At 41.7% G+C, this 72,089-nt stretch overlaps 3 non-coding genes across 3 annotated transcripts; all 3 read left to right on the forward strand.

The window, feature by feature from the left end:
* The first annotated feature begins 28,265 nt into the window (after positions 1-28,265).
* On the forward strand, positions 28,266-28,337 carry TRNAC-GCA (transfer RNA cysteine (anticodon GCA)). Its single transcript has one exon. It is a non-coding gene; the product is annotated as a tRNA-Cys (tRNA).
* A 1,973-nt stretch (positions 28,338-30,310) lies between these two features.
* TRNAC-GCA (transfer RNA cysteine (anticodon GCA)) lies at positions 30,311-30,382 on the forward strand. The gene has a single exon. It is a non-coding gene; the product is annotated as a tRNA-Cys (tRNA).
* Positions 30,383-52,031: 21,649 nt separating this feature from the next.
* TRNAC-GCA (transfer RNA cysteine (anticodon GCA)) lies at positions 52,032-52,103 on the forward strand. The gene has a single exon. It is a non-coding gene; the product is annotated as a tRNA-Cys (tRNA).
* The last annotated feature ends 19,986 nt before the right edge of the window (positions 52,104-72,089 follow it).

Raw genomic sequence — 72,089 nt, forward strand, 5'->3', positions numbered from 1 at the left:
CAGCGCCTCGTATAAAGGTGTTCCTGATGGGGTCTTTACTTAGAAAAAAGCATTCTCCTAACAGATTCATGAAATAAAAAGGAAGAGCCGAAACATTCAAGTCCTACTGGCAACTTCTTTTAAGGACGATGAAGCTAAATAAATAAAAAAATAAAAAGAAAGATAAGAAAAATGGAGTTTTAATGGTGTCACCAACCCGCCTACTTACGTTACTACCGTATGAGAACGCTTCGTTAAGTTCAGGCTTATCGCACCTTGGGAAGAAGAGGTCCACAAGTGCAAAAAATATACTTCTGAGATAATCGCAATGTAAGATTTAAAGGTCTGGTAAATACGAATTTTAATATATGTTTATGAATTATATACGGTATATATAAAATTTACTATATTTTTATATATTTTAGACATACTTTTACATTCTTAAATTGCAATGATCTCAGAAGTACCATTTTTGCAATTGTGACTTTCTTCTTCTTTTCAAGGTGCGTTATATTGTCATCTGCAAGGTAGGTGGTAAGGGGAAGGACTCAACAGAGTAGAGACCAGTTATTGAAGGAATGATGGGCTAACTAGATTAAGAGATATTGTCGCCGCACACCTATTCAAAATGTGAGAAAATATCGAGAATGTAAGATTCATTTAATTTATATCGACAAAACCGAAATAACGTCACCATTGTGGTAGACATATGATAATTACGGAAGGAAGATTGTACTGTGCTCTCTTAACTCTTCTCAGCCTTTAACACCAGGGATTATAATCGCACTTACATAAGCCCACGTCCGGACTTCTGCGGAATGATACGGAGTGGTTTTGATCAGCGCATGCTCAATCAATCAATCAATCAATCAATCAATCAATCAATCAATCAATCAATCAATCAATCAATCAATCAATCAATCAATCAATCAATCAATCAATCAATCAATCAATCAATCAATCAATCAATCAATCAATCAATCAATCAATCAATCAATCAATCAATCAATCAATCAATCAATCAATCAATCAATCAATCAATCAATCAATCAATCAATCAATCAATCAATCAATCAATCAATCAATCAATCAATCAATCAATCAATCAATCAATCAATCAATCAATCAGCCAATCAATCAATCAATCAATCAATACTGATCTGCATATAGGGCTGTCCCCCAGGTGGCAGATTCCCTATCTGCTGTTTTCCTAGCCTTTTCTTAAATGATTACAAAGAAATCGGAAATTTATTAAACATCTCCCTTGGTAAGTGATTCCAATCCCGAACTCATCTTCCTATAAATGAATATTTTCCCAAATTTGCGCTCTTGAATTCCAACTTCACCTTCATATTGTGATCTTTCCTACTTTTAAAGACGCCACTCAAACTTATTCGTCTACTAATGTCATTCCACGCCATCTCTCCGCTGACAGCTCGTCTTCTTTCTCCCAGTTCTTCCCAGCCCAAACTTTTCAACATTTCATTTATTTATTTATTTATTGACTTTAGCAGTGGCGAAGTTAGGGCTCGTGGTCCTCTCTTACACTTAACCACATAATTAATCTGCAGATAATACATATATAAAAGAAATGTACTATTCTATCATAAAATCAAAGATAAGCTAAAAATTACAGATTTGGACAACATATAATGAAGAAAAAAAAGCAGAGTTCAACAAACAAAGTAGAATAAAATTTGGAGTGTATAGATAATGAGAGACAAAGTCATAATGAAAAAGTAAGATACAAACTGAAAAAAGCAATGCAAAAAGAGAACACAATAAGTAATAAAGTAAATGGAAATATACGTATTGCCATAAAAGTGATCTATGTACATGAGTAAGAAGCTAAAATTATGTACACTACACTATAATAATAATAATAATAATAATAATAATAATAATAATAATAATAATAATAATAATAATAATAATAATAATAATAATAATAATAATAATAATAATAATAATAATGTCCGCCTCTGTGGTGTAGTGGTTAGCGTGCTTAGCTGCCACCCCCGGAGGCCCGGGTTCGATTCCCGGCTCTGCCACGAAATTTGAAAAGTGGTACGAGGCCTGGAACGGGGTCCACTCAGCCTCGGGAGGTCAACTGAGTAGAGGTGAGTTCGATTCCCACCTCAGCCATCCTGGAAGTGGTTTTCCGTGGTTTCCCACTTCTCCTCCAGGCGAATGCCGGGATGGTACCTAACTTAAGGCCACGGCCGCTTCCTTCCCTCTTCCTTGCCTATCCCTTCCAATCTTCCCATCCCTCCACAAGGCCCCTATTCAGCATAGCAGGTGAGGCCGCCTGGGCGAGGTAGTGGTCATACTCCCCAGTTGTATCCCCCGACCAAGAGTCTGAAGCTCCAGGACACTGCCCTTGAGGCGGTAGAGGTGGGATCCCTCGCTAAGTTCGAGGGAAAAACCGAACCTGGAGGGTAAACAGATGAATAATATAATAATAATAATAATAATAATAATAATAATAATAATAATAATAATAATAATAATAATAATAATAATAATAATAATAAAAATCACAATCACACAACCTATCATACGTCATCATACATACGAAACAATGACTGCAGCTGGGAGTGAATTCCAAAGTCGTGACCCAGCCACAACGAAGGATCTGTTATATATTGATGGGTGGTTGACGGGAATAGCGAGGGAAGTGCCAGATCTAGTGTTACAATTATGGAATGAGGATAATAAATGGAATTTTGAAGAGATGTATTTGGGTAGATTTTCCTTCTGAGTTCGATATATCAACGTAAGTACATGGAATTTCCGTCGCCTCTCGGGTTTCACCCAGGAAAGAAATGTGTAGCTAGGGGTTATGTGAGCATCGTAATTCAAGTTAAAAACAAATCGAAGACCACAGTTCAATGCTCGTTGAATTTTCATAGTTTGCGCCCGGGTTGCATCAATGAGGACAATGTCGCAGTAGTCAAGTATTGGTAGTATCAACGTTTGGAGTAGTTTTATCTTTACGTCTTGTGGCAAAATGTCCTTATGTCGTATTAGAGGGTGTAACGTCGCGTACATCTTTCTACATGTATTTCTTACATGTGCAGACCAGTCAAGAGTTTCAGTTAGGGTCATACCTAGGTTCTTCACTTCCTTACTGAACGTGATTACGGTGGCATTTAATGTCACCGGAGGAATAGCATAATTTTTATACATGATGTTTAATTATTTTTGAGAACCGATAATAATTGTTTGAGTTTTTTAGGGTTGAGGAGGAGAGAGTTTTCACTGGCGTACACACTGAGTTGTTGAAGGTCAGAGTTAATATCTCTTATTGCATTCGATATATCATTTATATTAATGTGACATTAAATCTGGAGGTCGTCGGCAAAGAGGTGATATCTATTGTACTTTATTTTAGAGGAGATATCATTTATATAGAGAACAAACAAAAGGGGGCCAAGAACAGAACCTTGGGGGGTTCCTGCCTTCCGGAGTCGCCACTGAGAAGCTGTATCTTGTACTGTAACACGTTGCATACGATCTGTGAGATATGCGGTGAAAACATTTAAAGCAATATTACCGAAGAACGATTTCAGCTTCATCAGCAATGTCTGGATGTTTATCGTGTCAAAAGCACTGCTGAAGTCAAGGAGTGTGAGTATTGTCACTTGTCTTTCGTCCATTGCTTGTTTGATGTCCTCAGTCACTTTGAGTAAGGCAGTGGCTGTGCTATGACCCTTCTTGAAGCCAGATTGCAGGGGGTCAAGAAGAGAGTGAGCCTGAAGGTATTCCAACATTTGCGCATGTACCAACCGTTCTAACGCTTTGGAGAGAGCAGGGAGAATCGAAATAGGACGGTAATCGGATAGGAGTTTCGAACCTGGGTTTTTAGGAAGTGCAATTACATTGGCGTACTTCCAAATTGTCGGTAATGTGCAGTTTTTGAGACAGTAATTAAAAATATGGGTGAGAATGGGTAGAATAGCTCCAATAATATTATGTATGAAAGTAATAGGAATTTCGTCGACACCGCTTGCTTTGGATTAAATAGAATACAAGTCTTTCTTAACTTCATTAGTACTAACAATACGAAAGGCAAAGCAGGGGCGATTTTGTGGGACAGGTGTTGGGACGTTATTTACGTGTGGTCTGTTAAGCGGATTAGACTGAGCTCTCTCTTCCTTGAAATACTCATTTAAATCGTCGAGTGGAATGTCAGGTACCTGAAGCTGTTCATGTGTTTTTCCTATGCCCATGGCTCGGAGATGCCTACAGGCACTAGCCGTATTTAGGTTACTTACTGATTCGCGAACATATTTAAATTTAAGATTACGGATGATTTGTTTAGTTTTATTCCTAATTATTCTATACTGTTCATAGTCATCTGGGTCCTGAGTACGTTTGAAATGTCGGTAAAGAGCATCACGTTGAGACATCATATTTTTAACTGCTGGGTTTAGCCATGGACTAGGTTTGCGGGATGTTCTGATCTGTCTTTTCGGTGCATGTTTGTTGTATAGATTGTGTATTAACGAATTATATGTATTTATTTTTTTCATCAATGTCTGTCAGATTTAAAATGCTATTCCATGGAAGATTGTAGGCATCGTGTCTTAATTCATAGATGTCGATATCTTTCATATTCTTGCACGTTATATACCTAGGTTTATATTTTGGAACGCGAAGTGAGTACGCAAGAAATATAAGATCGTGGGTGGACACTCCCCGTACTGAAATTTGTCCGTGCGATATCACTTTCTGAGGATTGTTTGTTACTTTGAGATGAGGAAAATAAGTCTTCTAGTTTCTTAGTATCGTATTTCTTCGTAAGTAGATTTGTATTGAAGACGCCTAATATAATGATATGTTGATAGGCTGGTAGCAAGTTAAGTAGGTGCGTTTCAAACTCGGTCAAGTAAGGTACTTTAGGCGGTCGGTAAACCACTCCCATAAGTATTTTCTGTCCACTAGCAACTACTTCAACGAATATAAACTCCGTTCTCGGCAATTCACCGGTCGATGAGGTACAAATGCAGTAGTATAATTGGATGGTTCTGCGGCCTCCTCCTCCTCGCGCGGCGCGGGAAATTTGAATTCTGGCGGAAAATTTGAATTTTTGGCGGGAAATTTGAATTTTGGCGCGAGATTTGAATTTGTAAACAAAGCCACGTGCTTTTTGACAGCTGTCATCGACAACAACGCATCGCTAACCTCACTGCTGCCATCTTGACGGGCCTAAACCTCACTAGTGCCAACTTAACCTAACTAGCATGAGGTAAACAAAGCCACGTGTTTTTTGACAGCCACGTGCTTATTGACAGACAACAACGCATCGCTAACCTCAGTACTGCCATCCTGACGGGCCTAAACCTCAGTAGTGCCAACTTAACCTAACTAGCGCGAGATAAACTAATCCACGTGCTTTTTGACAGCCACGTGTTTTTTGACAGATTTGTAAACAAAGCCACGTGCTTTTTGACAGACAACAACGCATCGCTAACCTCAGTACTGCCATCTTGACGGGCCTAAACCTCAGTAGTGCCAACTTAACCTAACTAGTGCGAGGTAAACAAAGCCACGTGTTTTTTTGACAGCCACGTGCAGCTGTCATCCGTCATCTTTAAACCACAAAGCACTGTGCTGCCCTCTTGCGTCACCTGTCATCCGCAGTGCTACCATCTTGACGGGTCTAAACCTTAGTGCTACCAACTTAACCTAACTAGCGCGAGGTAAACAAAGCCACGTGTTTTTTGACAGCTGTCATCCGCCATCTTTAATCTATAGAGCACAGTGCTGCCCTCTTTAGCTACTTACCTTTGAAATGTGGTGGCGGATAATTTGAAAAATGCTTTTTGACAGCAGCCATCTTTGTGCACCATGCTGCCCTCTTTAGCTAGAAACCTGTGGTGGCAGGCAATTCTACATGACAGCAGCCATCTTTTATCCAGAGAGCACTGTGCTGCCATCTTTAGCTAGATACCTTTGAAATGTGGTGGCGGCAAATTGAAAAATTTCACGTGCTCTTGTTTGGAAACAAACTCACGTGCTTTTTTGACAGCTACCATCCGCCATCTTTAATCAACAGAGCATAGTGCTGCCCTCTTTACTTTGAAATGTGGTGGCGGCAAATTCCACGTGTTCTTGTTTGGAAACAAAGCCATGTGCTTTTTTGACAGCTGTCATCCGCCATCTTCAATCAAAAGAGCACCGTGCTGCTATCATGCGGGCAATTTCGTCAGCTGTCATCCGCCATCTTTAATCCACAGAACACCGTGCTGCCCTCTTTATGGCTACTACCTTAAGCACGTAGTAGCGGGCAAATTGAAAAGTTCTGTTAGCTATCATCCGCCATCTTTAATCAAGAGAGCACCGTGCTGCCATCTTTAGCTAGATACCCTTGAAATGTGGTGGCGGCAAATTGAAAAATTTCACGTGCTCTTGTTTGGAAACAAACTCACGTGCTTTTTTGACAGCTACCATCCGCCATCTTTAATCAACAGAGCATAGTGCTGCCCTCTTTAGTTTGAAATGTGGTGGCGGCAAATTCCACGTGCTCTTGTTTGGAAACAAAGCCATGTGCTTTTTTGACAGCTGTCATCCGCCATCTTTAATCCAGAGAGCACCGTGCTGCCCTCTTTATCGTAGTAGATGTAAATTCGTCACCTGTCATCCGCAGTGCTGCCATCTTTAGCTAGATACCTTTGAAATGTGGTGGTGGATAATTTAAAAAGAGAAATTCTACAGCAGCCCTCTCTCGACGCTAATTGCATAAGATGGCGGCTATACATGACTCCTTAAGGGTGCTTACGCAAGATGGCTGCTATACACAGGTTCTTATGAGACTCCCTTGGGATGCTTGCGCAGGATGGCAGTTATACGTGGCTCCTTATGAGATGCCCTAGGGATGCTTGCTCAAGATAGCGACTGCTCTTATGGGACGGCTTAAGTGTTCTTGCACAAGATGGCTTGAGACGCCCTAAGCATGCTTGCGCAAGAAGGCGGACACAAGATGGCGGCTATTCACAACTCCTTATGAGACGCTTTAAGGGTGCTTGCCCAAGATGGTTGCTACTCTTATGAAGAAAGCTAGCTTAGAGGCTAACGTGTCGTGCTAGTTCGATTCATTAAATTTAGGGCTTAAATGCAAAATGTTAAATATATCGAAAACGGTGCACCGTAGAGCAAAACGGACAAAATTTTTCTGCCTAATACCTAGGTTCGCAGTATGAGGAACAAGAAAACCATACTCTAATGATGGGATCAACGGTTCGGTTCCTACTTAGGCCCTTTGACATTTGCTGTGTTTTAGCTTGTATTGAAGCGAGTCTTCGTAACATGATCAGGTCTAACTATGGTAGAGAGTATAACGTACCGTGCTGGTTCGATTCATTAAATTTGGAGGCTTAAATGCAAAATGTTAAATATTTCGAAAACGGTGCATCGCAGAGCAAAACGGACAAAATGTTTCTGCCTAATACGTAGGTTCGTAGTATCAGGAACAAGAAAAAACATAGTCTAATGATGAGATCAACGGTTCGATTCTTACTTAAGCCCTTTGGCATTGGCAGCTATCTATTTCTACAAGATGGTGGCTGCTCTTATGAGACACAAGATGGCTTGAGACGTCCTAGGGATGCTTACGCAAGATGGCGGACACAAAATGGTGACTATACATAGCTCCTTATGAGACAGCCTAGGGGTGCTCGCACAAGATGGCAGCTACTCTTATGAAGAAAGCTAGCTTAGAGGCTACTGCGCAAGATAACAGCTGCTGTTATGCATGTGGTGGAGGGCAATTTGAAATTCTATGTGCTTAATCAACAGAGCACCCTGCTACCCTCTTTAGCTGAAATGTGGTGGTGGATAATTTGAAAAATTCTTTTGACAGCTATCATCTTTAAACAATGGCGACTATACATAGGCTGTTAAGGCCTTATCATTCTCCTCCTCCTCCTCCTCCTCCTCCTCCTTCTCTACCTCCTCCTCCGCCTCTTATGTCAAGGCATAGCTTTATATCGAACAAGTTTAAACCTGCATCGCGAAGACAAGCGTGTGCAGCGATAACATTATTATGCATGTTTAGACTTGCAAAACATAAGAAGAGTAGAATCAAACGCTGTACTCGATACGACATGTGATCAGAACATTGACTGATGCGTTCAGAAAACAAAATAAGTGATCAAGACTAGAATCGAACACTGTACTCAATACATCATGTGTTTAGAATATGTCAGGGGATACCCTTGTTGTAAGAAGATAAGACTGAAACATAACAAGACTAGAATAGAACACTGTAATCGATGTTGCTAACTTCAACATGTGATCAGAACATTGATTGATGTGTTCAGAACACAAAATAAGTGATCATGACTAGAATCGAACACTATACTCGATACAACATGTAATCAGAACATTGATCGATGTGTTCAGAACACAAAATAAGTGATCAAGACTAGAATCGAACACTGTACTCAATACAACATGTGTTTAGAACATGTTAGGGGGTACCCTTGTTCTAAGAAGATCAGAATGAAACATAACAAGACTAGAATCGAACACTGTAATCGATGTTGTTAACCTCAACATATGATCAGAACATTGTTTGATGTGTTCAGAGCAAAAGTACAATTTTGATGATTTGCTTAGTGTAAAATCAAAAACTATGGAAACACACTGTGCACATATCGCATAGCTAACTCGCTCAGTAAGCAATATTGCAAAACTACAACTTCAATGATTTGCCTAGTGTAAAAATCAAAAAACACACTGTACCCATACTGCGCAGCTAACTCGCTCGGTAAACGATATAGCCAAAGTATAACTTCAAATTATTTACCTTCCATCATTCGTCTTGTGTGAAAATCAGTCGAACAAGTTATCGCATAAACATGTAACATGAAATATCAGTCAATCTGTTGGCACGGGTTACAAGCATGTAGCTTATGCGGGAAGTAAAATTAAACAGAACGCTAGTGCTATAAGAAATACTCTGCTTACATTTAAGTCCCTAGCTGTTGAACAAGTTATTACATAAATATGTAACATGAAATATCGGTTCGGAAACATATTGTTTCAAGGATGAAAGGACTCTTCCTCCTCCTTACCGCACATTCCTTGTAGGGCTAAGGGGCTAAAGGGCTAATGGGCAAAAGGGCTAAAGGGCTAATGGGCTAAAGGGCTAAAGGGCTGAAGGAGCAACAACCTCATCGATCGCTATCAGCAAGAACGCTTGTACTTTGTTAAGTGTAGAAAATTAATCTTTATTTGTAAATGGTTTCATGTTCAGAACAAGGAATGGAACCTAGGGGTTACGTCTTACCTAATAAAATCCCCGAGGTGCGATGAGTTACGTTTTTCGAACTAGTGTTTGGAACACTGAACTTTTCAAGATGATAGCAGAGAGTTTAGCAATGTTCTGTTGTTGGATTATAAATTCCGTAAATGTTGTAACATGCATAAGGTGGCAGCTTTGAGGTTTACTGCCGTAAAGATGACAAGAGTGAGGTTAACAATGTTCCGTTGTTGGATTTTAAATTCCGCGCTATAACATGCATAAGGTGGCAGCCTTGAGGTTTACCGCCGTAAAGATGGCAGCAGTGAGGTTAGCGACGCTCTATTGTCCTTCAAAGTGAGGTTAGGGTTCGTCAAGAAGACAGCTGTCACAAAAAGCACGTGGCTATGTTTACCAAACAAGAGCACGTGGTCGTGACGTCACGGTCACGTAGTATGCTGCCTCAGCATGCAAAGTTCAATGTTGTCACCTACGTAGTAAACATTCTGCTGTGTTCACAAATTTTTTACACATAACTATTCTTTATGCTTTAAGTTCATGCACATAGGCTATGCTAAGATAGCAGCACAAACACATGCGAACTTTGTACATTCTAATGGAATATGTTTAGTACTGCGTGCATCATAGATACATGATGTGTACACGCATTTAAACATGGCTATACTTAATGCTGCTGCTTTGTTTACAAGATTTTTATACATTGCTATTCTTTATGCTTTAAGTTCGTGCACACACAAGCGATAGTCGTACGCTCTGGCAGGAGAAGTTTAGTACGATATTCGATACATTATCGGTGGGTGATGTGTACACGCTTTAGAACATAGCTCTTCTTTGTGCTTTAAGTTCGTGCACATGGGTTAGGGATACACAAAAGCGATTGCTACATGCTCTAGCGGAGGAAGTCTAGTACGATAGTCGATGCATGGAAAATCGATAGGTTTTGCTAAGGTAGCAGCACACTTACACGATTTTAGCACAATCTAGTGGAAAAAGTTTAGTATGATAGTCGTTTCATGCAAAATCATTAGGTAATGTGTACACGCTTTGAAACAAGGCTATTCTTTGTACTTTAAGTTCATGCGTACAGGTTATGCTAAGATAGCAGCACAACCTAGCGGAAGAAGTTTAGTACGATATTTGATGCATGCAAAATCAATAAGTAATGTGTACACGCTTTAAAACATGGTTATTCTTCGTACTTTAAGTTCATGCGTATAGGTTAGGCTAAGATAGCAGCACAGTCTAGCGTAAGAAGTTTAGTACGAGAGTCGATGAATGCAAAATCGATAGGTGATGTGTACACGCTTTGAAACATAGCTATTCTTTGTACTTTAAGTTCATGCGTCTTAGTTATGCTAAGATAGCAGCATAATCTACCTGAAGAAGTTTTGTACGAGAGTCGATACATGCAAAATCGATAGTTGATGCGTACATGCTTTGAAACATGACTATTCATTGTACTTTAAGTTCATGGGTATAGGTTAAGCTAAGATAGCAGCACAATCTAGCGGAAGAAGTTCAGTACGAGAATTGATGCATGCAAAATCGATAGGTAATGTGTACACGCTTTGAAACATGGCTATTCTTTGTACCTTAAGGACATGCTAAGATAGCAGCACAATCTAGCGGAAGAAGTTTAGTACGATATTTGTTGCATGCAAAATCGATAGGTAACGTGTACACTCTTTGAGACATAGCTATTCTTTGTACTTTAAGGTCACGCGTATAGGTTATGCTAAGATATCAGCACAATCTAGCGGAAGAAGTTTAAGTACGAGAGTCGATGCGTGCAAAATCGATAGGTAATGTGTACACGCTTTGAAACATGGCTATTCATTGCACTTTAATTTTATGTGTATAGGTTATGCTAAGATAGCAGCACGATCTAGCGGATGAAGTTTAGTTCGATGGTCGATGCATGTAAAATAGATAGGTGATGTGTACACACTTTGAAACATGGCAATTCATACTGCTGCTCTGTCCCCAAGACTTTTGAGCATAGCTAATCCTAATGCTGCTCTTAACGACGTCGAGCTAAGGATTGATTACGTGAGCGTGACGTCACGACCACGTGCTCTTGTTTGGTAAACATAGCCACGTGCTTTTTTTGACAGCTGTCTTCTTGACGAACCCTAACCTCACTTTGAAGGACAATAGAGCGTCGCTAACCTCACTGCTGCCATCTTTACGGCGGTAAACCTCAAGGCTGCCACCTTATGCATGTTATAGCGCGGAATTTAAAATCCAACAACGGAACATTGTTAACCTCACTCTTGTCATCTTTACGGCAGTAAACCTCAAGGCTGCCACCTTATGCATGTTGTAGCGCGGAATTTATAATCCAACAACAGAACATTGCTAAACTCTCTGCTATCATCTTGAAAAGTTCAGTGTTCCAAACACTAGTTCGAAAAACGTAACTCATCGCACCTCGGGGATTTTATTAGGTAAGACGTAACCCCTAGGTTCCATTCCTTGTTCTGAACATGAAACCATTTACAAATAAAGATTAATTTTCTACACTTAACAAAGTACAAGCGTTCTTGCTGATAGCGATCGATGAGGTTGTTGCTCCTTCAGCCCTTTAGCCCTTTAGCCCATTAGCCCTTTAGCCCTTTTGCCCATTAGCCCTTTAGCCCCTTAGCCCTACAAGGAATGTGCGGTAAGGAGGAGGAAGAGTCCTTTCATCCTTGAAACAATATGTTTCCGAACCGATATTTCATGTTACATATTTATGTAATAACTTGTTCAACAGCTAGGGACTTAAATGTAAGCAGAGTATTTCTTATAGCACTAGCGTTCTGTTTAATTTTACTTCCCGCATAAGCTACATGCTTGTAACCCATGCCAACAGATTGACTGATATTTCATGTTACATGTTTATGCGATAACTTGTTCGACTGATTTTCACACAAGACGAATGATGGAAGGTAAATAATTTGAAGTTATAATTTGGCTATATCGTTTACCGAGCGAGTTAGCTGCGCAGTATGGGTACAGTGTGTTTTTTGATTTTTACACTAGGCAAATCATTGAAGTTGTAGTTTTGCAATATTGCTTACTGAGCGAGTTAGCTATGCGATATGTGCACAGTGTGTTTCCATAGTTTTTGATTTTACACTAAGCAAATCATCAAAATTGTACTTTTGCTCTGAACACATCAAACAATGTTCTGATCATATGTTGAGGTTAACAACATCGATTACAGTGTTCGATTCTAGTCTTGTTATGTTTCATTCTGATCTTCATAGAACAAGGGTACCCCCTAACATGTTCTAAACACATGTTGCATTGAGTACAGTGTTCGATTGTAGTCTTGATCACTTATTTTGTGTTCTGAACACATCGATCAATGTTCTGATTACATGTTGTATCGAGTACAGTGTTCGATTCTAGTCATGATCACTTATTTTGTGTTCTGAACACATCAATCAAAGTTCTGATCACAAGTTGAAGTTAGCAACATCGATTACAGTGTTCTATTCTAGTCTTGTTATGTTTCAATCTTATCTTCTTAGAACAAGTGTATCCCCTGACATATTCTAAACACATGATGTATTGAGTACAGTGTTCGATTCTAGTCTTGATCACTTATTTTGTTTTCTGAACGCATCAGTCAATGTTCTGATCACATGTCGTATCGAGTACAGCGCTTGATTCTACTCTTCTTATGTTTCGAAAGTCTAAACATGCATAATAATGTTATCGCTGCACACGCTTGCCTTCGCGATGCAGGTTTAAACTTGTTCGATATAAAGCTATGCCTTGACATAAGAGGCGGAGGAGGAGGTAGAGAAGGAGGAGGAGGAGGAGGAGAATGATAAGGCCTTAACAGCCTATGTATAGTCGCCATTGTTTAAAGATGATAGCTGTCAAAAGAATTTTTCAAATTATCCACCACCACATTTCAGCTAAAGAGGGTAGCATGGTGCTCTGTTGATTAAGCACATAGAATTTCAAATTGCCCTCCACCACATGCATAACAGCAGCTGTTATCTTGCGCAGTAGCCTCTAAGCTAGCTTTCTTCATAAGAGTAGCTGCCATCTTGTGCGAGCACCCCTATGCTGTCTCATAAGGAGCTATGTATAGTCACCATTTTGTGTCCGCCATCTTGCGTAAGCATCCCTAGGACGTCTCAAGCCATCTTGTGTCTCATAAGAGCAGCCACCATTTTGTAGAAATAGATAGCTGCCAATGCCAAAGGGCTTAAGTAAGAATCGAACCGTTGATCTCATCATTAGACTATGTTTTTTCTTGTTCCTGATACTACGAACCTACGTATTAGGCAGAAAAATTTTGTCCGTTTTGCTCTACGATGCACCGTTTTCGAGATATTTAACATTTTGCATTTAAGCCTCCAAATTTAATGAATCGAACCAGCACGGTACGTTATACTCTCTACCATAGTTAGACCTGATCATGTTACGAAGATTCGCTTCAATACAAGCTAAAACAGAGCAAATGTCAAAGGGCCTAAGTAGGAACCGAACCGTTGATCCCATCATTAGACTATGGTTTTCTTGTTCCTCATACTGCGAACCTAGGTATTAGGCAGAAAAATTTTGTCCGTTTTGCTCTACGGTGCACCGTTTTCGATATATTTAACATTTTGCATTTAAGCCCTAAATTTAATGAATCGAACTAGCACGACACGTTAGCCTCTAAGCTAGCTTTCTTCATAAGAGTAGCAACCATCTTGCGCAAGCACCCTTAAAGCGTCTCATAAGGAGTTGTGAATAGCCGCCATCTTGTGTCCGCCATCTTGCGCAAGCATCCTTAGGGCGTCTCAAGCCATCTTGTGCAAGGACACTTAAGCCGTCCCATAAGAGCAGTCGCTATCTTGAGCAAGCATCCCTAGGGCATCTCATAAGGAGCCATGTATAACTGCCATCTTGCGCAAGCATCCCAAGGGCGTCTCATAAGAACCTGTGTATAGCAGCCATCTTGCGTAAGCACCCTTAAGGAGTCATGTATAGCCGCCATCTTATGCAATTAGCGTCGAGAGAGGGCTGCTGTAGAATTTCTCTTTTTAAATTATCCACCACCACATTTCAAAGGTATCTAGCTAAAGATGGCAGCACTGCGGATGACAGGTGAAGAATTTACATCTACTACGATAAAGAGGGCAGCACGGTGCTCTCTGGATTAAATATGGCGGATGACAGCTGTCAAAAAAGCACATGGCTTTGTTTCCAAACAAGAGCACGTGGAATTTGCCGCCACCACATTTCAAACTAAAGAGGGCAGCACTATGCTCTGTTGATTAAAGATGGCGGATGGTAGCTGTCAAAAAAGCACGTGAGTTTGTTTCCAAACAAGAGCACGTGAAATTTTTCAATTTGCCGCCACCACATTCAAGGGTATCTAGCTAAAGATGGCAGCACGGTGCTCTCTTGATTAAAGATGGCGGATGATAGCTAACAGAACTTTTCAATTTGCCCGCTACTACGTGCTTAAGGTAGTAGCCATAAAGAGGGCAGCACGGTGTTCTGTGGATTAAAGATGGCGGATGACAGCTGACGAAATTGCCCGCATGATAGCAGCACGGTGCTCTGTTGATTAAAGATGGCGGATGACAGCTGTCAAAAAAGCACATGGCTTTGTTTCCAAACAAGAGCACGTGGAATTTGCCGCCACCACATTTCAAAGTAAAGAGGGCAGCACTATGCTCTGTTGATTAAAGATGGCGGATGGTAGCTGTCAAAAAAGCACGTGAGTTTGTTTCCAAACAAGAGCACGTGAAATTTTTCAATTTGCCGCCACCACATTTCAAAGGTATCTAGCTAAAGATGGCAGCACAGTGCTCTCTGGATTAAAGATGGCTGCTGTCATGTAGAATTGCCTGCCACCACAGGTTTCTAGCTAAAGAGGGCAGCATGGTGCACAAAGATGGCTGCTGTCAAAAAGCATTTTTCAAATTATCCGCCACCACATTTCAAAGGTAAGTAGCTAAAGAGGGCAGCACTGTGCTCTATAGATTAAAGATGGCGGATGACAGCTGTCAAAAAACACGTGGCTTTGTTTACCTCGCGCTAGTTAGGTTAAGTTGGTAGCACTAAGGTTTAGACCCGTCAAGATGGTAGCACTGCGGATGACAGGTGACGCAAGAGGGCAGCACAGTGCTTTGTGGTTTAAAGATGACGGATGACAGCTGCACGTGGCTGTCAAAAAAACACGTGGCTTTGTTTACCTCGCACTAGTTAGGTTAAGTTGGCACTACTGAGGTTTAGGCCCGTCAAGATGGCAGTACTGAGGTTAGCGATGCGTTGTTGTCTGTCAAAAAGCACGTGGCTTTGTTTACAAATCTGTCAAAAAGCACGTGGCTGTCAAAAAGCACGTGGATTTGTTTATCTCGCGCTAGTTAGGTTAAGTTGGCACTACTGAGGTTTAGGCCCGTCAAGATGGCAGTACTGAGGTTAGCGATGCGTTGTTGTCTGTCAAAAAGCACGTGGCTGTCAAAAAACACGTGGCTTTTTTTACCTCATGCTAGTTAGGTTAAGTTGGCACTAGTGAGGTTTAGGCCCATCAAGATGGCAGCAGTGAGGTTAGCGATGCGTTGTTGTCGATGACAGCTGTCAAAAAGCACGTGGCTTTGTTTACAAATTCAAATCTCGCGCCAAAATTCAAATTTCCCGCCAAAAATTCAAATTTCCCGCCAGAATTCAAATTTCCCGTGCCGCGCGAGGAGGAGGAGGCCGCAGAACCATCCAATTATACTACTAAATGCCACGGCTCTTCAGGTCATTTCTACATATTTGTACGATCATGGCGGTAGAGGTTATAGCCATCAAGACGAACCATGTTGTTTGGAATTGATGGTGATAACCAGCTTTCACTAATACCTATCAAATGGATGCTATTTTTGTTAAATATAGCCTGAATTTCGTCAATGTGTGCGGGCAAGCTTAGGCTGTTCAAGTGACAGCACTGGAGAGTATGAGGATATAGTGAAAGTTCTTGTTTCAAAAGGTTACCGGCATCTATGTTCTGTGAAGGAGTGAGGGGTGTGCTATTCTTAGAGAGGTCATTGTCATGAGGAAATACCGAAGATACCGAATCTACCTGACTAATGGGCATACTTTAACTGAGACAAAAATGTCTTACCTGGATTTCCTGAAGAAATGGACTGCTGACTGGTTAAGGCACCACACACACACACACACACACACACACACACACACACACACACACACACACACACACACACACACACACACACACACACACACACACACACACACACAATAACACACGTATATCTAATAATAATAATAATAATAATAATTGTACCGGGCGGTACACCTCTACTCTGTTTATTTAAAAGTTGCGCCAGTTGAAACTCCTCTTCTGGAGGAAGGTTGAACTTTATCTATTCTATTAATTCTCTACTTTCTCAGAAGATGTCACCACGTGGAAAATTTTGAGTTTTTGAACTGTGTCACTTTTGATGTGTTTTTGTTTCGCTTGAAGTAAGAAGTGTGAACTTTCTCTTCTAGAGGACACTACTGAAGATCAACAATAGTGCGACCTAGTGCGGAGTTAAAGAACTATTTTGTTGGAGAAATTTTTATTTCAAGAGTTTGTTCTCTGTTAAATTTCCTTCTGTCATTTGTTTAAGTTGGCTGTATACCCCTCTTTTTCCCCTTAGTTTGGATCTAGCCAATCCCGAATTTCTTTAATTAATTTTCCACCAATAATGTGTTTCTTTTTCCTCGATGTAGGGGTTTCTTTTCCCGAACCAATAAAAACTTTGAGGGAGGGTGTTTTATTTCCCCTAACGCCTAGAATCTTCCGCGAGAGGATATAAACTGCTGATTTTGGGGTCTCCGGGCCACTTCTGTTCCATCTTTCAGTGTATTAAGTACATAGCAGGAGGCGGGAAGCGCCTCTTTCTTCTTCAGCCGTTCAACACCAGGTAATGGCCTATTAATAACTTCTTTTCTTGCTAGGTCGGCAGTTTAACACTCGCGGCGGGTTCGAAGCATTTCCATCATGTAGCCTTTTCCTAAAATGTAATTACTCCTTTCATCTTTTTCTTGTAAAGCTACATATTGGGATAGAGAGTGCTAACCCTCTCGAGCTCCCACTCACATTTGTTTTGAGGTGAACTTATTTTCTCAAACTATTCTTCGTTTATGTAATGTAAAGTGTTCTTCTCTAAGTCACCTCTGTAGTATGGGATTAGCCCTTGCGTTAGCGGCCCAGAGCCAGATTAGGTTTTAAAAAAAAACAAAGTGTATTAGGAGTGCAAGATCGCCTCCTCTCAAATTGTTATTTTAGAGGTCATGTAATCAACCTTCTTTTCATGTAATAGACCTCTGTAGGTTGGGTATTTTACCCCTGTGAATACGTCCTTAAAGGACAGCTTGAAGGTAGAGTTTGGTTTGGCCTTTGAGAGGCTTAAATTTTAAGAGCGGATCGCTCTTTTGAAAATGGAGTGTCATATGCCTCGTGGAGGCTTTTCTGTGTAATTCGGAGCCAGGGGCTCCTAGGGATGAATGGGGTTTTCTGCCCCTCTGTTAAAACTTGTGTTTGTGGTAAAACTGAGCTGATCGCAGAAGTCAGGGCGTGAAGCCCAAAACCTGTAAATATTGTATCTCCCCTTGTTTTGCTACATTGTACCTGCCATGTCTGTTATTGCTTTGTTTTTGAAAAGAAAATATAACCTAGTTAAATTTTAAATTACTTTTACATTAACTTTGATTCCGTAGTTTGAAACCCATTCACGCCCGCACCTTCTTACGCCTCTACCTACCGCTAAAACACGGTAACAAGTGGTAGCAGAGCGTGGTTGAATGGGTCTCAATTTAGCCCCTTTTGACGGCTAAACATTGCTTTGATTCGAACTCTAACAATTTTCTCAGTTGCTGGAATTTTTTGAGTTTTTCAAAATTGTTCTGTCATCATGCCCGGCCCTCGCGATGTTCTCCTCCTTAACTACTTGCGCAAAGAGGAGTTGATATATGAGTTAACTATCAGAAACGTTCAATCTGGAGGCACGGTTGCAATAGACACTAACAAGCTTAGAGAGTCCCTTGATTTGCCCATTTCCATCCCCAATTTGGGAGAGAAAGAAATTGATGACTCTCTTTCCACGATTGTCGAGAATATTACTGGGCTTGCATCGGTAGTCAGCTTTTTTGATGAAAACGATCCATCTCCTAATCAAATTAAGCGTGTGCAAGGCAGGCTGTATCACTTTGCAAATAGAGTTAATGATCTGTTGTCTCTAAAGGTGAATGACGTTCAGAGGAAGCAAGCTAATACGCTCCTTGAAACTATTTCTGAATTGTCTAATAAGGTCACTCAATTGCTAACCGGCGAAGCTCCTCCCAAAACTGATCAACCCGCCACGGTGAATGTAGGTAACGAGGAAGAGCCTCCTCAGGGAGAAGTCAATAGGATAACCGTTGCTGCTCAAACTATCTCTGCCCCATCGAACAACGAATCTGAACGCCGTGCGTCATTGAGTAACATCCGCTCTGAATTAACTTCTTTGCCATTGAAACCTTTAACGACTATGTCACCTGGGTTCAGCAGCTTGCCTCATCCATTGGCAATGTTGCTTAGAGGTATCTCTAAGTTTTCCGTTAATACCACCAGTGATGTAATTTCTTTTTTAAGATTTCTAGTGGAATTTCAGGATCATGCCCTTGTGTTTTCTCTTTCCCCATGTCAAATTTTGCAAATTATCTATCCTTATGCTATTGGTGTTCTATCTGACAAAATAGTTAGGGCCATCGCTGAGCAATCTTCTATTGAGGATTTCCATGCCCATTTGCTAGCTAACTTCATCCCGGCTAGGGCCAGGTCCTCCCTTATTCAGAAATACTATTATCGGGTACAGCGCTTGGATGAAAACCTGGCAGACTTCATCCAAGATATTAAGTTTTATACTAGGGTGTTTGCTCTTCACTTCCCTGAGGATCAAATTGTACAAGCTATTGTGGAAGGTATTTCACCATCCTATAGGTCATATTTGTGTTTCGCGGCGTGCCCGCAAACGTTCTCGGAACTTGAAGCATTGGCAGTCTCAGCGGAAGGAGTTAGATACGCCGATTCTTTGCGTGTCGCGAAAGAACCCCCGCCTTCCTTTAGTAACACTCGGCCTCCACCTCGCCGACCAGTCAATCCCCGTAAATGTTATGCTTGCGGGTCGCCTGACCATCTGCGGAATAAGTGTCCTCTGATCAAGTCAAGTGGGACAAGGAATGGAGCAGGGTCATCACAAGGCTGTTTTAAGTGTGGGGCCTTCTCACATATCGCCAAGAATTGCCCAAACTCAAATAGCACCCCCTCCTGCTCAACTTCTGGTGCAAATTCCAGCTATGCCAATAATAAAAAGTGACTAGTGGCGTCGGCTGAGCCGACTAATCCATCTTCCCGAGACTCAGCCCCTAGTAAACAGGTTGTAAATGCAGAGAACGACCTGCCTTCAAATTCATCTTTTGAATGCCCTAAAGAGTGTCTTAGGATTGCGGCGGATACCCCCGCACCTGTTCCTTTTCTTAAGATTGAGTTAAATAACGAGCCTATAACAGCTCTCTTAGATTCAGGCAGTGTTTGTTCCATTATTTCGGCTGATTGGTATTCTAAATTGAAATCTGTTTGTAAACTCCCTGACTATGACTCATCTCCTGTTAAATATGTTTCGGCTAATTCATCTCCATTAGAAATTCTAGGTTCCTTACATGTCAAAATTCGGGTTTTTAAATTTACATGGAAGATCAAATTGTTTGTGGCCAAGCGTTTGTCTTGCCCCATCATATTGGGAGCGGACTTCATTTCTCACACTGGTCTTGTGCTCGATCTCCAGAGTAGGTCGTGCACATTCAAATTTGCGTCCAATTGTAGAATTCCCTTGTTAAAGTGTAATTCTGTATCATGTTCATCTATTTCGCCTACCCAGGATGAGATGTTGTTAGACCTTAGACATCTACCTGAGGAGCAGGCTGATAGTATTCGGAAACTGTGTCAGTCGTTTCCCGAGGTGTTCTCTGATACTCTTGGTGTTACTGACCTTATTGAATACAAAATTGAGGTCACGGATTCAATTCCTGTCCGTTTTCCACCGTATAGGCTATCTCCACCTAAAATGAAGGCTCTGAAAGAAATCATCGATCAGATGTTGAAGGATGGTATTATTAGGCCCTCTAAGTCAGCGTATTCTTCGCCTATTTTTCTAGTCCCGAAACCCCAAGGAGGCTTCAGGCCTGTCATTGATTACAGGGCTCTCAATCGGAAGGTGGTGTTGCAATCTGTGCCCCTTCCCGACCTTCATTCTTGCTTTCCATGGTTTCGAAAGGCCAAGTTCTTCACTATCTTGGACTTGAATCAGGCCTATAATCAAATTCCCCTTGCCGAGGAGTCTAAACATCTTACAGCGTTTGCCACGGACTGGAATTTATACGAATACAACCGCGTGCCTTTCGGGCTCCCCACGGGGGCAGCTGTGCTCACTAGGCTACTAGATAGGGTCTTCTCCGACATCAAATTTGAGTACTTATATCACTACTTGGATGATGTCGTCGTATTTTCCGAGACTTTTGAAGAACATCTAGATCATCTGCGAGAAGTTCTCTATCGCCTTCGTAAGGCTGGGTTAACTGTCAAGTTGTCCAAGGTTGCCTTTGCTAAGCCCTCTATGTCATTCCTAGGGCATATTGTGTCTCCCGATGGGGTAGCTGTCGATCATTCTAGAACACAGGCCATCCGTGATTTTAAACCTCCTAAGGACATCAAAGGTATCGCTAGATTCATTGGTATGGTGAATTTCTTCAGGAAGTTTATTCCTAACTTCGCTAATAGAGCGGCGCCCTTAAACCTTCTTCGTAGGAAAGGCATCAAATTCGAGTGGGGACCTTCTCAACAAGCCGCTTTCGAAGATCTTAAATTAGCTCTCTGTAATGCCCCTGTACTTGCTATGCCTGATTTCTCGAAGAAATTCATCGTCCAAACGGACGCGTCGTCGTCAGCTGTAGCTGCAGTCCTTCTTCAAGAGACTGAACTAGGGAGGCGTCCCATCGCCTATGCATCTAGGACTCTATCGGCTCAAGAAGCCAAGTATTCCATCTATGAGCTCGAAGGGTTGGCAGTCTTATTCGCCTTAGAAAAGTTCCGTCTCTATCTGGAACATGTCAAATTCGACCTGGAGACAGATAATCAAGCCTTAAGCTGGGTCTTAGGTAGGCCGCGTCGTACTGGTCGCATAGCCCGTTGGGCCATCCGTATTTCTGTCTTCCAATTTGATGTACGACATATCAGAGGTACCGAAAATGTTGTTGCTGATGGACTCAGCCGTATGTTTCACAACGACGTCGAAACCCACGAACCGGTCGACAGTTCATCACCTTCCGAGTCCATACTATCCGAGGTTAATGCCATCCTAACAGATGCTCCCATGCTTTTTAGGGATATTGAGAAATACCAACGTGAAGATCCGACGCTGGCTCCTATAATGGAAACCCTTTCTTCTGGGGAACATGCTGTCCCTTATGTTCTGAGGAATGGTGTTCTATGTTGCCCTTCGAGGCATGATAAGTTGATGAAAGTTGTTGTTCCAGCGGTTCTTGTACCTATGATCTTCAAATACTATCATGAGACCCCATTGGGGGGGCATCTGGGTATCTTTAAAACTCGTGAAAAGATTCGTGAAATGTTCATCTGGAAAGGTATGGACGGTGAAATCCGTGAACTTGTAAAAGCTTGTAAATCTTGTTTGCTCAGTAAACCCACCATGTCCACTAAAGTAGGCCTTTTGTCTTCTCATCAAGCGTCGCGCCCCATGGAACGCCTGTATATTGATTATGTGGGACCCTTCCCCCAGTCAAAGGGCAATGCCAACAAGTTCATCCTTGTGTGTGTAGATGGTTTTACAAGATTTTCCTGGTTATTTCCGACTAAGCTGGCTACCGCTCAGTCAACCATTACTTGCTTAAATTCTATTTTTGCTTCTTTTGGTCCGTGTCAATATATTGTATCTGATAATGCTAAGGCTTTTACATCTAATTTATTTCGTAAATTCTGTTTTGACTTGTCCATCTCTCATGTAACTACATCTGCTTATTATCCTCAACCATCTCTGGCTGAACGGGTTAACCGTAATCTCAGGTCCGCACTCATTGCCTATCATCATGAAGATCCTTCCAGGTGGGACACGTCCCTGCATTGGATAGCTTTTGCTTTGAATTCGGCGGTTCATGAATCTCACAAGTTTACTCCAGCTTCCTTGATGTTCAAGTTTGTTCCCAACTCGCCGCTCTCTAACCTCTGGTCTTTGAATGACATTCTACCCGAGACAATAGATCCGGATAACATTAAAGATCTTTGGAAGAAGGCTAAAGCCAATCTTAAAGTGTCTCATGAAAAGGTTAGGGAAAGGTATGATCGTGGACGGAGACCCACCACTTTGAAGGTAGGTGACCAGGTTATGGTCAAAAATTTTGTTCCCGCGGGCAAGCTTGCCCCCAGATTTCATGGGCCTTGTATCATTCTCGATTTTCTTACGCCGGTTACCTTATTGCTAAGTAATCCAGCCACCGAGAGGATATTTAGAGTTCACCTGTCCCAGGTGAAACCGGTGTAATTTCTGTGCTAACTTGCTTCATATTATTTTGAAAGGATATGAAGGTTATATTTTTTTTTTTTTTTTTTGAGTTTCACTTTTAAGGCATTCTGCCCCTTCTGTAATATTTTGGTTTTAGATGTAAGCCTTGTATAAAACCTGCCCCGACCCGTTAAACTGCCATCCTGTTCTTGCCACGGCCATTACCACGCTCCCGTCTCCTGCTTCACCTTACACTGTGGCTTCATAATAGTAAAGGCCATGGATATCTACACGCCGCTGGCCCCTCAACCTCTCCACAAGCCTGTACCCTCAAAGAAGATGATAGTCCAACACAATTCTGCCGCCTAGCTTTAATGTTTCAGCGCCCCCGCAGCCGCGCAGCGCCGTGCAGCGACTGGGGAGGGGGATGGGCCCCCTCCTCTCCAGCGAGGACCACATGTGCACGGCGAGCCGGAGCTCTCCCCCCGGCCAAGGCTGATGTGCGGCGCACGACCTGCTACATGCCCGCAGCCTGTATCTGTTCACCGCGGGCGCGGCGTACTTCAACACCTCTGCTCCCCTCATAGTGCGGGCGAGCGGTATCTCAGGGTACTTAAGGGGTCCGAGCGGCCTCCTTTTGGACGCAAGCTGCAACGGCCGGTCCGGCCATCCAACTTCATCAACATCAACTACATGGACAGTTACTATAAGAGATAACTACATTTGGGAATTTAACAACAATATTTGGTGGACATTGCAAAACTTTTCTTCACTTTTAAGCATTAAAGGTTTATCTTCAGAAATTCAACTACTACAAACAGAAAGACTTTACTGCACCTGCAACAACAAAATTTTGAAATTGAAACCAACCAAATTACTAAAATCTTATAAATGCTTCCGCAATTAATCTTAATATCAACATCATTACTTGGACTTTGTTTCAAACTGATTTCATGTGTCACCCCTGGAGGAACTTTTGGGGGGGGAGGTCTGTACCGGGCGGTACACCTCTACTCTGTTTATTTAAAAGTTGCGCCAGTTGAAACTCCTCTTCTGGAGGAAGGTTGAACTTTATCTATTCTATTAATTCTCTACTTTCTCAGAAGATGTCACCACGTGGAAAATTTTGAGTTTTTGAACTGTGTCACTTTTGATGTGTTTTTGTTTCGCTTGAAGTAAGAAGTGTGAACTTTCTCTTCTAGAGGACACTACTGAAGATCAACAATAGTGCGACCTAGTGCGGAGTTAAAGAACTATTTTGTTGGAGAAATTTTTATTTCAAGAGTTTGTTCTCTGTTAAATTTCCTTCTGTCATTTGTTTAAGTTGGCTGTATACCCCTCTTTTTCCCCTTAGTTTGGATCTAGCCAATCCCGAATTTCTTTAATTAATTTTCCACCAATAATGTGTTTCTTTTTCCTCGATGTAGGGGTTTCTTTTCCCGAACCAATAAAAACTTTGAGGGAGGGTGTTTTATTTCCCCTAACGCCTAGAATCTTCCGCGAGAGGATATAAACTGCTGATTTTGGGGTCTCCGGGCCACTTCTGTTCCATCTTTCAGTGTATTAAGTACATAGCAGGAGGCGGGAAGCGCCTCTTTCTTCTTCAGCCGTTCAACACCAGGTAATGGCCTATTAATAACTTCTTTTCTTGCTAGGTCGGCAGTTTAACACTCGCGGCGGGTTCGAAGCATTTCCATCATGTAGCCTTTTCCTAAAATGTAATTACTCCTTTCATCTTTTTCTTGTAAAGCTACATATTGGGATAGAGAGTGCTAACCCTCTCGAGCTCCCACTCACATTTGTTTTGAGGTGAACTTATTTTCTCAAACTATTCTTCGTTTATGTAATGTAAAGTGTTCTTCTCTAAGTCACCTCTGTAGTATGGGATTAGCCCTTGCGTTAGCGGCCCAGAGCCAGATTAGGTTTTAAAAAAAAACAAAGTGTATTAGGAGTGCAAGATCGCCTCCTCTCAAATTGTTATTTTAGAGGTCATGTAATCAACCTTCTTTTCATGTAATAGACCTCTGTAGGTTGGGTATTTTACCCCTGTGAATACGTCCTTAAAGGACAGCTTGAAGGTAGAGTTTGGTTTGGCCTTTGAGAGGCTTAAATTTTAAGAGCGGATCGCTCTTTTGAAAATGGAGTGTCATATGCCTCGTGGAGGCTTTTCTGTGTAATTCGGAGCCAGGGGCTCCTAGGGATGAATGGGGTTTTCTGCCCCTCTGTTAAAACTTGTGTTTGTGGTAAAACTGAGCTGATCGCAGAAGTCAGGGCGTGAAGCCCAAAACCTGTAAATATTGTATCTCCCCTTGTTTTGCTACATTGTACCTGCCATGTCTGTTATTGCTTTGTTTTTGAAAAGAAAATATAACCTAGTTAAATTTTAAATTACTTTTACATTAACTTTGATTCCGTAGTTTGAAACCCATTCACGCCCGCACCTTCTTACGCCTCTACCTACCGCTAAAACACGGTAACAATAATAATAATAATAATAATAATAATAATAATAATAATAATAATAATAATAATAATAACATTTACTGGGCACATCACAATTGTCATATCACTCCGATAATCCACCTAACCGCCTCATATGCAAGTTCAGTTCATTAGGTGAGCTAATGTGGAGCGTTTTCCCGTCTTCCAAATGAACGATAATGCGGCCGTCCTGCGTCGAAACTCGCCGCATACCCCAGAAGTCCCGAGCTTTACGCAGTACTTCTTTCCTTGTGGATGTCAGAGATTCGGTAATTAATAATTTGGTACCTTTAAGAGCTCGCTTGGCGCGCCAGATGCGGTCTCTTTCATGGTACCTAAGGAATTTGATGATGATCGGCCTATTACCTGCGGACACCACCTCAGCTGCTGACCTCTTCATACGGCCGAGTCTATGACATCGATCTATGCTGTCTATAGACAATTCGATGTTCAGTCTGTTTTTTAACGTACCCAGCGCCACAGCGTACGTGTCCTCGTTGGGGTTCCCACAGACACCATGAAGGAGTAGGCAGTTCCTTCTACTATATTGCTCTGCCTCGTCAATCAGGATGTCCTGCTGGTCGAGACATTCCTGTAGATGGCTTACCTCCTTCTTCATTTCACTTAATTCCTCTGAAATTATTTCCCGAAAGTCCTGGAACTCTGAACGAGACCGGTTAGTGTGTCGCCTGGGTTGGCAGTACTGGTCGCGCCAGCAACCATGGCTTCCTCCAAGCGTGCTTGGAATTCTGCCATTCGCTTCTCGAACTTCGAAAGACGTTCATTTACGGCCTTCAGCGTCATAGTACTTCACGGCTACTGAAGTTCACACTTAAATAAAGCACTAGCCCACCCACGAATATTAAAATAATTATTATCTGGCTGATATGGCAGGTGAATTGCGGAGCACGTTTACTCGCGTTGTACAGCGCGTGCCATCTTTTGTCGGAAATCACCCAGAACAAAACGAGCTGCTTTTCTTGGGATTTTTTCCAGTTCTTGAATCAAGTAATTCTGGTGAGGGTCCCATACACTGGAACCATACTCTAGTTGGGGTCTAACCAGAGACTTATATTCCTTCTCATTTACATCCTTACTACAACCCCTAAACACCCTCAAAACCATGTGCAGAGATCTGTATCGGGGTGTCGCTAGGCTACCAACGACCCTTGGCCTGAACGTTTTCAGCAGTACGATGCCATTCGTTTCTTACTGTAGTCATTATTAGAGCCCGTAATTTTAGGCAGTAATATGTTAGTTTACGTCGCACTGACACAGATAGGTTTTATGGCGACGATAGGATACGAAAGGCATAGGAGTTGGAAGGAAGCGGCGGTGGCCTTAATTAAGGTACAGCCCCAGCATTTGCTGGTGTGAAAACGAAAAACGACGGGAAACCATCTTCAGGGCTGTCGACAGTAAGATTCGAACCCACTATCTCCCGCATGCAAGCTCACTGCCGCGCGCCCCCAACCGCACGGTCAACTGGGTTAAAATCCAAAGTTACGGAAGCGAGTAACGTGTACACCAATCTAGCCTGTACAACGGTTCTGCTATGGGATTTACTTAAACATTAAGGGTACAACCTATCAGAAATCCTAGAATTTATGTTACTTTCGCTACATTATGGAAGAACGGGCTCAACGACACTTCTCTTCCTTCTTTCTTTATTTCTTTCTTAATCTGTTAACCCTCCAGGGTCGTTTTTCCCTCGGACTCAGCGAGGGATCCCACTTCTACCACTTCAAGGGCAGTGTCCTGGACCTTCAGGCCCAAGTGGCCTCATCTGCTATGATGATCAGGGGCCTTGCGGGGGGATGGGAAGATTGGAAGGGATAGACAAGGAAGAGGGAAGTGGTCGTGGCTTTAAGTTAGGTACCATCCCGGCATTTGCCTCGAGGAGAAGTGGGAAACAACGGAAAACCGCTTCCAGGATGGCTGAGGTGGAAATCGAACCTACCTCTACTCAGTTGATCTCCCGAGACTGAGTGGACCCCGTTCCAGCCCTCGTACCACTTTTCAAATTTCGTGGCTAGAGCCAGGAATCGAACCCGGGCCTCCAGGGGTGACAGCTAATCACACTAAAAACTACACCACAGAGGCGGACGACGACACTTCTCACTATCGAAATTAGGTTGCATTCTAACCTGTTACTGTCTAAAGGTCCCGGGTTTACTTTTGTCCACTTGAAAATAATATTGTATTGAATAGGCCGTCTAACGTGTCTATCATTTCACCTAATTACTTCAGACTGGTCCGCCTCTGTGGTGTAGTGGTTAGCGTGATTAGCTGCCACCCCCGGAGGCCCGGGTTCGATTCCCGGCTCTGCCACGAAATTTGAAAAGTGGTACGAGGGCTGGAACGGGGTCCACTCAGCCTCGGGAGGTCAACTGAGTAGAGGTGGGTTCGATTCTCACCTCAGCCATCCTGGAAGTGGTTTTCCGTGGTTTCCCACTTCTCCTCCAGGCGAATGCCGGGGTGGTACCTAACTTAAGGCCACGGCCGCTTCCTTCCCTCTTCCTTGCCTATCCCTTCCAATCTTCCCATCCCTCCACAAGGCCCCTGTACAGCATAGCAGGTGAGGCCGCCTGGGCGAGGTACTGGTCATACTCCCCAGTTGTATCCCTCGACCAAGAGTCTGAAGCTCCAGGACACTGCCCTTGAGGCGGTAGAGGTGGGATCCCTCGCTAAGTCCGAGGGAAAAACCGAACCTGGAGGGTAAACAGATGATGATGATGATGATGATACTTCAGACTGTAGAGCACAGACCTTCAGAACTCAGTTTGGTCTATTTGAAAGTGCCCAATACGCCAGTCTCGTGCAAGTGTGTTTACTGCCACATGAATGTTGTCCCGTGGGACAAAATCAAGGTTTCAGAACGTCTGGAATTTACGTGTGAGTAGCCTTTGCTACGTTATTTCGTTTTCTTATGCGCTTCCATTGTCTGCATGTTGAGAACTACATTTGTATCAGAGAAAGTAAGCTTACGTGGGGGTATAGCTCAGTGGTAGAGCATTCAACTGCAGATCGAGAGGTCCCTGGTTCGAACCCGGGTGCCCCCTTCAAACTTGTATACTTTTCTATAGTTATCTTATTAATTTTTACTTCCTACTTCTCGGTTTGGTTATATACTCTCTTCGGTGACGGACATAATCAAGGTCGACTCAGGCTGGGAGAGATGTTAATCGCGGTGCAGTTGCGACAATTTGGACGAGTCCAGCAGTGAGGAAAATAACAGCACTGACCATTAAAAAGAGAACTGACGTGCACAATGATCTGGAGGTGGCACCTACTTGCATATATAACAGCTTGAATGTGGGAGCGAGAAGAGAGTGAGCCTTGAGTGAAGGTAAGCAAACTTTATCATATCATTCTTTCTTTCTTTCTTGCTTTCTTATCCGTTTAACGTCCAAGGTTGGTCCTTCCCTCGGACTCAGCGAGTTATCCCACCTATACCCTTCAAGGGCAGTGTCCTGGAGCGTGAAACGTTTCGGGTCGGGGGATACAACTGGCGAGGATGGTCAGTACTTCACCCAGGCGCCCTCAACTGCTATGCTGAACACGAACCTTGTGGGTAATTGCAAGATTGGAAGGAATAGACAAGGAAGAGGGAAGTAAGCGTCCGTGTCCTTAATTTAGGTACCATTCGCGCAATTGCCTGGAGGAGAAGTGGGAAACCACGCAAAACCACTTCGAGGATGGATAAACCGGGAATAGAATCCCTCTACTCAGTTGACCTGCCGAGGCTGGGTGGACCCCGTTCTAATTCTCTAGTACCACTTCTCAAAGTTCGTGGCAGAGCCGTGAATTGAACCCGGGCCTCCGGGGGTGATATCTCGTCATCATCACACTAAACATTACATCACACAGGCGGAAATAGAGTTGCATTTCTTTCTTTCTTAATCTGTTTACCCTCCAGGGTTGGATTTTCCCACGGACTCAGCAAGGGATCCTACCTCTACCGACTCAAGTGCAGTGTCCTGGAGCGTGAGAGTTTGGGTCGGGGGGATACAACTGAGGAGGAAGACCAGTACCTCACCCAGTTGGGCTCACCTGCTATGATGAACAGGGACTTTGTGGTGGATGGGATGTTAGGAAGGGAAAGACAAGGAAGAGGGAAGGAAGGGGCTGTGGCCTTAAGTTAGGTACTATCCCGGAATTTGTTTGGATGAGAACTGGGAAAAAACGTAAAACCATTTTGAGGATGGCTGAGACAAGAATTTACCAGACATGAATTTACCTACTTAATTTTAGGCCACATCATTCCTCGTGTTCATCTGAAATGTATATAGGTAAAATACTCAGTGCTTAATTTTTTGAAAATAAATTCTGGGATAAAGTACAGGTCCGCCTCTGTCGTGTAATGGATAGTTTGATTAGCTGCCAGCCCTGGAAGTCCGGGTTCGATTTCCGGCTCTGCCACGAAATTTGAAAAGTGGTATGAGGGCTGGAAAGGGGTCCACTCAGCCTCGGGATGTCAACTGTGTAGAGGTGGTTCGGTTCCCACCTTAGCCGTCCTGGAAGTGGTTTTCCGTGGTTTCCCCACTTCTCCTCCATGCAAATGCCGGGATGGTACCTAACTTAAGGACATGGCCGCTTCTTTCCCTCTTCCTTGTCTATCCCTTTCAATCTTCCCATCCTACCGCAAGGCCCCTGTTCAGCATAGCAGGTGAGGCCACCTGGGCTAGGTACTGGTCATCCTCCCCATTTGTATCTCCCGACCCAGAGTCTGAAGCTACAGGACACTGCCCTTGAGGCGGTAGAGTTGGGATCCCTCACTGAGTCCGAGGGAAAAGCCAACTCTGGATTGTAAGCAGATTAAGAAAAAAGAAAGGATAAAGTACAGAATTTAGCACTTCGCCCCAGCGCTACGCACAGACAGCGTCGTAGTCTTTTAGGAGTATGAAATTCGTTGCAGAACATCGGGATTTACTTGGGAATAGCCATTTGTAAGTTATTTCCTTTTTTCCTACATTTAACGCTTCCATTCCCCGCGTGTCGAGAACCTCTTGTATAAGATACAACGAACACATGTGGGGGTGTAGCTCAGTGGTAGAGCATTCGACTGCAGATCGAGAGGTCCCTGGTTCGACCCCGGGTGCCCCCTTTAGCTTTATATACTCGCTTTTTTATATGTACCGTATTAATTTTGTTTCCTTCTTCTCCGACTGTTTATATACTATTGTAGGCAACGGACATAATCAAGGCAGACTCAGGGCGGGAGAGATATTCATCGCGGCACAGTTGCGACAATTTGGACGGGACAAGCAATGAGGGAGACAACCGTACCGATAATTAAGGAATACTGGGACTGGTTTTAGGCATATTTAATCGAATATTTCGATTTATCCATTTCGATATATAATGCTGTACCCTTGACTATTGCTAATGAATTAGTGGTATTATTTTCCATGTTCCGCCATTTTTAAAGACGCAGCGAGCCATTAAAATGCCTATCGCACAGCCATTAAAACGCCCCATTCTGTTCAATCCACACAGAGTATTATCCTGTGCACGCATAATTATCAAACATGGATTTGAAATACCCTCTGTACAACTAACCCTGCACTGTGCTTCTACCTAGCGTTGGATATAGACATTATTACTACGTGAAATAAAATCACCTCTGTGGTGTAGTGGTTTGCGTGATTAGCTGCCACCCCCGGAGGCCCGGGTTCGTTTCCCGACTCTGCCACGATGTTTGAACAGTGGTACGAGGGCTGAAACGGGGTCCACTCAGCCTCGGGAGGTCAAGTAGGTAGAGGTGTGTTCGATTCCTACCTCAGCCATCCTCGAAGTGGTTTTCCGTGGTTTCTCACTTCACCTCCAGTCAAATGCCGGGATGGTACGTAACTTAAACAGGCCACAACCACTTCCTTACCTCTTCCTTGTCTGTCCCTTCCGATGTTACCAACCCTTCACAAGCATCTATTCAGCATAGCAGGCGAGGCCACATGGGCGAGGTACTGGTCATCCTCCCCAGTTGTACGCGCCGGCCCAAAGTCTCGCGCTCTAGGACACTGCCCTTGAGGCGGTATAGGTGGAATCCCTCGCTGAGTCCGAGGGAAAATCCGAGCCTGAATGTAAACAGATTAAGAAGGAAAAGAAGAAGAAATATACAAATCCTTCAAATGTTTAAAAATAAATAACTATCGTTGACGGGCGATATGAGGAAATTTTGCATTTAGATTTAATTTTATTTAATTTTACGAGTCATTCTAATTGCTTATAAAATATGTGCAGATGAACTAATTCCATTTCTGTGATATTTGTGATGACTACAGATAACGGTACCGCAAGGCTACTTCTGTATTCGAGGGAGTTGTATAAATTGTTTTGTAATTTATTGTGGGTGTGAAATTTCTTGCAATTTTATTGCTTTCTGTGTGTGTATTACTTAGTGATTACAAAATGGTTCTTCTTCTTCTTTATATGTTTACCCTTCAGGGTCGGTTTTTCCGTCGGACTCAGCGAGGGATCCCACCTCTACCACCTCATGGGCAGTGTCCTGGAGCTTTAGATTCTGGGTCGGGGGATAAAACTCTGGAGGATGACCAGTACCTCGCCCAGGCGGCCTCACCTATGATGAACAGGGTCCTTGCGGGGGGATGGGAAGATTGGAAGGGATAGGCAAGGAAGAGGGAAGGAAGCGGCCGTGGTCTTAAGTTAGGTACCATCCCGGCATTTGCCTGGAGGAAGAGTGGGAAACCACGCAAAATCACTCCAGAATGACTGAGGAGTTAATCGAACTCATCTCTACTCAGTTGACCTCCCGAGGCTGAGTGGACCACGTTCCAGCCGTCGTACCACTTTTCAAATTTCGTGACAGGGCCAGGAATCGAACCCGAGTCTCCGGGGGAGGCAGCTAATCACACTAACGACTACACGACAGAGGCGGACGATTACAAAATGCATTTAGTCTTTTCCCACTGGCATCAGCCGAAATGCAAAAGTACAGAGAAAAGAGGAAAAATGGCAATATTAAAAATATGCATCATTTTAGAAAAATGCCATTTTCTTAGTTTCACATTTTCACATGTATAAAATGTACTACGTGCTACAGATCTGATGCTTTTCGCTATATATTCACATGCATGTTTATTAGTAGTATATCCATAAACATGTGTATTACTTTCAGGATTGCAGTTTTGTTTTGCCTGTAAAATATTTTCAAACCTTACAATATCAAGAATTTTACGAAAAAAATTCACTGGGGGAAGTAATTATATCTTCATAGTAAATAATGCAGTCCCAAAAGCTATGCACCGTTTCATTTATATACGTATAAGGTACTAGCTAATTATAGAAGAATTGTGCTATCAGGATCGGTTTGACTCGCTTGACATTTAGGATATTTTAATAACTTCCATATACTCTAAATGTAGGAGAATAATTAGTATGTATGAAACTAGTAAAGCTACATTGGTGACATTTGGTACAGATTTTCGTACTACCACATAGTGTGAGTCAACAAAAGATGCAGATGGTATTTTAATATTTACTGTAATTAGAAATGTCAGTGTCCGCCTCTGTGGTGTAGTGGTTAGCATGAGGAGCTGCCACCTCCGGAGGTTCGATTCCCGGCTCTGCCACGGAATTTGAAAAATGGCACGAGGACTGGAACGGGGTCCAATCAGCCTCGGGAGGTCAATTGAGTATAGGGGGTTCGATTCCCACCTTAGCCATCCTGGAAGTGGTTTCCCATTTCTCCTCCAGCAAATTCCGGTTGGTACCTAATTTAAGGCCACTGCCGTTTTCTTCCCTCTTCCTTGTCCATCCCTTCCAATCTCCCAATCCCCCTGCAAGGCCCCTGTTCAGCATAGCAGTTGAGGTCCCTGGGCGAGGTACTGGTACTCCTCCCCAGTTTTTTCACCCGACCCAAAATCTCACGCTTCAGGACACTGCCCTTGAGACGGTAGAGGTGGGATCCCTCACTGATTCTGAGGGGAAAACTAACCATGGATGGTAAACGGATTAAGAAAAAAGAGAAAGAAGGAATTTCAGTCCTAGTGTCCCTTAAAATGGTCCAAACTTGCAAAATGATCTGGAGGCGGAAACTACTCGTATATATAACAGCTTGAATGTGGGAGCGAGGAGTGAGTGAGACTTTAGGGAAGGTAAGCAGATTTTACCATATTATTCTGATATTAGTCTACAAGTTTACACCTGTCATTTTGTCTTGTGCATCTACATGAAGTAATCTGAATGTAGGTTTTTAAGAAACTAGCCTGCAAAATGATATATTTTTCCTCCAGTAAAGGTTTAATAGGTGATCTTACCTAAGATACGTGTGCTGGGTTAAAATCTATGTATGCATTTGATTACATTTCACTAAATATGGACACCCCTTAAAGATCTGATAAAATGTGTAAACCAACAGCAATAAAACTCACGTGCTGATTTCAAATCTGCTTTCCGTTTATTCATATCACTTAAGAAGTTTTAACAACAGCCGCACCATTTCCTTTAATATCATTGATTACATTTCAATAAATGTTGACACCCGTTAAAGATTTACAAAAAGGGGTTTAAAAGGTGACCATAAATGAAGAGCCAGAAAAATAATTTCTGAGGTCTGAGATGTTACAGGTGACTGTAAATAATTTCTGAGGTCTGAGATGCTACAGGTGACTGTATATATAGGTCTGAGATGCTACAGGTGACTGCAAATATTTTATGAGGTCTGTGATGTTATAGGTGACTGTAAATAATTTCTGAGGTCTGAGATGTTATAAGTGATTGTAAATAATTTTGACACCCTGAATTCACTGTCGGAGTCCGGTTTTCTTACAGTATGCAAAACTAATGTCATAAAAGTTAGATTTTACGTAATAAAATGCACTGTAAAATAGAAGAAAAACCTAGCACAACATAAAATAGACTACCTACATACCTTTACAAGACACGACTTGAAAAGAAAAACCTCTTTTTCTTTGCCTGGAAGGAAGGATGTGTTGACTGAAATTTATAGCCGTGTTGCGTAGTTTCCTTCTTCAACAGCAATAGCCAGCCAGCATCGTTATGTTCCACAATTCCTGGTATCTTCCTTCCATTTCCTTTATTTTTTGGTAGAGACTTTCACTCTGCTCATCACTTATAGCTTCCAAATTGTCAGGAAATAGTCCAGGTGATTGTTCCAGAAATGGAGTGAGGTTCGAACCCACGATCTTACGAATACTGGATACTGACATGGTGTTTTATGTTACATACTATCCACTTCATATCCGTATCGACTATAAGATCCAATTAATTGAAGGAACAAGAATCCACCTGATCGATACTTTCACTTTTATTTAGCCTTAGGCTATTTCAATAGACATTAGATTAAAAGTTCAGGACATGTTTCGAATGCGTTGCATTCATCATCAGCTGCTTGCATTTGGCAAAAGTAAAAATTAGCTAAAAGCAGTCTCACAATTTTCTTAAAACCTTAAAAACAAGTGTTAGTAGTGCGTGTGTGAATGGATGGGGGGGGGGGGGAAGAGGGGGGGGATGCATTGAAGGCGTTTGTTAGTTAAACTAAGACTTATTATTAAAAATCTTAATGTTAAAAACACTGATGGACTAAAATACAGTTCACTATGAGTCTTGTGAATTTTCCATGAGTTCGTTGATTACTGAAGAACTTGTATGCACTGTGTGAAGTATTTCTGTTAAGCTATTAGTAAAAAGTTTCCTTGAGAAGGCATCCGGTGTTTTCACATCTCAACAGGAGATAAGAGACGTGAAAACACCGGATGCCTTCTCAAGGAAACTTTTTACTAATAGCTTAACAGAAATACTTCACACAGTGCATACAAGTTCTTCAGTAATCAACGAACTCATGGAAAATTCACAAGACTCATAGTGAACTGTATTTTAGTCCATCAGTGTTTTTAACATTAAGATTTTTAATAATAAGTCTTAGTTTAACTAACAAACGCCTTCAATGCATCCCCCCCCTCTTCCCCCCCCCATCCATTCACACACGCACTACTAACACTTGTTTTTAAGGTTTTAAGAAAATTGTGAGACTGCTTTTAGCTAATTTTTACTTTTGCCAAATGCAAGCAGCTGATGATGAATGCAACGCATTCGAAACATGTCCTGAACTTTTAATCTAATGTCTATTGAAATAGCCTAAGGCTAAATAAAAGTGAAAGTATCGATCAGGTGGATTCTTGTTCCTTCAATTAATTGGATGGTGTTTTATGCTCATGTTACAGCAGTGAGCTTGAAACAGTTTCAACTTTCTTTTCATAGTTGTCTTTTAGCTCAAGTCTTGTACGTTTCCCAAAATGTATCGATTACTTCTCTGAAAGCACACCACGCCTGACGTTCAGCATCATTCACAGTGCCCAAAAATTCAGTGTCCTTTTTAAAGAGCCCAATCTGCGGTAAATGGAATACCCCCTCTTTTATCTTAGCTTCCTTTTTCTTTTAACAATTTTGATACACATTGCACTTGACACAAGCATACTTTATGGCGGCGATGGGATAGGAAAAGGCTAGGAGTGAGAAAGAAGCGGCGTGGCCTTAATTAAGGTAACGCCCCAGCATTTGCCCGGTATGAGAATGGGATACCATGGAAAACCAGCTTCAGGGCTGCTAACAGTGGGGTTCGAACCCGCTGTCTCCCGAATTCAAGCGCACTGTTGTGCGACCCTAACCACACGGCCACTTGCTCGATATATCTTCGCTTCTGACAAGAGTGGAAATCTTTGGGTTAAATACTCAAAGCACATACCATTTTTGTCCAGTGCTTTTAGAAATTGCTTAATGATCCCACGTTTGATATGGAAAGGTGGAAGTAGTATTTTCGTACCTTTCATTGAACAATGGTTATCTCTATTTCCACTATCCAAATAACTCAAAAAGCAAGTAAATGTTGTCTAACCTGCTTGCTGGCCTAGCAAGATAGCTGTTACATTTACGTGTCCACACAATAGCCACTGATTTTTCTCGTAGAATCAAGCGAAATTTTTTGTTTCTTTGAGAAAATCAGAATATCAGAGGGAATCGAAGGTAATTCGCTTCTATTGCGTAGTAATACTGCTTGCAAGCTTCATTTCGACGCATCGATACATTTTTTTTGCTATTGGCTTTACGTCACACCGACACAGTTAGCTCTTATGGTGACGATGGGGCAGGAAAGGGCTAGGACTGGGAAGGAATCGGGCGTGGCCTTAATTAAGGTACAGCCCCAGCATTTGCCTGGTGTAGAAATGGGATACCACGGAAAGCCATCTTCAGAGCTGCCAACAGTGGGTCTCGAACCCACTATCTCCCGAATACTGGATACTGGCCGCACTTAAGCGACTGCAGCTATCGAGTTCAGTCATCGATAAATAAATGCCAGTCATTACTATAATAAGTTTCACCACCAAACTGAAGAATTAAGCCTGATATATCACAACAATAAACTGCCTGTTTTACAGGTTTTGAAAGACCCACGGAATTCTTCCTCTCGGTTCCTGTTCGATAAAATCGGAAGTCCGCCTCTTTTTTCTGGTGATTGCGTCATCTATCGGGAGATAAAGACAGAAGAGGACGAAGTATTGCTTCAACAGGATTTAGATACGATTGAAAAATGGGCGCGTGAAAATCGAATGAAAATCCACAGCGGAAAAAGCAAAAAAAAAAACGTGTTTCAGTAAAATGAAAATGCCAGGAAAGAGAGACGAAATTGGAGGAGGAAGTGTTGTTGAAGTTGATAGTTGTAAGTACTTAGGTGTTACTATTAGAAAAGATTTAAATTGGTCAGAGCAAGTGGAACATGTAGTCAAGAAATCCTGGAGATCGTTACATTTTATTATGCGGAATCTCAAGAAAGCTAATTCTGGTGCCAAAAGCAAAGCTTATCAATGTTTAGTCAGACCTATTCTGGAATATGAATCTGCGTGCTGGGATCCGTACAGGGTGGGTTTAATAAATTCCCTAGAAAAAGTTCGAAAACGAGCGATGCGTTTCCTAACCGGGAACAGGAGGAATACCATCAATTGGGAAAGTATTGAATATAGATGAACTAGAGCTCGCCTGTGAGGTCTTTATAAGAGCTATACGGGAAGGGCTGCCTCGAGAAATGATCATAGACATACAATTAGGGCCAGAAACCAGCATACGGACTTGGACAAGTTTTCCTTCGTTAACGGGGCCATAAGGGATTGGAATAAATTACCTGCAGCATCTTTGATAGATTCTCTTCCAGTATCAAGTCATTTAAGAAGACCATTAGTGCTAGTGTGAAGTGAAATGTGAAAGTTGTAAATTACGGACGCAGAATTTGTGATTTTCTGCTTGGTCTCGATTGTGAAACGAGGAATTTTTTCTTGTGGTATTCTCTTTCCTGGGAATTGCTAGTTGTAATCATGTTGTTGTAGTTGTTGTTGTTTGGCAATTACGAATGTTTTTATCTTTCTTATGATTGTTATGTTCAACCTATATTATTGTAAGTTGTAGTGTTAAACACTGGGAAATACATAAGGTTTGTGTGAATTTCTATATGATGGTGATGGATTTAGAATTCTAAAGTTAAACTAGTAGTATTTCTTGTAATATTTTAATTCCATGGATTTTCTTGTTGTACTGTTGCTTTTCTTGTAGGGTAATTATGTTTTTAACAATATTAACATTGTAATATTAAGCTAGTAAGCTCAGCATATAGTATTGTAAGCCGTAGTGTTAAGCACTGGAAATACTTAAGTTGTGTATGGAATTTTATACGATAATGCTGGATCTGGAATGTTAAACTAGTTGCATTTCTTGTAACATTTGCTTTCCATGGAATTGCTTGTTGTACTATTCTTGTTGTCATTGTTGTTGTTGGGTAATAATTTAACCTTAATTTATTATAACTTGTAACTTTAAGCTAGTAGCAAGCTAGTTGTAAGCCGCAGTGTTAAGTATTGGAAATAATTAAGTTGTGTGTGAAACTATACATGATGTTGGATTTAGAATGTTAAACCAGTAGTATTTCATGTAATACTTTTTCCCATGGAATTGCTTTTTGTACTCGAGTTGTTGTAATTGTTGGGTAGTATGCTTTTAACTTGACTTTATTATCACTTGCATTGTTAAGCTAGTAGTAACCTCAATATATAGTGTTGTAATTCGTAGTGTTAAGTACTGGAAATACTTAAGTTGGTTGCGAATTTGTATATAATGACGCTGGGTTTAGGAAGTTAAACTAGTAGTATTTCTTGCATGTTGTACTCTTGCTGATTTTGTAGGTTAATTACAGTTTAACTTCACTTTTTCATCACTTATAATGTTAAGCTAGTGTAAGGTCAACCTATTGTATTGTGAGCCATAGTGTTACACGCTGGAAATACTTAAGTTATGTGTGAATTTGTATATGATGATGCTGGATTTAGAATGTTAAACTAGTAGTAATTCTTGTATTATTTTCTTTCCATACATTTGCTTGTTGTACTCTTGTTGTTTGTTTGTTTGTTTGTTTGTTTGTTTGTTTGTTGTTGGTAATTATGTTAACTTTACTTTCTTATTACATTAGTGTAAGTGTTCATTGCCACCGGGATATTTCCTATTTGCAATGTATTTGTTAATAAGAATAAGAACTGAAGACCACTCCTGATGCCAGCATGATCTTATCTTTCAATCTCGATCCCGCAATATCACGCTTTCCATTTAAGACCTAAGTCCCGCACGAAATCGCTCAGCTCAGCCCGAGTAAAAAACTGTGGTTTGTCTTCTGAAGTGAGTGGGGAGAAATCCTCATCTACTTCAAAACGTTCTGTAGACTCAGACGAATTCGAATGCTCCACATCCTCTATTTGCTTTGGTGGCACTGGAACGGGAATATCTGGACTATATGGCAAAGGAATAATAGCTGATTCTGATGTTTTGTGTTTGATTTATTAAATTAGTTGTACCCCAATAAATTGCACAGACAGAAGTACCACTCTCCATAATGTCTCCTTTTTTGGTTCACGCCAAATCATGGGAATTCCAAACGGCATGGATATCCGTTTTGCAATAAAACACTGTCTTAGTCCTTCAAAAAGATTTTACACATACTATGCAGCGCCTACCCTTCGTCTTGATCTCCAAGCTTAACTTTGAAATATGCAAAGTACACTTTCTTAATAAAGCGTGCAATATGTTTCTGACTCCGTAACAAGTATGAACCACATGTATAACAGAAATTGTTCGGGTTGTTCACACACTGCCTTCATGCATGCTGCAGTGACTGAAGACATATTATATTAACATATCACCATACACAACATTAAAGAACATTTAATAACCAGCGAATATTACACCGTGACAACAACGAGAAAAACCAACTGAAGACCACTACGCTAAGATCAATTTATGTAAGGGTTCTGTTTATCATAACTTACCTTTTCTTTGCTCAGATATTTTTATGAGCTAGTATGTTTTGGCACTCTTCTCTTCAGTGCTATCAATGCTGACAGATATATTACTTTCCTTCATCGTATTGGTGTTGCTTTGTCAAATCATCAAATCCTCCGAGAATTTTGAACACACTGAGGGCGAAACGAGTGTTTTGCTTCGCGAAAATATTCTCTGCGGAGGTTCGCTTTTTTCTATTTATTATTATGACATACAATACAAAGTTTCCCAAGCTTTCAATAAATCCAATGTAATATAACACTGAGTTTGTACTTTATTTTCACCTAGGGGTGTCATACCAGCCGTACTATTATTTTTCAGACAGTAAGTCATAATATTATGTATTATGTATTTTTTTATCTTTGTATGTGATAAAATTATTTTCATATTTCCATATATTTGCCTAATATAAGAAATTTTGTATACTTGATTTTTTGGATATCTTATAAAGGTAAAATGATGAAACATTTGTTTCTTCACTGAATTCTGATTTTCCTTTCATTCCTAATACGTTTACCCTCCAGAGTTGGAGTTTCCCTCAGTCTCAGCGAGGGATCCCACCTCTAGGCCACAAAGGCAGTATCCTGGGGCGTGACACTTTGGGTCTGGGGGGTATGCAACTGGGAGGACGATCAGTACCTCGCCCAGGCGGCCTCACCTGCTACGCTGTAAAAGAGGCTTGTGGGAGTTGGGGGGATGGGAAGATTGGAAGGGATGACAAGGAAGAACTAAGGAAGTGGTCGTGACCTTAAGTTAGGTACCATCCACGCAATTGCCTGGAGGAGAAGAGGGAAACCACGGAAAACCTCTTCTAGGATGGATAAACCGGGAATAGAATCACTCTACTCAGTTGACCTGCTGAGGCTGGGTGGACCCCGTTCTAATTCTCTAGTACCACTTTTCAAATTTCGTGGCAGAGCCGTAAATTGAACCCGGGCCTCCGGGGGTGGCATCTGATCACACTAACCATTACACCACAGAGGCGGAGATAGACTTGCATTTCTTTCTTTCTTTCTTAATCCATCTACCCTCCAGAGTTGGTTTTTCCCACAGACTCAGCGAGGGATCCTACCTCTACCGACTCAAGGGCAGTGTCGTGGAGCGTGAGACGTTGGGTCGGGGGATACAATTGAGGAGGAAGACCAGTACCACACCCAGGTAGGCTCACCTGCTATGATGAACAGGGACTTTGTGGAGGATGGGATGTTAGGAAGGGAAAGACAAGGGAGAGGGAAGGAAGTGGCTGTGGCCTTAAGTTAGGTACTATCCCGGCATTTGTTTGCTTGAGAACTGGGAAACCACGGAAAACCATTTCGAGGATGCGTGAGGTGAAAATCATACCCCTCCCTTCTCATGTGACCTTCCGGGGCTCAGTGGACCCCGTTCGAGCCCTCGTACCACTCTTCAAATTTCGTGGCAGAGCCTTGAATCGAACCCGGTCCTCCGGGGGTGGCATAAAATCATGCTAACCTTTACACCACAGAAGCGGTCCAGACATGAATTTACCTGTTTAATTTTAGGCCACAACACTCCTCGTGTTCATCTGAAATGTATATAGGTACAATACTCAGTGCTTCATTTTTTGAAAATAAATTCTGGGATAAAGTACTGGTCCGCCTCTGTGGTGTAATGGTTAGTTTGATTAGCTGCCAGCCCTGGAAGTCCGGGTTAGATTTCCGGCTCTGCCATGAAATTTGCAAAGTGGTATGAGGGCTGGAACGGGGTCCACTCAACCTCGGGAGGTCAACTGAGTAGAGGTAGGTTCGATTCCCACCTCAGACATCCTGGAAGTGGTTTTCCGTGGTCTCCCACTTCTCCTCCAAGCAAATCCCGGGATGGTACCTAACTTAAGGCCATGGCCGCTTCCTTCCCTCTTCCTTGTCTACCCTTTTCAATCTTCCCATCCTACCGCAAGGCCCCTGTTCAGCATAGCAGGTGAGGCCGCCTGGGTGAGGTACTGGTCATCCTCCCCATTTGTATCTCCCGACCCAGAGTCTGAAGCTACAGGACACTGCCCTTGAGGCGGTAGAGTTGGGATCCCTCGCTGAGTCCGAGGGAAAATCCGAGCCTGAATGTAAACAGATTAAGAAGGAAAACAAGAAGAAATATACAAATCCTTCAAATGTTTAAAAATAAATAAATATCGTTGACGGGCGATATGAGGAAATTTTGCATTTAGATTTTATTTTATTTAATTTTACGAGTCATTCTAATTGCTTATAAAATATGTGCAGATGAACTAATTCTATTTCTGTGATATTTGTGATGACTAAAGATAACGGTACCGCAAGGCTACTTCTGTATTCGAGGGAGTTGTATATAATGTTTTGTAATTTATTGCGGGTGTGAAATTTCTTGCAATTTTATTGCTTTCTGTGTGTGTATTACTTAGTGATTACAAAATGGTTCTTCTTCTTCTTTATATGTTTACCCTTCATGGTCGGTTTTTCCGTCGGACTCAGCGAGGGATCCCACCTCTACCACCTCATGGGCAGTGTCCTGGAGCTTTAGACTCTGGGTCGGTGGATGAAACTCTGGAGGATGACCAGTACCTCGCCCAGGCGGCCTCACCTATGATGAACAGGGGCCTTGCGGGGGGATGGGAAGATTGGAAGGGATAGGCAAGGGAGAGGGAAGGAAGCGGCCGTGGTCTTAAGTTAGGTAACATCCCGGCATTTGCCTGGAGGAAGAGTGGGAAACCAAGCAAAATCACTCCAGAATGACTGAGGAGTTAATCGAACCCATCTCTACTCAGTTGACCTCCCGAGGCTGAGTGGACCACGTTCCAGCCGTCGTACCACTTTTCAAACTTCGTGACAGGGTCGGGAATCGAACCCGAGCCTCCGGGGGAGGCAGCTAATCACACTAACCACTACACGACAGAGGCGGACGATTACAAAATGCATTTAGTCTTTTCCCACTGGCATCAGCCGAAATGCAAAAGTACAGAGAAATGAGGAAAAATGGCAATATTAAAAATATGCATCATTTTAGAAAAATGCCATTTTCTTAGTTTCACATTTTCACATGTATAAAATGTACTACGTGCTACAGATCTGATGCTTTTCGCTATATATTCACATGCATGTTTATTAGTAGTATATCCATAAACATGTGTATTACTTTCAGGATTGCAGTTTTGTTTTGCCTGTAAAATATTTTCAAACCTTACAATATCAAGAATTTTACGAAAAACATTCACTGGGGGAAGTAATTATATCTTCATAGTAAATAATGCAGTCCCAAAAGCTATGCACCGTTTCATTTATATACGTATAAGGTACTAGCTAATTATAGAAGAATTGTGCTATCAGGATCGGTTTGACTCGCTTGACATTTAGGATATTTTAATAACTTCCATATACTCTAAATGTAGGAGAATAATTAGTATGTATGAAACTAGTAAAGCTACATTGGTGACATTTGGTACAGATTTTCGTACTACCACATAGTGTGAGTCAACAAAAGATGCAGATGGTATTTTAATATTTACTGTAATTAGAAATGTCAGTGTCCGCCTCTGTGGTGTAGTGGTTAGCATGAGGAGCTGCCACCTCCGGAGGTTCGATTCCCGGCTCTGCCACGGAATTTGAAAAATGGCACGAGGACTGGAACGGGGTCCAATCAGCCTCGGGAGGTCAATTGAGTATAGGGGGTTCGATTCCCACCTTAGCCATCCTGGAAGTGGTTTCCCATTTCTCCTCCAGCAAATTCCGGTTGGTACCTAATTTAAGGCCACTGCCGTTTTCTTCCCTCTTCCTTGTCCATCCCTTCCAATCTCCCAATCCCCCTGCAAGGCCCCTGTTCAGCATAGCAGTTGAGGTCGCCTGGGCGAGGTACTGGTACTCCTCCCCAGTTTTATCACCCGACCCGAAATCTCACGCTTCAGGACACTGCCCTTGAGACGGTAGAGGTGGGATCCCTCACTGATTCTGAGGGGAAAACTAACCATGGATGGTAAACGGATTAAGAAAAAAGAGAAAGAAGGAATTTCAGTCCTAGTGTCCCTTAAAATGGTCCAAACTTGCAAAATGATCTGGAGGCGGAAACTACTCGTATATATAACAGCTTGAATGTGGGAGCGAGGAGTGAGTGAGACTTTAGGGAAGGTAAGCAGATTTTACCATATTATTCTGATATTAGTCTACAAGTTTACACCTGTCATTTTGTCTTGTGCATCTACATGAAGTAATCTGAATGTAGGTTTTTAAGAAACTTTCCTCCAGTAAAGGTTTAATAGGTGATCTTACCTAAGATACGTGTGCTGGGTTAAAATCTATGTATGCTTTTGATTACATTTCACTAAATATGGACACCCCTTAAAGATCTGATAAAATGTGTAAACCAACAGCAATAAAACTCACGTGCTGATTTCAAATCTGCTTTCCGTTTATTCATATCACTTAAGAAGTTTTAACAACAGCCGCACCATTTCCTTTAATATCATTGATTACATTTCAATAAATGTTGACACCCGTTAAAGATTTACAAAAAGGGGTTTAAAAGGTGACCATAAATGAAGAGCCAGAAAAATAATTTCTGAGGTCTGAGATGTTACAGGTGACTGTAAATAATTTCTGAGGTCTGAGATGCTACAGGTGACTGTATATATAGGTCCGAGATGCTACAGGTGACTGCAAATATTTTATGAGGTCTGTGATGTTATAGGTGACTGTAAATAATTTCTGAGGTCTGAGATGTTATAAGTGATTGTAAATAATTTTGACACCCTGAATTCACTGTCGGAGTCCGGTTTTCTTACAGTATGCAAAACTAATGTCATAAAAGTTAGATTTTACGTAATAAAATGCACTGTAAAATAGAAGAAAAACCTAGCACAACATAAAATAGACTACCTACATACCTTTACAAGACACGACGTGAAAAGAAAAACCTCTTTTTCTTTGCCTGGAAGGAAGGATGTGTTGACTGAAATTTATAGCCGTGTTGCGTAGTTTCCTTCTTCAACAGCAATAGCCAGCCAGCATCGTTCCACAATTCATGGTATCTTCCTTCCATTTCCTTTATTTTTTGGTAGAGACTTTCACTCTGCTCATCACTTATAGCTTCCAAATTGTCAGGAAATAGTCCAGGTGATTGTTCCAGAAATGGAGTGAGGTTCGAACCCACGATCTTCCGAATACTGGATACTGACATGGTGTTTTATGCTCATGTTACAGCAGTGAGCTTGAAACAGTTTCAACTTTCTTTTCACAATTGTCTTTTAGCTCAAGTCTTGTACGTTTCCCAAAATGTATCGATTACTTCTCTGAAAGCACACCACGCCTGACGTTCAGCATCATTCACAGTGCCCAAAAATTCAGTGTCCTTTTTAAAGAGCCCAATGTGCGGTCAATGGAATACCCCCTCTTTTATCTTAGCTTCCTTTTTTTTAACAATTTTGATACACATTGCACTTGACACAAGCATACTTTATGGCGGCGATGGGATAGGAAAAGGCTAGGAGTGAGAAAGAAGCGGCGTGGCCTTAATTAAGGTAACGCCCCAGCATTTGCCCGGTATGAGAATGGGATACCATGGAAAACCAGCTTCAGGGCTGCTAACAGTGGGGTTCGAACCCGCTGTCTCCCGAATTCAAGCGCACTGTTGTGCGACCTTAACCACACGGCCACTTGCTCGATATATCTTCGCTTCTGACAAGAGTGGAAATCTTTGGGTTAAATACTCAAAGCACATACCATTTTTGTCCAGTGCTTTTAGAAATTGCTTAATGATCCCACGTTTGATATGGAAAGGTGGAAGTAGTATTTTCGTACCTTTCATTGAGCAATGCTTATCTCTATTTCCACTATCCAAATAACTCAAAAAGCAAGTAAATGTTGTCTAACCTGCTTGTTGGCCTAGCAAGATAGCTGTTACATTGAGGTGTCCACACAATAGCCACTGATTTTTCTCGTAGAATCATCATCATCATCATCTGTTTACCCTCCAGGTTCGGCTTTTCCCTCGGACTGAGCGAGGGATCCCACCTCTACCGCCTCAGGGGCAGTGTCCTGGAGATTCAGACTCGTGGTCGGGAGATACAACTGGGGAGTATGACCAGTACCTCGCCCAGGCGGCCTCACCTGCTATAGTGAACAGGGGCCTAGTAGGGGGATGGGAAGATTGGAAGGGATAGGCAAGGATGAGGGAAGGAAGCGGCCGTGGCCTTAAGATAGGTACCATCCCGGCATTTGCCTGGAGGTGAAGTGGGAAACCACGGAAAACCACTTCGAGGATGGCTGAGGTGGGAATCGAACCCGCCTCTACTCAGTTGACCTCCTGAGGCTGAGTGGACCCCGTTCCAGTCCTCGTACCACTTTTCAAATTTCGTGGCAGAGCCGGGAATCGAACCCGGACCTCCAGGGGTGGCAGCTAATCAAGCGAACCACTACACCACAGAGGCGGCCTCGTAGAATCAAGCGAAAGTTTTTGTTTCTTTGAGAAAATCAGAATATCAGAGGGAATCGAAGGTAATTCGCTTCTATTGCGTAGTAATACTGCTTGCAAGCTTCATTTCGACACATCGATACATTTTTTTTGCTATTGGCTTTACGTCACACCGACACAGTTAGCTCTTATGGTGACGATGGGACAGGAAAGGGCTAGGACTGGGAAGGAAGCGGGCGTGGCCTTAATTAAGGTACAGCCCCAGCATTTGCCTGGTGTGGAAATGGGATACCACGGAAAGCCATCTTCAGAGCTGCCAACAGTGGGTCTCGAACCCACTATCTCCCGAATACTGGATACTGGCCGCACTTATGCGACTGCAGCTATCGAGTTCAGTCATCGATAAATAAATGCCAGTCATTACTATAATAAGTTTCACCACCAAACTGAAGAATTAAGCCTGATATATCACAACAATAAACTGCCTGTTTTACAGGTTTTGAAACACCCACGGAATTCTTCCTCTCGGTTCCTGTTCGATAAAATCGGAAGTCCGCCTCTTTTTCTGGTGATTGCGTCATCTATCGGGAGATAAAGACAGAAGAGGACGAACTATTGCTTCAACAGGATTTAGATACGATTGAAAAATGGGCGCGTGAAAATCGAATGAAAATCCACAGCGGAAAAAGCAAAAAAAATGTGTTTCAGTAAAATGAAAATGCCAGTAAAGAGAGACGAAATTGGAGGAGGAAGTGTTGTTGAAGTTGATAGTTGTAAGTACTTAGGTGTTACTATTAGAAAAGATTTAAATTGGTCAGAGCAAGTGGAACATGTAGTCAAGAAATCGTTACATTTTATTATGCGGAATCTCAAGAAAGCTAATTCTGGTGTCAAAAGCAAAGCTTATCAATATTTAGTCAGACCTATTCTGGAATATGAATCTGCGTGCTGGGATCCGTACAGGGTGGGTTTAATAAATTCCCTAGAAAAAGTTCGAAAACGAGCGATGCGTTTCCTAACCGGGAACAGGAGGAATACCATCAATTGGGAAAGTATTGAATATAGATGAACTAGAGCTCGCCTGTGAGGTCTTTATAAGAGCTATACGGGAAGGGCTGCCTCGAGAAATGATCATAGACATACAATTAGGGCCAGAAACCAGCATACGGACTTGGACAAGTTTTCCTTCGTTAACGGGGCCATAAGGGATTGGAATAAATTACCTGCAGCATCTTTGATAGATTCTCTTCCAGTATCAAGTCATTTAAGAAGACCATTAGTGCTAGTGTGAAGTGAAATGTGAAAGTTGTAAATTACGGACGCAGAATTTGTGATTTTCTGCTTGGTCTCGATTGTGAAACGAGGAATTTTTCTTGTGGTATTCTCTTTCCTGGGAATTGCTAGTTGTAATCATGTTGTTGTAGTTGTTGTTGTTTGGCAATTACGAATGTTTTTAACTTTCTTATGATTGTTATGTTCAACCTATATTATTGTAAGTTGTAGTGTTAAACACTGGGAAATACATAAGGTTTGTGTGAATTTCTATATGATGGTGATGGATTTAGAATTCTAAAGTTAAACTAGTAGTATTTCTTGTAATATTTTAATTCCATGGATTTTCTTGTTGTACTGTTGCTTTTCTTGTAGGGTAATTATGTTTTTAACAATATTAACATTGTAATATTAAGCTAGTAAGCTCAGCATATAGTATTGTAAGCCGTAGTGTTAAGCACTGGAAATACTTAAGTTGTGTATGGAATTTTATACGATAATGCTGGATCTGGAATGTTAAACTAGTTGCATTTCTTGTAACATTTGCTTTCCATGGAATTGCTTGTTGTACTATTCTTGTTGTCATTGTTGTTGTTGGGTAATAATTTAACCTTAATTTATTATAACTTGTAACTTTAAGCTAGTAGCAAGCTAGTTGTAAGCCGCAGTGTTAAGTATTGGAAATAATTAAGTTGTGTGTGAAACTATACATGATGTTGGATTTAGAATGTTAAACCAGTAGTATTTCATGTAATACTTTTTCCCATGGAATTGCTTTTTGTACTCGAGTTGTTGTAATTGTTGGGTAGTATGCTTTTAACTTGACTTTATTATCACTTGCATTGTTAAGCTAGTAGTAACCTCAATATATAGTGTTGTAATTCGTAGTGTTAAGTACTGGAAATACTTAAGTTGGTTGCGAATTTGTATATAATGACGCTGGGTTTAGGAAGTTAAACTAGTAGTATTTCTTGCATGTTGTACTCTTGCTGATTTTGTAGGTTAATTACAGTTTAACTTCACTTTTTCATCACTTATAATGTTAAGCTAGTGTAAGGTCAACCTATTGTATTGTGAGCCATAGTGTTACACGCTGGAAATACTTAAGTTATGTGTGAATTTGTATATGATGATGCTGGATTTAGAATGTTAAACTAGTAGTAATTCTTGTATTATTTTCTTTCCATACATTTGCTTGTTGTACTCTTGTTGTTTGTTTGTTTGTTTGTTTGTTTGTTTGTTTGTTGTTGGTAATTATGTTAACTTTACTTTCTTATTACATTAGTGTAAGTGTTCATTGCCACCGGGATATTTCCTATTTGCAATGTATTTGTTAATAAGAATAAGAACTGAAGACCACTCCTGATGCCAGCATGATCTTATCTTTCAATCTCGATCCCGCAATATCACGCTTTCCATTTAAGACCTAAGTCCCGCACGAAATCGCTCAGCTCAGCCCGAGTAAAAAACTGTGGTTTGTCTTCTGAAGTGAGTGGGGAGAAATCCTCATCTACTTCAAAACGTTCTGTAGACTCAGACGAATTCGAATGCTCCACATCCTCTATTTGCTTTGGTGGCACTGGAACGGGAATATCTGGACTATATGGCAAAGGAATAATAGCTGATTCTGATGTTTTGTGTTTGATTTATTAAATTAGTTGTACCCCAATAAATTGCACAGACAGAAGTACCACTCTCCATAATGTCTCCTTTTTTGGTTCACGCCAAATCATGGGAATTCCAAACGGTATGAATTTCCGTTTTGCAATAAAACACTGTCTTAGTCCTTCAAAAAGATTTTACACATACTATGCAGCGCCTACCCTTCGTCTTGATCTCCAAGCTTAACTTTGAAATATGCAAAGTACACTTTCTTAATAAAGCGTGCAATATGTTTCTGACTCCGTAACAAGTATGAACCACATGTATAACAGAAATTGTTCGGGTTGTTCACACACTGCCTTCATGCATGCTGCAGTGACTGAAGACATATTATATTAACACATCACCATACACAACATTAAAGAACATTTAATAACCAGCGAATATTACACCGTGACAACAACGAGAAAAACCAACTGAAGACCACTACGCTAAGATAAATTTATGTAAGGGTTCTGTTTATCATAACTTACCTTTTCTTTCCTCAGATATTTTTATGAGCTAGTATGTTTTGGCACTCTTCTCTTCAGTGCTATCAATGCTGACAGATATATTACTTTCCTTCATCGTATTGGTGTTGCGTTGTCAAATCATCAAATCCTCCGAGAATTTTGAACACACTGAGGGCGAAACGAGTGTTTTGCTTCGCGAAAATATTCTCTGCGGAGGTTCGCTTTTTTCTATTTATTATTATGACATACAATACAAAGTTTCCCAAGCTTTCAATAAATCCAATGTAATATAACACTGAGTTTGTACTTTATTTTCACCTAGGGGTGTCATACCAGCCGTACAATTTTTTTTCAGACAGTAAGTCATAATATTATGTATTATGTATTTTTTTATCTTTGTATGTGATAAAATTATTTTCATATTTCCATATATTTGCCTAATATAAGAAATTTTGTATACTTGATTTTTTGGATATCTTATAAAGGTAAAATGATGAAACATTTGTTTCTTCACTGAATTCTGATTTTCCTTTCATTCCTAATACGTTTACCCTCCAGAGTTGGAGTTTCCCTCAGTCTCAGCGAGGGATCCCACCTCTAGGCCACAAAGGCAGTATCCTGGGGCGTGACACTTTGGGTCTGGGGGGTATGCAACTGGGAGGACGATCAGTACCTCGCCCAGGCGGCCTCACCTGCTACGCTGTAAAAGAGGCTTGTGGGAGTTGGGGGGATGGGAAGATTGGAAGGGATAGACAAGGAAGAACTAAGGAAGTGGTCGTGACCTTAAGTTAGGTACCATCCACGCAATTGCCTGGAGGAGAAGAGGGAAACCACGGAAAACCTCTTCTAGAATGGATAAACCGGGAATAGAATCACTCTACTCAGTTGGCCTGCTGAGGCTGGGTGGACCCCGTTCTAATTCTCTAGTACCACTTTTCAAATTTCGTGGCAGAGCCGTGAATTGAACCCGGGCCTCCAGGGGTGGCATCTGATCACACTAACCATTACACCACAGAGGCGGAGATAGACTTGCATTTCTTTCTTTCTTTCTTAATCCATCTACCCTCCAGGGTTGGTTTTTCCCACAGACTCAGCGAGGGATCCTACCTCTACCGACTCAAGGGCAGTGTCGTGGAGCGTGAGACGTTGGGTCGGGGGATACAACTGAGGAGGAAGACCTGTACCACACCCAGGTGGGCTCACCTGCTATGATGAACAGGGACTTTGTGGAGGATGGGATGTTAGGAAGGTTTTTTTTTTTGCTACGGGCTTTACGTCGCACCGACACAGATAGGTCTTATGGCGACGATGGGATAGGAAAGGCCTAGGAGTTGGAAGGAAGCGGCCGTGGCCGTAATTAAGGTACAGCCCCAGCATTTGCCTGGTGTGAAAATGGGAAACCACGGAAAACCATCTTCAGGGCTGCCGATAGTGGGATTCGAACCTACTATCTCCCGGATGCAAGCTCACAGCCGCGCGCCTCTACACGCACGGCCAACTCGCCCGGTATGTTAGGAAGGGAAAGACAAGGGAGAGGGAAGGAAGTGGCTGTGGCCTTAAGTTAGGTACTATCCCGGCATTTGTTTGCTTGAGAACTGGGAAACCACGGAAAACCATTTCGAGGATGGGTGAGGTGAAAATCATACCCCTCCCTTCTCATTTGACCTCCCGGGGTTCAGTGGACCCCGTTCCAGCCCTCGTACCACTCTTCAAATTTCGTGGCAGAGCCGTGAATCGAACCCGTACCTCCGGGGGTGGCATAAAATCATGCTAACCACTACACCACAGAAGCGGTCCAGACATGAATTTACCTGTTAATTTCAGGCCACAACACTCCTCGTGTTCATCTGAAATGTATATAGGTACAATACTCAGTGCTTCATTTTTTGAAAATAAATTCTGGGATAAAGTACCGGTCCGCCTCTGTGGTGTAATGGTTAGCTTGATTAGCTGCCATCCCTGGAAGTCCGGGTTAGATTTCCGGCTCTGCCATGAAATTTGAAAAGTGGTATGAGGGCTGGAGCGGGGTCCACTCACCCTCGGGAGGTCAACTGAGTAGAGGTAGGTTCCATTCCCACCTCAGACATCCTGGAAGTGGTTTTCCGTGGTTTCCCACTTCTCCTCCAAGCAAATCCCGGGATGGTACCTAACTTAAGGCCATGGCCGCTTCCTTCCCTCTTCCTTGTCTACCCTTTTCAATCTTCCCATCCTACCGCAAGGCCCCTGTTCAGCATAGCAGGTGAGGCCGCCTGGGTGAGGTACTGGTCATCCTCCCCATTTGTATCTCCCGACCCAAAGTCTGAAGCTACAGGACACTGCCCTTGAGGCGGTAGAGTTGGGATCCCTCGCTGAGTCCGAGGGAAAAGCCAACCCTGGAGGGTAAGCAGATTAAGAAAGAAAGAAAGAAAGAAAGAAAGAAAGACAGGATGAAGTGCAGAATTTAGCAATTCGCCCCAGCGCTACGCATAGACAGCGTCGTAGTCTTTTAGGAGTGTGAAATCCGTTTCAGAACATCGGGATTTACTTGGTTATAGCCATTTGTAAGTTATTTCATTTTTCCTATATTTAACGCTTCCCTTGCTCGCGTGTCGAGAACCTCTTGTATAAGATACAACCAACACGTGTGGGGGTGTAGCTCAGTGGTAGAGCATTCGACTGCAGATCGAGAGGTCCCTGGTTCGAACCCGGGTGCCCCCTTTAGCTTTACATACTAGCTTTTTTATATGTATCGTATTCATTTTGTTTCCTTCTTCTCCGAGTGTTTATATACTCTTGTAGGCGACGGACATAATCAAGGCAGACTTAGGGCGGGAGGGATATTCATCGCAGCACAGTTGCGACAATTTGGACGGGACAAGCAATGAGGGAGACAACCGTACCGGTAATTACGGAATACTGGGACAGGTTTTTAGGCATATTTAATCGAATATTTCGATTTATCCATTTCGATATATAATGCTGTACCCTTGACTATTGCTAATGAATTAGTGGTATTATTTTCCATGTTCAGCCATTTTTAAAAACGCAGCGAACCATTAAAATGCCCCTTTCTGTTCAATCCACACAGAGTATTATCCTGTGCACGCATAATTATCAAACATGGATTTGAAATACCCTGCATTGTGCTTCTACCTAGCTGATCACACTAACCACTACACGACAGAGGTGAACGATTACAAAATGCATTCAGTCTTTTCCCACTGGCATCAGCCGAAGTGCAGAAACACAGAGAAAAGAAGAAAAATGCCAATATTAAAAATATGCATCATTTTAGAAAAATGCCATTTTCTTAGTTTCACATTTTAACAAGTATAAGCAGCCGTGGCCTTAATAATGGTACAGCCCCAGGATTCGCCTGATGTGAAAATGGGAAACCACGGAAAACCATCTCCAGTGCTGCCGACAGTGGGTTTCGAACCCTCTATCTCCCGATTACTGGATACTGGCCGCACTTAAGCGACTGCAGCTATGGAGCTCGATGGTTAGGGTTTTAGAAATCAGCACATCTTTTTTTGAACAACTTTTTTTCACAAAAACCGGGAAGTCATTGCAGGATAGTGAGAAGAGTCTGAGTGATGGCTGATTTTCATGGGATTATCAGCTCCTCTTAATATTCATTACATAAGAAAGAGGAATAGTTTTCGGTTCGTTGAAGAATATGTGTATTGGATAATGAAAGGAAAAAAGGAAGAGCTTAGTACAACAGGGAAATAAAATATCGAACAGTAAACATCTGTTCTCGCAATTGAGTGACTGGAAGAAATCGTGGCGCTTTTCGGGCGTAGAAGGGTTGAAAGAATAATTTGAAGATGTCATAACAGAAGTTCTTCCAATGAAAGCACGGTATTGTAAGTTCCTGGAAGATACATTTTTCTCAGAAGTGATAGATTGTCAGTTATGCATATCCTCAGGATTTTTACTCGTATCTTAATGGGAGCAGAATTATACTCTGATAATTGAGGGCCGGGCTGAGTGGCTCAGACGGCTGAGGCGCTGGCCTTCTGACCCCAACTTGGCAGGTTCGATCCTGGCTCAGTCCGGTGATATTTGAGGTGCTCAAATATGTGAGCCTCGTGTCGGTAGATTTACTGGAACGTAAGCGATCACTTGCGGGACAAAATTCCGGCAACTCGGCGTTTCTGAAAACCGTAAAAGTAGTTAGTGGGGCGTAAAGCAAGTATTATTATTATTATTATTATTATTATTATTATTATTATTATTATTGTTGGTAATTGAGGGGCTCTTGATCCAAACCTACTTAATGCATTTTTGGCCAATTTGGGTTATTACTGATGTCTGGAGTCCGCCTCTGTGGTGTACTGGTTAGCGTGATTAGCTGCCACCCCCGGAGGTCTGGGTTCGATTCCCGTCTCTGCCATGAAATTTGAAAAGTGGTACGAGGGCTGGAACGGGGTCCACTCAGCCTCGGGAGGTCAACTGAGTAGAGGTGGGTTCGATTTCTACCTCAGCCATCCTGGAAGTGGTTTTCCGTGGTTTCCCACTTCTCCTCCAGGCAAATGCCGGGATGGTACCTGACTTAAGGCCACGGCCGCTTCCTTTCCTCCTCCTTGCCTGTCCCATCCAATCTTCCCATCCCTCCACAAGGCCCCTGTTCAGCATAGCAGGTGAGGCCGCCTGGGCGAGGTACTGGTCATTCTCCCCAGTTGTATCCGGACCCAAAGTCTGAATCTCCAGGACACTGCCCTTGAGGCGGTAGAGGTGGGATCCCTCGCTGAGTCCGAGGGAAAAACCGACCCTGGACGGTAAACAGATTACGAACGAACGAACTGATGTCTGGAAGTCCGGAACATAAGCTACAGAAGTACGCGAACATCTGTATCAATCTCATTTATTCAGCCATGTTAAAAGACTGTTGAATATGAGGCTCCGCTTTAAATCGTGCTTAATGCACTACGCAAGCAACGAAAATCCGTATCAAATCCTGCTTAATGCACTTGCAAATTAGGAACAATGTATCATGTTTTGTTGAAGGTTTACAATCAAAAGATTAGCCGCATTATATACGGACATTACAAACAGTACTGCGGAGTACATTAGCGTGAGGTTGTTTAATTATGGAGGGAACTTCAAGACCACTGTCTACTAGTCCCAAGCAGTCCAGGAGTAGAGTTCCAAAACCCAGATCAATGGAAATGAGCCGTAACCGTCAAAGTCGAGGATGTGAAAATGGCAGTGAAAAAAAGAAAAGGAAAAACACTTTGGGGATTCACGGAGAGATGTCTCTGATTTGCCATATTACGAAAGTGTGGTGGAGGGCAGACAGGAAATTTACGAGATGAACTCCCAGATGTTGCTTGCGAACCACGTGATTCAGAGGCAGGTTGTACTATTAGTACAGAGTTTGTTTAAAGTTATCCGTAATACACAAACATAGTTGGACTAAAACAGTAACCGTAGTTATGAAGTACTGTTCATTGTGCGGTTATCACTGTCACTATCGTATATATATGTCGTAGTAAATTTGAAATAATATAAAAATCAAACCAGTATTTGAATGCTAGTTATAAATTAATTTGTATGAATTCCGTAGCAAAATCTGCCTAATGTAAAATCAAATGTAAATTTCTATCGATTTATCACAACTGGTCTCATGAAACATGCCGTGAGTATAGAACGAAAGTAATACAAGCAATAAAAAAATTAACGGTTATTCCACTACACGTTTTTCTCAAAACTATCAATTGTACATTTGGCAGGTTTTGCACCTGAGCCCTTCAATTATTAAAATTTAGTCTGGTAAAATATTGAATGGTCCGCCTCTGTGGTGTAGGGGTTAGCGTGCTTAGCTGCCACCCCCGGAAGTCCGGGTTGGGTTCCCGCCTCTGCAACGAAATTTGAAAAGTGGTACGAGGGCTGGAACGGGGTCCACTCAGCCTCAGGAGGTCAACTGAGTAGAGGTGAGTTCGATTCTCACCTCAGCCATCCTGGAAGTGGTTTTCCGTGGTTTCCCACTTCATCTCCAGGCAAATGCCGGGATAGTACCTAACTTAAGGCCACGGCCGCTTCCTTCCCTCTTCCTAGTCTATCCCTTCCAATCTTCCCATCCCCCTGCAAGGCCCCTGTTCAGCACAGCAAGTAAGGCCGCCTGGGCGCGGTATTGGTCATTCTCACCAGTTGTATCCCCCGACCCAGAGTCTGAAGCTCCAGGACACTGCCCTTGAGGCGGTAGAGGTGGGATCGATCCCCCGCCGAGTCCGAGGGAAAAACCGACCCTGGAGGGAAAGCAGATTAAGAAGAAGAAGAAGAAGAAGAAGAAGACGAAGAAGGAGAAGAAGAAGAAGAAGAAGAAGAAGAAGAAGAAGAAAATATTGAATGTCCGCCTCGGATTAGGTTCCATGTGGGTCATCACAATGCGCAATCAACTCATTTTGTGACAAAATGGAACTTCCATATTTTTGTTCTAACACACTCAATTATTATTTTACACTATTTGTAACGAGATATTTTCTCCTATGTGGTTGATTGTTATAATTATTTTACAATATATGTTGAAGTAATATATTTATTAATTTCTATGCAATTGAGTTTTACTATTAATTATTTTACATTACTCGTAAGCAGTTTTTAATTTTCATTCTTTTTATGGACTCTTTATTTATTATTATTATTGTTTTTCCGTATCTTAAAACTTCTGGTTTAGAAGTATATTTTCGTAATATTTGTTTGTAATGTAAATTTTTATTCATTTAACTTCATCGATATACTATTCAAAGCAGATATTTCTACCAAGATATCTAATAATAATAATAATAATAATAATAATAATAATAATAATAATAATAATAATAATAATAATAATAATAATAATGCTATTTTGCCGTACGTCCCACTACATACTTTTACGGTCTTCGGAGACGCCGAGGTGCCGAAATTTAGTCCCGCAGGAGTTCTTTGATGTGCCAGTAAATCTACCGACACGAGGCTGTCGTATTTGAGCACCTTCAAATACCACCGGACTGAGCCAGGATTGAACCTGCCAAGTTGGGGTTAGAAGGCCAGCGCCTTAACCGTCTGAGCCACTCAGCCTGGCACCAAAATATCTTTCGATTGCAATGTACCATATTATTCAATAGAAAAATACACAATGTTCAATAATATAATCTTATTTGCTACACATGTTTGTCTGAGAACAAGGCCTTTTCGGGAACTCCAAGCCGTGGTAACGACCACAAAACTTATCACACCAGCGAAAAACATAATCATTGTTCGGCTCATGAAAACTAACACATGCCTTGTAATGGAAATCATGGACCACTGCCCGAGTCACTATATGTTTAAGATCGAAGCGACTTTGGCATCAATTGTCTGTTGTAATTCCATTCGTTGTATAAAAGTCACGCCAAATTTCTGTCGTCTTTGATTTCTTTTTTTTTTTGCTAGGGGCTTTACGTCGCACCGACACAGATAGGTCTTATGGCGACGACGGGACAGGAAAGGCCTTGGAGTTGGAAGGAAGCGGCCGTGGCCTTAATTAAGGTACAGCCCCAGCATTTGCCTGGTGTGAAAATGGGAAACCACGGAAAACCATTTTCAGGGCTGCCGATAGTGGGAACCTACTATCTCCCGGATGCATTCTTTGATTTCAATTCATGTAAGAGCCCTTGATATTACTTTGCAGTTGGTAGGGTCATGGTATGTAGTAGGTTCGTAATGAAGAAAAGTTCTCGAGTCAGTTCATATACAAGTCTTGAGGGTGTGTGTTTAAATGCGCATAGTGCCCTTTTAAGAAAAAAATGCTTTCACCCTTTCTATATTGAACCATACAGTTCATGGACAAATAGTATAGATTTTAGTATTAGATATTGGGATTACCTGAAGCCACCAAGGAAGTCATTGTCTTATAGTTTATTTCATAAAAGATTCCAGAAGAAGCGTTCTCGTGGGAAGAGAGCTAGAGCATCATTATGAAAATTTCCAGAGCCTCATTAAAGGGATTTATGGCCCAAGCCAAGCCTCTTAATGAAGATTGGGGACGCTCCCCGGATCGCGACAAACTAACCTTCGGAGGGAAGAAGGAATTAATTTAATATCTCTGGTTACGAAATAGATCCATTGGATCTGATACAAGAATTGCAACCTGCATAATTTATGCTGAATTTTGATATGCAATATGGCTGTAATCATATATGCATTCGTTAAGTAGGGTACTTGACGTGCTTTGTGCGGGAAAACTTCGAGTCGCGGGCGCGCGTATCCTACACGCGATCAAGCGGCGTGGCTACGCCAACCTGATTATAAATGCAGGGCCGACTGGCACGTCAGCCTCATTCTCTGACTGTAAGGCTGCTTGAACGAAGTCGTCATGCTGCGAGTCGGCACCTAGAACAACGTTTTATCTTCGAGCTGCACATACAACTAGCACTACTGAATCTGCAAGAAAGTAAGTAATTAACCTGCATATTCAGCTGAATTCTTGATATTACCTGTGTTGATCTGATGTGGTGAGATGAGGTACTGCCTATTATAGACTGATGAACTAGTAGCTTCATATTTCTATGAGGTCCAGTTGTAACTGACGTAATGCTAGAATAAATGAACGCTCAGGGTAGTTCTGATACCACGACATGTTGTCCGAGTGAAAGAATAAAATAACAGTGTTACCAAGTTTGATGAAGAAACTATAGTGTACCAGGTTTAAAATTCAGAACAAGACTTGGTCAATGTAACGTGTGAGGCACGATATTAGTGGAAACAGGCCCCGAGTCTGGACAGTCTGTAATAAGTAAATTTGTTTTCAGTTACCCCTGCATCAGGCCAGTACGAGCTTCTACATAATCATTGCGAGGAAGCCACAACGGGAGCTGAAGCCGGCACGACATCGGGAATCGACCCAGGAACGTTGGGCGTACCTGATCAGCGCGACATCGAAGGGGACATCGTCCAACCATCTAAGGAGCTGCAAGAAGGAATCACGCAGGATAGAATGGCTCCAGCCGTCCACCGGTATCTGCTGCAAGCGTCGCGGTTTGTCACGATGTGGTAAATGCAGGGGTCCACAGGAAGGGCCGCTCCGTCATGTCATCAATCATATAAGGTCAGAACTTTCCAATTCTGTTTCAAGCATGTCATTTAAATTTAGATAGGAACAGGGGGGCCGTCAGCCAACAGGTTAGTTTATGGTAGGAAAATTCTTGCTAATAAAGAGCTAGGCCTCAAGCTCGAACCCCGTACATTAGGGTAGGTAGTAGGTTGTATATTCCTTGTTGGTGTGATTATATTTCATTTCGATAGTATTATATTAGTGTACGTGTAATCTTCATGGGTCAGGTCGAACTCCCTTGGTCATGTTAGGTAAGTCTGACAGGCAGGCACTGTTTATTGTGTAGCGTTTAAGCATATGTCTTGGCAGACGTAGGTTGTGTATTTGAGATCAGGATTTACCCCGTAACTCACCTAGCTTTTCGGACAGGGTGGGCGAGTCCGTATGTTTGAGAGATGTGGGCATTATGCATGTAGCTGACTGTATGAATTGATATGAGAGAGCCCCAGCACAGATTGAGAGTGTATTAGACGCATATGAGGTGCCTTATTATGGCTATGTGATAATAGCTTACTGAATTGTGCCTTTGTATTATCAAGGATGAGCCCATTGGAGGCGGAAATGAGATTTGTTGTATTACTTGTGGCATTGAGATGAGGGCATATAGCCCATGTGTATTTAAGAGAGCGCTTTTAGCAGCCAGATTATGTGAGGTACTTTGAAAAGCGAAGTTTCTTAGCACTCAGCTACAAGTCAGTCAGCTGAGCTCATAAATTGTGTGGACGGCCGCCTGTCGAGTGCACTGCTGGTGAGGGTTGTTGTGCCTGACGTCACAGTCTTGAAACTCGGTAATATTGCTGTCTGCAGCTTGTCGAGTGTGTAGAGGGGAAAGGACGACCTTGATGTTTTGACGCAGGGAGAGATTTTAGTTCTGTTTGTTCTGCTTTATTTTAACGCTTGCCCGTTTGATGTTGACCCCTGGACAAGATGGTTGTGTTCCTTTTTGTATTGTTTTTTTTGTTTATGAATATTCAATGCCTTGCTCTTCATTGGACCAGGGATCGATACCGGGTCAGGGCACTGTACATTATGTGTTTATATTTGTTAGCACCGGGCTTCGATGGTACGAGGCATAGTAAAATTTTATGATGTGGAGATTACTGTTAGATGTGTATTTCAGCAGATCCATTGACTCTTTATTTCATTACTTACACAATAGTACCATGCTTGTTACAGCAAAGCTGTTTCGTGAAGGCAGTGAACTCGTAGTCATCGGCTCAACATTATCTTTACCCCAGTCACATTTGAAAGCTCTTATATTTGTAAATAGTATTTTTATATAATAAATCCCTGATTGTAAAGCTTTGAATGCAGCAATGTTTTCTGTTAGATAATTTTTGGTAGGATTTTTCTCTTACCCTGTATCATTTCGTATCCACCTAAGTTATCTTTTATGCCCTCATTTTCTACCCAGATACCCTGATTCATGTTCTACTGAGCTGCGGATTGTGGATACGCCTGTAAGGTAAGACATGTGCCGTACATACATCTTTTCTTGGATACATTGGTAACTATAATGTTCTTGGTTCGAATTCGGCATTTGCCTGACGGGGATCAGAAACATTATAGGGCACAATATCTTGACTAAGATGTTCTATGTCGTTTATTGCTATTAATGCTGATGTACTATTCCCCAAAAATATCTGCAAGATTCTTTTCGATATCTTCTCATCGACTCGCCACATCCCCGTCACGTCACCACTATCCTATATCGCCGTAACCTTCGCCAGCCTTCCTTCAGCTGAATGCTTCTACTCTCCGTACTGCTGCTCGCTACGTCACCTTATTGAAAGAAGTGAATATTTGAAGTCTTCTAGTACCTTCTAGTACCTTTTACACCTGCCCTATATGAGTACTGACTACTCCATCCTTAAATTAGTCCAGTTTCTATTCGATGGCAAGCGGAGGACAGTCAGCGACCGTGCGTGTTCTTACACGCTATTATTTTCCCTTCAGGCTTTTATAACTTTCCCTACTACTATTAAAACGTTTTCATTCCTCCCCTTAATGGGGTGATTTGTTACAGTGAAGGAGAAGCACAAAGAAGGTGAGGGAGTTGGCAGCAGTGCCCTATACTAGGAACTGTCCCGGCATTCGCTTTAGTGCAGGAGAATGGAAGACCACGAAAAACCACTCTCAGGGCAGCCGACGTTTGGGGCCAGCCATGAGGTCCAGCACTGTCCCGTCTCCCGAATGCAGATGCGTAGAGCCACGGTAGAGCCATGACCACCTCTCCACTGCTCGGTTGACCGGTCAGAGTGCAGAGCTGTTGGACCACGGACCAGTGTGGCCAATTGAGGGCCGAGATCCATTCTGCATCCGCCGACGAACTAACCTTCTCTAAATCAATCAATCAATCAATCAATCAATCAATCAATCAATCAATCAATCAATCAATCAATCAATCAATCAATCAATCAATCAATCAATCAATCAATCAATCAATCAATCAATCAATCAATCAATCAATCAATCAATCAATCAATCAATCAATCAATCAATCAATCAATTTAGTAATTTCATTCCCACGCTCGTCATACGAGGAGTGGGTGGGCTATCAGCTGTACTGTGTAGCTCTTAGGTCATGGCAAACGAATGTGTGTAATGGAAAGGAGATGTGAAGGGGTTGTATGCTTAGTGCATACGTGGAAAGGAAGGGATATTAATGATTGGTACAGAGGCATCGCGACAACAGGCCGGACCCCAAAGAGAAGCCCGCAATACTCCCCGCCCGGGCAGAAACCCCACAAATACCCCGTTTATTGATTTCAAGAAAATACAGAGTTTGGTTCAGAGTTTACAAACAGATACAGTGGGGAATACATGATGTGTTCATTTTGATCGTGGCGAGGGTCCTTGAACTTGTGACGGCCATGTAAACACAGTTGCTTGCCAAGTGTAAGGCAGCTTGCATAAGGAGAGTTCATTGGCCAGAGCACTTACGTAGTCACACAAGCCGAAGTATTACAAGGAACTTGAACTAGTATGATACAAGCGGAGAACTTGACCGTAATATTATGAAAAGATTTATGGAGAAAAAACTATGACACATAAAACTGAAAGCACTTGTACCGTGTGAAAAAAGAACAAGTCTTATGTCCTAAGATATTTCACAACGGTCACAGAATTACACGGCATCAAAGAATAATCAGAAATTAAAGTAATGAAATCTGTGTCACATAACGACACTGGAGACAGATAAGTAAATAATTAAATAAGATGGTCATAGCGGAAAACATAGCCAACAGTATAAAGAATCATAATGACTGTAAATAAATAAAGATTTTCAATATAAGTGAAAATTCTTACCATACTCAGTAATGCATTAAACCATGTGGAATCCAACACATCTACCTTCTCATCATTATGTTTGTACCCTTTAAGAAATTTGATTATTATTTTTTATTTCTATGTCCTAATTCTTACCTATACCACTGTATATTTTATACACAAACATTCGATTTAAATCTGTAATGATTTAATTGATTTAGGCTCCATTTTATAAAGTTTAGTAGCCTACATTAACCTTCCTACCTTTTACTCCCAAGTTTAGAAAGTATTTCGTTACGTAAGTTTTTTGAAGTTCCTTAGTTACTGTAAGTTCCCTTTATGTCATAAGTTATCATTTCTACTTCTCAACTAATTACAGGCAACGTCTAATCCTATCATAAGTTTATGTCGCATTTTAACCCTAAACTCATCCTTTAATATTAGTTGTATCATTTATTTTGAATACGATACTTTTATCTCTCCCTCATGTCGGTAAGTCAACTGGGACTGTGAATATTATATCCCTATGGCTCAATTTCTTTACAATATATGTATATCTCTATTCTATATCATATTTCTCAATTATTCGATCCCTTCTCTATTATTTAATAACCTTAATTTTTATCAGTTATTTATTTATTCCCTCATTTCAAAGACCTCACTCGATTGTATTCAATCTAGATCGTCATTAAACAAAATTGTATCTTCTCCTTATTTATCTATTTACCCTCCAGGGTCGGTTTTTCCCTCGAACTCAGCGAGGGATCCCATCTCTACAGCCTCAAGGGTAGTGTCCTGGAGCTACAGACTCTGGGTCGGGGATACAACTGGGGAGGATGACCAGTACCTCGCCCAGGCGGCCTCACCTGCTATGCTGAACAGGGGGTATGAGAAGATTGGAGGGATAGACAAGGAACAGGGAAGGAAGCGGCCGTGGTCTTAAGTTAGGTAACATCCCGGTATTTGTCTGGAGGAGAAGTGGGAAACCACGGAAAACCACTTCCAGGATGTCTGAGGTGGGAATCGAACCCACCTCTACTCAGTTGACCTCCCGAGGCTGAGTGGACACCGTTCCAGCCCTCGTGCCACTTTTCAAATTTCGTGGCAGAGCCGGAAATCGAACCCAGGCCTCCGGGGGTGGCACTTAATCACACTAACCACTACACCGCAGAGACAGACACAAAACTGTATCTACTGTGTTAGGCCATTTGTTGGAAATACAGTATTAGAGCATAATCCACCACAAATCATAGTCCTTGGTTCAACACGATCAGAATCTCTCGCTACGTGAATAGACACTGAGTTTGGAAAATCCAAAAGGTGAATAAATACAAAGTTAAGTTCACAAGATTTCAAACCACATCGCAACCACACTATCATATCAGATAAGGGTTTCATTACGGAATTAATTTATTGTTGTCTAGGTTTATGATTATAATTGATTCCTTATTTTTAGATTTTGAGCCCTCAGATTATGTAGATGACCCTACAATGACGACACACGCAACTCCTATTAAGGAATGAAAACAAAGAATGAGACGAAAAAATCACGTATGAGACGTAAATTACTCCGTCATCACCACGTACAATAAGAGTAAATTCAAATAACATATATTCAATCGGGTGAAACCAATATCAATCACAGCATACACATCTTCTTTAAGTGTTATTGAGTTCATTTATTAATTTATTATCATGTATGGCCAACGTGTACCCTAGTCGTCACCACGTGGATATAATTCAATCCACCATTGCAATTAGCCCACTCATGCACCCTATTCGCCGCATGAATTCCATTCCATATCATTTCGGTCGAATTGGGCATCCTCAGCATTTCAACAATCATCTAACAACCAATTTCAACTCTCAACAACTTGTGCTTTATTATCCCGTCCTACTTACTTGACCGTTATTTTCTGATTATTATTCCCTATCTTATGAGAAAGTATTCAGAAGAAATAAATATCACGTGGCTGCTAAGGAATGAAATCAAAATCACAATCTGATTCTAATGGTTAGGGTACGTCTCAACTTCAATCGATATTCTAATTTAAGTCATTGCTTTACTGTCGGTTTCCGAAAATATTATTATTATTATTAGGGCGTCACTATTCCAGTGATAATCTTTGAAGATCGTAATTCACACACACATTGAAATAATGAATCAGTAACATCCATGCTCTAGTTAACGAACACCAAGGTGAAAGGAAAGGTCAAATTTATGTAATAGCAAAGAAATTAATTAATCTAGAATACAATCTGACAAAAATCTGCAGAAAAGAAAAAAATAGTATTTAATTGGTACTCATGTGTCTCGATGCAGACAGTTTCAGCTGGGAAGTGTAGACGTGAAGACAGGTCTCATCTCTCAATTAAGTGGGATAGTTCAAGTCTATTGCGCTGGCTCACACAATTACAGCATAGACGTACATGATGTCCACGAAGTCAGGCAATGTGAAGTTGTGGCGATAATTTCACGAAATTCTTGCGGAGAGCCCCCTCGCCTATCCATGAATGTTAATCTTTCTCTCATAGTTAGGCTGAAACTAAGGCATAAATTAGAAGTTTGATCCACTTGCTTTTACACCACCAAGTTGTGTCTGTTATACTTAACTTGTATACTTCTTGACGCAAAGATGTACAACATTAAAGGCTCCATTCATTTTCTGACTCCTTAGAAGAGTATCAATACGCATAACTTCTAGCTAATACCAGTTGAATTTAATGTCTTGATTCAATGTCCTAAAATTGCATTACTCTCGCCGTAAGCTACTTGAAGTTGTTCCTAGCTAACTTATGCACTGTGGTAATCTTCCATGTTGATCCACTCCGTATTCGACAGGTTCACGAGTTCTCTCGTGAAATAATAATTTCTCGATGACTCGAAATGTTCCTAAATTTGCTGCCGAACGAAGTAATCCACACGAAATCGTAGAATGAAATTCTAGCTTGAAGTTGGAATACGAACTCATATTTAAAGACAAAGTCCATAAGATTATGAAGACGTATTCGAAGTTTCATGTAGTGGAAAAGACGAAGTTATACTATCAAAAACTGTTTCAGAATGTTCGTTCTTTCTCATCTGCTTAAGATTACACCTCTCGTTACGTCTGGTTAAGTGACGTAAGCTTCCGTTTAGAGATACTATTGGTCGAGATTGCAACTTAATTGTGATTTGTTCCCTTTTACGAGAACGCAGATCTTTCTATAATTCTGACACCCCCTTTTCCAGTATTATCGTACGACGTTATCATACCGCTGTGACATAGCCCATGTGTCCTTGACCTCTCAACCAAATCCGGCCTGGCTTGCTTCAACGGGACGGCCTGGCTATCAGCTGTTAGCTCGTCCATGCGTATTGCATGAATAAATAAAAATAAACGAAATATCCTCTCGTTCCCAAAAGGTACCATTGGGACGGGTAGGCTCTACAATATAGACACAGTAGTGTAGCTTAAATTCCTGAATGAATTAAGAATAGGCATAGATGAAATAGTAGTGATAAGTAATAATAATACATATATACATACATTATCATTATAAACTGTTATGCCTTTTAGCGTTCAGTCTGCAAGCTTCTGTGAATTTACTAAACGTCGCCACAATCCTCGATTTGCAACTAGTGTTGTGGCCTCATTTAGTTCTATACCTCTTATCTTTAAATTGTTAGAAACCGAGTCTAACCATTGTTATCTTGGTCTCCATCTACATCTCTTACCCTCCGTAGCAGAGTACATTATTCTCCTAGGTAACCTATCCTCCTCCATTCGCCTCACATGACCCCACCACCGAAGCCGATTTATGCGAACAGTTTCATCCATCGAGTTCATTCTTAAATTAGCCTTTATCTTCTCATTCCAAGTACCCTCCTGCCATTGTTCTTACCTGTTTGTACCAGCAATCATTCTCGCTACTTTCATGTCTGTTACTTCTAACTTATGAATAAGATATCCTGAGTCCACCCAGCTTTTGATTCCGTAAAGCAAAGTTGGTCTGAAAACATACCGATGCAAAGATAGTTTCGTCTGGGAGCTGACTTCCTTCTTACAGAATACTGCTGATCGCAATTGCGAGCTCACTGCATTAGCTTTACTACACCTTGATTCAATCTCACTTACTATATTACCATTCTGGGAGAACACACAACCTAAATATTTGAAATTATCGACCTGTTCTAGCTTTGTATCACCAATCTGACATTCACTTCTGTTGAATTTCTTACCTACTGACATCAATTTAGTCTTCGAGAGGCTAATTTTCATACCATACTCATTACATCTATTTTCAAGTTCCAAGATATTAGACTGCAGGCTTTCTACACAATCTGCCATTAAGACCAAGTCGTCAGCATAGGCCAGACTGCTTACTACATTTCCACCTAACTGAATCCCTCCCTGCCATTTTATACCTTTCAGCAGATGATCCATGTAAACTACGAACAGCAAAGGTGAAAGATTACAGCCTTGTCTAACCCCTGTAAGTTCCCTGTAAGTAAGTATCCCTGTAAGTAATAATAACAACAGTAATAATAACAACAGTAATAATAACAGTAATAGTGATAATAAAGATGTATCAGATTTCACATGGTTAGATAGTAAATTAAAATAGGAATGGTTGATAATAATAAGAAACAAAATACCATATAAAATAATAAGGATAATAATAACAATGGTTACACAAGCGATACAAATAAGAGTAAAAAATAGCATAACTAGAAAGAAGACATTAAGCTGAAATATATAATGAGAATAAACAATAAAAGAAAATTGAGAATCATATAAAGAAATCGCAGTACTGCAGGTGTGGAATGCACCACTGTGCCCAGGAACATGAAATAGTACCATTGAGTAGGAAAGGTAAAACTAAATTACAAATGCAAAGTGACAGTGGTGGGAAATAGGAAGCTAAGTGATGGGAGGATGGAAAAGAGAGAAAATGCTGGAGTACGGGCGTTATTTATTATGGCCGCGGCTAAGCGGGGAAAGAGTAAGGGGTTCGGTGATCAATGGATTATTATGAAGAGTGCCTTTGGTGAGGTATTTGAGACGAAGGGAATGAATGCGTTCGAGGTTGGTAGGGAATGAGTAGAGAGGTGTGAAATTTGCCGAAGGGGTATTGTGACCGTTCACAACGTCACCTACGGTATGTCATGATATCCAGGAGATGAAATATGCCGTTTTCCGCGTCATTCTACGATAAAAACTGCCCAAGTTAGAATTTTTCCACCCGCTCCGGGACTCGATTTGCAATATCCAGAGTCGCGCGACCTAGCTCTAGTTGCTGGTAATTAGCAGCGAGGCAGTGCAAGAGCGCTTGTACGTGAAGTTCTCTCACTCCAACTGCGAGCGAGATGAGAAGAGACGCGTTAACACGTGATACAGAATCTAGGTCACTAGCCGAGCCCGAAGAGTATATCCAACGTGAGAACAAGCATTATACCCTACTTTCCTCATTCTTTCACCACTGCCAACTCATCGAATTCAGCTGTTTTTTTCTCTGTTAATTGTTATAAATCGCAAGATACTCAATGGATAATTAAGTGCAAACATTCATTTTAATCAGGGATTTTTTCGCATAATTATGAGACCGAGAAGTGTTCTACTTAATGGAAAGGACGGTAACTGCGCCGTAAACAAGGGTGCGTCTTAATGACTAACATATGTTGGACCCTAACCGTGCCAGCGAACACAAGGAATCCCCTGTGCTCGTCATCATTTACTGACAGAGACAAAAGGACGCTTTTAAGATTGCTTGAGAATCTACGAAGCTATTTCAAAAACAGTCACTCAGTGGAAATGGGAATACAAGAGCTACATTTTGATACCCTGTTCGTCACTATACGTTGCATATTACCGGACCGAAAACTCAGAAGGGGTTGCATTTTTCCCCCACTCTAAGCAGCCGAGTCTCTCGCGTATCTCGCCTATGTAGTCAAGAGCTGAGAGGCAGACACTAACCAGTTCATTTTCAGTGCAATGCCAGTTCGGTAGTAGTTCGTCGTGATTTGTGTATGAGTCCTTTTTGAAGAAATCATTTTTTTTGAGCAGTGTAACGCAGTAATTTATTGAAGCCTGTGAATATCTGCGGAAATAACCACAATCTAAGCAAGCTGTTTGCGAGCACAACGTGCCGCTAATGAATATAGTAGGAACAGTAGGGAACCGTAATGACCGCTATCCGTGTGTCGAAGATGCGTGCGTCGAGCCTCATATATGCCTAAACTCATACGGCTCAATTAGCCAAAATAGGCAGGTATCTCAGTGCGTGGGGTGTGTGTGTGTGTGTGTGCTCGATATAAATGAGAGATATAAAGAAAGTGAGTGAACGGCTCAGAGTTGGCATAATTAAGGGCAGTGTCACGTTATATACATCCATAATCCAGTTGAGAGCTTGACTTACGCATGACTAGGTGAAATAGAATATGCCTGAAGTGCGGTCGTGTGAGACGAGAAATTTTAACCCAGTAGTGGCCTAACCAGTGACATTCTTTATTCAGGGCCTAGAATAGCTGTATGCTGTTTATAAAAAATAGGTATATGAGAAGGGAACAGTGTCGGGCGTCAGAGACATTACCGGCATTGGATTGGAATGCTCGTGCTATTGAGCAGATCCAACCATGTATATAAAATTGTGGTGTGTAACAAAGTAACTCACTCATATGAGATAATTTCCCCTCATTTACATAAGGAGTCTACAAGAGCGTCGGAGTGACGGAATATCCAGCTGCATGCCAGAATTTGCCTGTGTAGCAGAGAGAACGGGACGTCCAGCTGAATGCCGGAAATTTTGCCTGAGTGTAGCGGAGATATTCTGGAACGTCGAACGAGGTCAAGCCATCATGTCCGCGACTTGCCAGTTAGTCATCAGAGAACTCCATATCGCTGACTACATTATGGAGTTCGAGTAATTCGTGGATGTGCCCTCCTGTAATGCTGTGAACGTGGCATCATGAAGGCTGAGTACATTTCCAAGTATTTATATCTTTGAAGGTCGTGTCCCATTGCAAATATGTAGATTTTTTACATAGATGTAACGTAGACTGCTAGTATGCCATTTCAGAGGGATAATAATAATTTCATATTTATTTTGGGTCTTTTATAGAACATTTTCTTCGTGGTTTGGGAACGACCATATTTTACTTCCATTTTTGTAATAAGGGTTTGATAATGCATGACGTAATTTTAAGGACCTCAGATTAATTAAGTGTGAAGTACTGTCAGGTAAAAAGGGCTTAAATATTCTCTGTAAACGACTCCAGTTATCATCTTTCTATAGTCGATAGGAGTCTTCAAAGATATCTCAGTAATTGATTTTTTTTGTACATCACAAGCTATTAGGGAGTCCTCCTTATTAGTAATTAATGCTGCTGAAAACAAAGGATGGAAACGTGAGATTGGGGGTATATATTGTTGAATTATTTAGTTCGCGAGTGCGTGAGGTAATTTGAACCCTTGTGGCAGGAGGTCATCATTAAATCTGCATCGTAGTCAATGTACCGAGAGGAGAAAAGAGATGGTTGAACAGGCTGTAGCCATAATATATAGTGTGAAATGAAAATGTGAAGTTCCCTTGGAATCTGTCAGTAAGATACGCGATATGGATATCGCGATATGGATGTGTCAATTACGGCCGAATAAAACCGGGATTTGTTGTGATGCCATTGTGGCCAGTATTGAGAGAAGTGAATAGATTATTTGCCGTGAAATAACTGCCTGGGAAGGCCTGGCAGGCCACTCCTTGGAAGTGTGTCGTGGGCAGGGAACAGCTGAGATTTATGACCCCCTTTAAAGGGAGTAAAAGTGTCTCCTTCAGTGAAAGGAAACAACTACAAGTGGCGAGTTTCTTTCCTTTGGATACAATGATTACGTGCATCTATTTAAATATTGCCAACGTCGCACAAATTCCAATATGCATTAAAAGATGGATCCCTCCAATTTCCTTTCTTAATTATTTACAGCGTGCAGGGAATTCCATGTTAGATATACCCCATCTCAGAAGGTCCTGGGTTCGTTCCAGGAGACAGTGAAAGTTTATGTCCACTGTTACCAACAGCGGGTGGCTTGTGTCATCTGTGATTCCAGTGAGTGTGTGAAATGTATTTGTTCTTGTCCATTTCTTGCAGGAAGTGCTATGATACTTTGTGCATGATGTTTGGTATTTGAGTCGCTCTATGCTTGTCCACAGGTAGCAACGTTGTGTAAATAATGTCCTGTTAGTTGTATTGATAAAAATCCTAATGAAATGAGCGTGTTTATTACATTGCCTATTCAGCAATGATTAACTTAAGGAAATGTTGTGGTGCCACTTTCAAGGGCTTGGGAGTGTACACAGAAATAACCTTAGCACATTTCAGTTCATCGATGGTAGCAGGCGTATCTCGTAGCTTGATATAATTTGAATATATTAATTCTCGGCAGGTAAACAGGATTACAGCAGGGTATGCCCATTCTGAATAGATTTGTGTGTAAAGTGATCAGTGTATGTGTAAAGTGAAGTAATCAGAGAGAAAACGCCTCTCTAAGATAGTGTAAATAGTTCAAGAGGGAACGCCTCTTAAGTTTGAATGATTGAACGTATGATGAAGAGTAGAGAAAGACTACCGAATATTAACCTCAAGATAACCTTCAATATCACATGTACAGTGTTGTATGGCATATCCCTGTAAATAAGGTGTGTTTCACTAGTATATTAAAAAATTGTTATATAAGATATAGTTTCTCTTCTCATTAGTAATGAAATAGTGTTCCTCTCATAATTAATATTCCCCTACCATAGAGAGTACTAATAAAGAAATTATCGCCCCATTGGACGGTCCACTGACCCGAAATGCGATACCGGCTTAGCTAGCGAATCATTCTAGTAGGGGAGGATGAGGCTTCGACGACCGGGCTGAGTTCGAGGCTCACCGATGGTGCTCCATTCTAACGTCATATTTATGAACCACGGTAACTTGTTTATGTACTGAAGCCTTGGACAGGTACAGTATCGAGTGGGAGGTGATGAGCTATTCGGAGAGCATGCCTATAAAGATTGAGCAATTGTGTATATTGTCGGAAGCCAGCAGCAATCCATGCAAGTGAGGCGTAGGTAACGATGGGATGGATAAAGGATTTATAGACGTTAATAATCTGGGATGGAGTGAGATCCCATGTAATCGCAGTGAGCATACGAAGGGGCCAAAAGTGGGAATAGGCTCTCTTATAGACGATGCTGAGGTGGTGGTTCCAACGGGGATTATTTTGGAATTTGATGTCTAAACATGTTTGTGTATTAGTTTCTACTAAAGGGGTGTTATATGATGTTAGGTGGACGCGGTGACGAGGACGGAAAAGGCGGGATTTTTTACGGAAGGCGAAAAATTGCGTTTTGGCAGGTTTAACGGAGATATACCACTATTGAACCAGGATTCTGAAAGATCAGGTAGTTTCGGAGTTTCTTAGTAAGAGTTGGAGTTGTGTTATAGAGGTAAAGGCTTGTAAGATCGTTTGTATATTGGTATCGGCGGAGGAGGGGATCAGGTTGGGGTACATCATGAGTAAAGAGAAGATACAAAATTGTGAACAGGGGGCTGCCCTGAGGGACTCCAGAATTGATTTAGAAGGAGTAAAATGAGGTAAGATATATAAGTATACGTTCAATACGGGAGCAGAGGTAATTTGTTAATAAATCGAATGAGTGTGGTAAGAAGTGGATTATATAGCATACATAGCGTTCTCGTCACCGCGACCACCTACTATTATATGACACCTCATTATTAGAAACTGAAATATTTAGGTATCAAATTCCAAAATAATCTCCGATGGAACCACCACCTCACTGTCGTCTATAAGAGAGCCTATTCGCGCTTTTGGCTTCTTCGTACGCTCACCGCGTGGACATGGGGCCTCAATCCATCCCAAATTATTAAAGACTCTAAATCCTTTATCTGTCCCATCATTTTCTACGCCTCACTGTCATGTATTACTGTTGACTTCCGACAATATTGTATACAATTGCTCAAACTTGACAGACATGCTCTTCGAATAGCTCACCACGTCCCACTCTATACCCCGTCGGCAAATTTCATACCTCTCAACCCTTTCCCTATCATCCTCCAACATATTCATTCCCTTCGTCTCAAATGCCTCACCTAAGGTACTCTTCATATCAATCCACTTATCCACCGAATCCCTTGGGCCTACTCTTATGTGGCATGTCTGGTTGCCAAACGGTATCGAACGCCGGTTAACATCCAGGCACACCAAAGCAGCAGTTTTGCGGGGGGGCGAAGGAAGGTGTTGAGAGAGCATGTAATATGAAATAAGTGATAATGGGTAGCGAAGTGGGATCTGAAACCTGCCAGGGAAGAGGGT

This window comes from Anabrus simplex, chromosome 1 (assembly GCF_040414725.1).
Source record: "Anabrus simplex isolate iqAnaSimp1 chromosome 1, ASM4041472v1, whole genome shotgun sequence".
Classification (NCBI taxonomy): domain Eukaryota; kingdom Metazoa; phylum Arthropoda; class Insecta; order Orthoptera; family Tettigoniidae; genus Anabrus; species Anabrus simplex.